Genomic DNA, 72089 nt, shown 5'->3' on the forward strand with positions numbered 1-72089 from the left:
GCAACTCTGAAAGACTTGAGAACTCTTATAAACACAATTACCAAACACAAATCCTTAGGATTTATGATGAAACATAGAGAAGAGATAAATTCAGCAAAGATTGAGTTTGGTTTGTTTTTTTTTAGCATGGTCAATGTGGGAATTTGTTTTGTTTGGTTCTACATACTTATTACAAGAGTTTTGTTTTTCTTCCTTTTTCAGTTGGGAGAGGGGAGAAAGAGATGGCAGACTTTGACTAATTGAATAAAAGAAAAGTTTATTTTTTAAAAAAACCTTGTCAAAGATATATAGTTTAAATAGAAGGTCTTATCAAACTCTAAGCTCTCATATATATATATATATATGACAACAGCAAGAAGTAAGACTAGAAAGGAAAGTTAGGTCAGATTTTAGAGAGTTTTAAATGTCAAGATAAGGAATTTAAACTTTATTTGAAGGCAAAGAGGAGCCATTGAGGATTTTGGAGCCAGTAATAGCAGGATAATATGGTATTTTAAGAAGTGTAATTTGTTAGGAGAGGTGTACTGAATGAATTGAAGAGCATAGAATCCATAGATGAAGAAACCAATTAATATAAAAAATCATATCAAAACAAAAACAAACAAATCCACATAATAGTGATAAGATTACTAAAAAGCCTTTAACAGAAATACAACACTTATTTTGCGGGAGGCATGGAAAGGCCCTGTTTTAATATGATAAGAGTATGCCTCTAAAACTAAAAGCTAGCATTATTTAAAATGGGAAAACACTATGTTTTTCCAATAATACAAGGTAAAGTAAAGATGAGCCCTCGCCACTATTCTTTGACATAGAAACACCAACAGCAATAGACAAAAGAAATTAAAGACAAGAATATTGGCAAAGAGGAGACAAAATTATCCTTCTTTCTAAATGATAATAATGGCATACTAGAGAATGCCAGAGGATCAGTAAATAAATAAATTTGACCAGTAATTTTAGTAAAGTAGCAAGATAGAAAATAAATCCACAACAACCATCAGCATTTCTAACTAACTTTAACAAAAACCAGGAAGAAATAATAGAATGAGATCTCTCACTCAAAATAACTATGAAATACATGAGATATCTGAAAGTCAAAGACACACTTAAAATATATAAAAAACAATAACACTCTTTAAAGCAGAGAGGCCTGCAAACTATCATCCTATGCCAAATTTAACACATCAGCCACTTTGAATGGTAAACTAAAAATGGGTTTTTACATTTTTTAATCAAATTTTTATTTTACTGAAAAGTATAAAGAACATTCTTAGCTACTCGACCTTACAAAAACAGGCAGAAGGCAAGATTTGGCCCTTGGCCAGAGTTTAGTTTGTAAACCCTTTGCTTTAGAGACATAAAGAATGACCTTGCTTAAATCATTGAAGGAATATTTATTAATCATAGTTAGACCACACCAAAATTACTAAAAAATTATAATTCCACCTAAATTATTTCTTAGATTTATTGCTATACCAATCAAACTACAAATGGGCTATTTCATGAAGCCCCAGAAAATAATAACCAAATTCCTTTGGAGGAACAAAAGGTAGAATATCTCAAGGGAAGTAGTTTTTCTTAAGCAAGAATAAAGGAGGAATAGCACTTCCAGGCTTCAAATTATATCATAAAGTAGTAATCCTCACAACTATTTGGTACCAGTTAAAAAATAAAAAAGTCACTCAGTGGAATAGACTAGGCAAATAAGAATCAGAACCAAATTCCATAACCCCTGTGTTCAATAAACCTAAGAGCATCAATGACTTTAGGGAGGAATTCTTCATGTAACAAGAACTACTGGAAAATTTTAATGTAACATGGGGAAAAAAAGATTTAGACCAGCAATGTGGAAAATACACTGGATTTGGAGTCAGATGATTAAGATTTAATTCTCACCTAACTTAATTGATGTAGGATTTTGTAAAAGTCAATGAACTCCTCTGGACCTCAGTTCCTTCATCTATAAAATGAGAGTGTTGGACTAGAAGATCTCTAAGGCTCCTTTCAATTCAGAAATTGAACTCATTGTTTTCCCCCAGAATCCCCATCTCCACCCCCACTATTACCTTCCAAGGCAACACCATCCTCCCAGTTCCTCATGAACTCAACCTAAATGTCATACTCAACTCCTCACTATCCTCCACCCCCACACCAATGGACTGCTGCAATAGCCTGCTGGTGGGGTCTACCTGTCTCATTTCACCTCATCTTCAATCCATCTTTCATTAAGCTACCAAAGTGATTTTCCTGAAGTGTAGATGCAACCATTGTTATCCTCCTACTCAAAAACTCCAGTGGCTCCCTATCACTTCCGGAATCAGATATAAAATCCTCTGTTTGGTTTTTAAAGTAATTAAAAATCAACACTTCCCCACATCCCTCCCTCCCAACCTTTCCAATCTTTTTATACCTCGCTATCTGCCACACCCTCTTTGACCCAATGACACTGGCCTCCTGGCTGTTCCTTGAACAACACACTCCATCTCTCAGCTCTGGGCATTTTCTCTGGCTATCCTCCATGCCTGGAAGAAAGCCACTGGCTTCCTTGGTTTCCTTCAAGTTGCAATTAAAAATCGCATCTTCTACAGGCAGCCTTTCCCAACCCCTCTTATTTCTAGTGCCTTCCTTCTTTTAATTATTTCCTATTTATCCTGTATATGTGTGTATACATATATGTATGTATATGTATGAGCATGTTTGTATATGTACATATATACATGCATACACACACGCACACATATGTTTGCTTATTGTCTTCCTCATTAGATTGTGAGCTCCTTGAAGGCTGGGACTGTTTTTTGCCTCTTGGTGTCCACAGTAGTAAGTATAGTGCCTGGCACATAGTAGGTGAAGTAACTAACTCCATTCTGTTCTGTATTTATCCTTATTTTAACTATGTGATGCCTCAGACTCTTACTGCTGGAAAAGCTTAAAGCAAACTTCTCTTTCAATATCTCCCTTCAGCCTATTCAAGTTTTATGACTACAGAAGAAAACTCAGAGGTTGATAGTAGGTCAAGGAAGTTGTCCCCTACTTTTTATTCTGTCAGATAAAGCACACAGTAGGTTTATTAAATGGTGATAAAGAAGGTACTGCTTCCATTGGTGCTGTGCAAATGACTGTGCAAAAAAGACACATTCTTTCCTTTATTTGTGTGATAAGTATTCTCTTTTGTTGTAACAAGTGCCTGTTCTTGCCTAATGTACCTGTTCTGGCCACACACACACACACACACACACACACACCACACACAATCTATCAATGTATCAGACACACACATGCCATTACCTACTGATGAAGTGAGTCCCACTCAAGTGAATAAGCCAGTTTTCCCGTGTCTTTATCCTGTACTGGCTTATTTATTGACAACAGCTATTCAGGACCCAAAGAAAATTTGTGCAACAATGTGAATAAACAGTTCTCAAAAGAAAGATTACAAATAATTAACAACCATATGGAAGATTGTTCCAAATCACTGATAGTAAGACTAATAAAATTAAAACATCTGAGATTTCACCTCACCCCCAGGAAATTGACAATATTGATGAAAGATGGAAATAATGTATGTTATATCTAAAGGTGAAATTTGTTTTACGAGATTAAAAATATTTGTAATGAGTTTTATTTTCTTGCCTTCTCAAGGAAGGTAAGGTGGAAGGAGCAAATTTGGAACTGAAAATAAAATTGAATTTTAATGAAAAAAGAAAAAATGTTAGAGGAGTTAGAATGTCCAGAAGACAGGAACTCTTTACACTGTTGGAGCTGTTTACTGGTACAGCCTTTCTGGAAATGTACTTAAAATTGAGAGAGACAGAGACAGAGAGAATGATAGAAAAAGAGAAGAGACAGAGAAATTAAAATGTCCATGTCCTTGGACCCAAAGATCTCACTGTTAAACATATATTCCAAAGAGGTCAACAAGAAAAAAAAGAAAAAAGGTCCCACATAAACCAATTTACACAATTTTATTAGTCTTTTTAAGGAATCTAGTGCAAGCCTTCATTTCTTCATGCCTTGATTTTTTTTTCCCCTTATGCCTTCATTATTGCAATAGCCTACTGGTAGGTCTGTCTGCCTTAAGTCTCCCCATACTCCAATCCATTCTCCATTTAGCCACTAAATCGATTTTTCTAAAGCTCATGTTGGGTCGTGTCAATCCCTTATTCAATAAACTCCAATGGCTCCTTATCGCCTCCAGGTTCAAATACAAAACCCTCTATTAGTCATTCAAAGTCCTTCAAAACCTAGTCCTCTCCTTCCTTCCAGTCTCATACTTTATTCCCCAACATGTACTCTTCCATCGAGTGACCCCTTGGCCTCCTTGCTTTTCCATAAATAAGACACACCATTTTTTCACTCTGGGAATTTTCTGTGGCTGTCCCCCAAGTCTGGAACACTCTCCCTCCTACACCCTGACTACTGACTTCCCTGGCTTCCTTTAAGTCCCAACTAAAATGCCACCTTCTACAGGAAGCCTTCCCCAACCCCTCTTAATTCCAGTGCCTTCTCCCTGTTATTTCCTATTTATCTTATTCATCACTTACTTTGCATATATTTGTTTGCATGTCTTCTCCCCTATTAGATCATAAGCTCCTTGAGAGCAGGGGCTAGCTTTTGTTTCTTTTTGTAGTCCCAGTGCTTAGCATAATGCCTCACACATAACAGGTGCTTAATAAATGTTTATTGATTGATTGATCACATATGTCATATGGTCCCATTTCACAGCAATTCTGAACTTGGGTCAGTGAACTGATTTGTCAGACCTGGACCAGAACAGAGGGGAAACTGAGCATAGTATGATCCATGCTCTCAAGATTGGGAAAGCAGATTTCAAAGTTTTCAGAGAAAAAATAAATGATTCCATAGCTTAAAATTCTATAGGGTGAGTAAGTCCGAAAAGAATAGGATGTTATCCAGTCAGCTTCAGCCTTTTCCAGATATAAAAGAAATTTCACAAAAGAAACAGAGAGGCAGTAAATTCTTATAGGAATAAACCTTTATTGCAGTATATTTAAATTCATACAAAGAAACCATTACAGCATAACATGAAGCAGGAGTGTGTTATTCATTCAAGAATTCAAGGCTACAGCAAGAAGGGAAAGGATTTTAGCAATGATGCTGTGAGGGACCACTAAGACTTAGCATACCCAGTCTATGCCAAGTTCTTATCACTTCTCAATAAATGGATGGAATGCCCAGGTTTTTAGTTACTTCCACACCAAAGTGACTTGATGAAATAGAAAAAAGGGTGATTGGCTGACATAAAAATGTATGTAGCAGAGACAACAGGGATAGAGAGAGACTCATCGATTGAGTTGGTAAGACAAGTTTACAAGGTACTTGGGAACAAAGAACATGGTTCTTCAATTCTGAGTTCTGTTTGATTTGTGGGCTCTCCTTCAAAATATGTGCTCTGGCTCACTACATGTATATTTCTTCCATCATGCTTTTTATTATTTATTAATAATTTATTTATTGAGTAACACATGTAGTCTCTTACTATTGTTGGCAAGGAGACTACATGTGTTACTCAATAAATTCCAATAAATAAATTCCAATGGCTGTCTATCACCTCCAGGATCAAATAAAAAATTCTGTGTTTGGCATTCAAAGCCCTTTAAAATCTGCCCCCTTCTCATCTTTTTAATCTTATTACACCTTAACCTTTCTACCTTTTACATTTTCTGCAAGCCAGGGACACCAGCTTCCTTACTGTTTCTTGAACAAGACCCTCCATCTCTCAACTCCAGGTATTTTCTCTGGCTGTCCCTCATGCCTTGAATTTTCTCCTTCCTCATCTCTGCCTCCTAATTTCTTTGGCTTCCTTCAAGTCCCAACTAAAATTCCACCTTCTATAGGATATCTACCTTGATCCATCTTAATTCTAGTACTTTCCCTCTGTTTGATTATTTCCAATTCAACCTCTATATATTTTGTTTGTACACAATGGTTTATATGTTGTTCTCTCCATTAGAAAGTGAGCTCCTTGAGAGCAAAGACTATCTTTTACCTTTATTTATACCCCCAGCACTTAGCTTAATGCTTGGCATATAGTAGGATTGCTATTAATACATGTTTATTGATTGACTGAATGATTTTCATACAATGTGCGGCTGACACTGGTATAGTAAATACAAGGTCAAAATTCATAGAAGTTTTACAGTGAAATATGTTCCTATCATGCAGAGATGTGAATATATGTATGTGTGTATATGTTCTGTCACACAGAGATATAAATATATGTGTATATAGGCAGATATATATATATAGAACACACATGTGAATACATATATACATACATATGCACATATTTGTATCTATATATCTTAAGTATCTACAAAGTGTGGAAGAAAAACTCTATATTCTTTATTTTATCCAACATCCAATAGTCAAAGACTATTTGTTAATATATAAGTATTTCTTGTTTAGGTGAATATAGTGGAGTATTAGGACCTAGAAAAATCCAAATCCCCCACAACAGTTTAAAAAGAAATGAGGAGAACCAGCTGTAGATTCCTCTCCCTAGCCCAGGACTTCACAGAATTATGGTGAAGATCCTGCAGATCCTGCAGATCCCCTGAAGTTGACAAGCCTGGGTAGGCAAGACAGCCCTACAGGAACCAGAGAGGGACTCCCGGTAAATGGAATGACCAGGAATAAGCCAAGCAGAACTCAGTATGGGGGAGGGTTCTTGGCAGTACGATTTGGTAGCCTGGGAATTCAATGCCAGGAGAAAGTCTTGAGGCAGAGAATAGCCTAAGGTGGCTCTGGAGCTCTACAGCAGAAGGGAATGCAGGAGCTCCCAAGTGCGGAGCAGTCACAGGGAGAGCCTGTCTAGGAGGGTGGCCTAGATACACAACTCTAAATAAGAGGAAGGCCCCAGACAGAGCTCAGCAGGAGAGCAGTTCTGAGTTCTGTGACAAGAACCCAACAGTAGAGGAAGGGCCCCAGGTGGAGACCAGTTTAGGGGTTGGTCCTATGACAACAGCCCTAAGGCAAGAACCGAGTCCAATAGAAGAGGAAAGGTAAAAAAGGATATGGAGCCTAGCAAGGTGGGGGGGGGGAGGTGGCCCCAAGCCTCAAGGAAACAAGAGAAAACCTCCATTTAGAGCCCAGAGGTTAGCCCAGAAGTCCCACACCACTTGGAATAAAAGGCCCTACTGGTAAGGGTCATTTGGAGTCCTGGACACAGTGGAAGAAAGGCTATGAATATTGCAGGCATTCCTGGTCCAATTTAGCTTCCAGGAAGTCTAGGCCTGCACCACAGCAGGAGAAAAAGCCAAACAATTCCTATAGAAGGAGAGATCTAGTTTTAGTCACTCCACTTAGGACCAAGATGGGCCTGTCCCTACTACTGTTGGATGGGATGGGATATTGACTCAAGCAGAGGCCCCTCAACCTAGACACTGAGGCTGCTGATATTAGCAAAGACAATACTGAATACTATGAACTGAGAAATGCCCAAGGGATAAACCCTGAAGAAGAGAACTACCCCACAACAGGTCCAAGGAGAACCTCAGGGAAAAAAAAATGTCCTAGTCATAAGAATTATAAGCATGGCACCACGAAGAAATGAAATAAGAGACTCAAAATCAAATAACTGGGAGAGGGAGTGGAAGGAAGAATGGCAAGGGGAATTGGTACCTTAGAATACACAATAGGAAACATTGCCCAAAGCTGAAGGCCCTAAAAATTAGGATGGGCCAACAGAAAAAAGTCACTTAATGAAACACCAAGAAATATCAAAACAAAATTAAAAGCTTGAAAAAACAAAAGACAATGTAAAATTGTTGGTGGAGTTGTGAACTGATCCAACTATTGTGGAGGGCAATTTTGGAACTATGCCCAAAGGGCTATAAAATGTGCATACCCTTTGATCCAGCTACCACTTCTAGGTCTGTATCCCAAAGAGATCATACAAATGGGGAAAGGACCCTCATATACAAAAATATCTTTTTGTGGTGGCAAAGAATTGGAAATTGAGGGGATGCCCATCAGCAGGGGAATGGCTGAACAAGTTATGATATATGAATGTAATGGAATACTATTGTGCTATAAGAAATGATGAGCAGGCAGACTTCAGGAAAAGTTATATTAATTGATGCTGAGTGAAGTGGGCAGAACCAGGAGAACATTATACACAGTAACAGCCACAATGTACAATGACTAACTTTGATAGACTCATCTCTTCTCAGCAATACAAGGATCCAAGACAACTCCAAAGGACTCATTATGGAAAATGCTGTCCATATCCAGAAAAAGAACTATGGAGTCTGAATGCAGATCAAATCATATTATTTGCTCTCTCTATCTTTTTTTTTTTTGGTTGTTCCTTCTTTCTTGTGGTTTCTCCCATTGGTTCTAATTCTTCTTTACAACATGACTAATGTGAAAATAGGTTCAATATGAATGTATATGTAGAGCCTATATCAAATTGCATGCCATCTTGGGATGGAGGGAAGGGACAGATGGGAAGAAAATTTGGAACTCAAAATCTTATGGAAGTGAATGTTGAAAACCAAAAATAAATAAATTTTTAAAAAGACAGTGCAAGAAATGTAATGTCAAAAAGAACTGATTTAGAAAACAGATCAAGGCAAGATATTCAAGAATTACATTAAAATTGTGGCAAAAAAGCTTGGATATTTCAAGGAATTATAAATAGAAATGGCCCCAAAATTCCGAGAATGAGAGGACAAAGTGAAAATACAAAGAATCTACTGGTCACTTAAGAACCCTCCAAATTAAAACTCTCAGGAATGGCATAGTCAGAATTCAGAGTTCTAAGTCAAAAAAAAATATCTTAAAATCAGTCATGTCTTGAGGTAAAAAAGACTTCGTCAAAAATGTAGAAACCAGAAATACTAACCTCATAATTTCCTGATCACAATGCAATAAAAGTTATATTCAAGAAAAGACCTTTAAAAGAAAGTTAAAAAGTATTTGGAGTCTAAATAACATAATTGTAATAAACTAATATTTATTATCAGAGAAACTTCTTGCAATTTTTCCCAAAATGTTTCCATTATAAGCTTACTTTATATATTTATTTGTTCAGAAGTTTTTTATCTTTTTATAATTAGACTTATTCATTTTATCTTTGATTCTCAACTTTACCCTCTTCTTATGAATTTCATTATTAATTTTTTTCTAGCTCTATAAAGTAATGCATTGGCAATCTTCATCAGCTTCCAAGATTTTAATGTCATATCTATGCAGATGATTCTCAGATCTATTTGACCCATATGTGTGAAAATATTTATAAAAGTTATCTTCATGGCAGACAAAAACTGGAAACTGGGGGCAGTGTTCACTTATTGAAGAATAGCTAAACTATAGAATATGAATGTTAATAGAATATTTTGTTGCCATAAGAAATGACAAAATGGACAGTTTTGGAGGAAACTAGAAAGACTTCTGTTAATTGGTGGATAGTGAAATGAGCAGAACTAGGGATACAATTCATATAGTGACAACAAAATATAAAGAAAAATCATCAATACAATGCAATGATAAACTACAAAATCAGAGGACTTTAGATGAAACACTCTTTTGCCAGAAATGTGGTTTATTTAAAATACAGAATGAGAAATATCTTTTTGGATATGGTCAATGTAGGGATTTGTTTTTCTGGACTGTGCGTATTTGTTATGAGAGTTTTCCTTTTTTTGCACTACATATTTATGTGAAGTGGCATTCTCAGCATGATGATTATAAAATCAAAATATTGACTAACTCTGAAAAATGTGAAGGTGCTCTATGTCCTGCAGTATCAAATATTCCTCCAAGATTTAATTCTTTATGTAAAAATAAACAAGCACATCCATCTCATTAGTATGCAAACTTGCTTTTGTCTTTAATAAATGGTAAAATTATATGTATACCAAAGAATTGTTTTAAAATAAATTTCTTTGTGATTTATTATCAGTAAATGTTTGATTTGTATACTTACTTTGTATACCTGGGTTCTCATAAAAATTTCTCAAGTGAAAATGCGTTGCCAGTGGAAAAAGTTTAAGAAGCCTCACTGAGCAAAAGGACACTCTTCCATTTAATGAGTAGTTTTGATTTCTTTGAGGAACTGAGCAATTACCTTATCTTGATACCATCGATATACTTTATCTTGTTATGGGTCTTCATTTGAAGGAATCAGTGGAGGTTAAGAATAGCCAAGGTATACTGTTACAACATGAATTCTTAATTTCTTTTAGCAGAACTAAGGCCTTAGTAATATATACTTCCCCACAAGGGAGAGCATTGTTTATGAGGAGATGACTGCTTATGAAGGTAGTAGTTGACTGCTTAGCAGTAAGTTTCTTGGCTTATAGTAGTGGTTATATTGTAATTACAAATTGGGGGGAATTCAGAGTGTTTTTCAAAGGTGGAAATAGCTCTTAATTAGTTTTCTTTAAAAGTCGTTCTCACTTTCTCAGCATTCCTCATTGTAATTGGTTGTTGAGACAAGTTTCATAAATGAAGCTTTTTTCTTTAAACAATGAATCCCTTTCTATTGAAGATACATAAGTAATAAAACTAAACTCATCCAGCATTTTAAACTACTGGTTTGCAATTAACTGTTACTAGGCCTGTGCAAATGAGGATGGGTATTTGTGTAACCCATATATGCTTGGAGGATTCTTATCCCAACTCCTACTCTCTCTCTCCCCCATCCCCTTTCATGGGCTACATCTCCCTCCCAGGAGTGGTATCTAGCGATGCTACTAAGAAGTGGGGGTGGGGATGGCATAGAGGATTCTCTAATGCCATTAGCTATAGCCTAAAGCCAAGATTATCAGTTGATATGCCCAAAGGTCTATAAAAATGTGCATACCCTTTGACCCAGCAACACTACTTCTAGGGCTGTAACCCACAGAGATCATAAAAATGGGAAAAGGACCCACTTGTACAAAAATATTCATAGCAGCTCTTTCTGTGGTGGCAAAGAAATTGAGGGAATGCCCATCAATTGCAGAATGGCTGAACAAGTTAAGGTATATGAATGTAATGGAATACTAAAGAAATGATGAGCAATCGGACTTGAGAAAAACCTGGAAAAACTTGCATGGACTGATGTTGCGTGAAGTGAGCAGAACCGGGAGAACATTGTGCACAAAAATAGCCATGTTGTGTGATGACTAACTCTGATAGACTTAGCTCTTCTCAGCAATGCAGGGATCTAAGACAACTCCAGAAGTCTCATGATGGAAAATGCTATCCACATCCAGAGAAAGAACTATGGAGTTTGAATGCAGATCGAATACAACTTGCTCTTTTTTTCCCTTGTGTTTTGTTTTTTCATTCCTGTGGTTCCTCCTATTGGTTCTAATCCTTCTTTACAACATGACTAATGTAAAAATATGTTTAATAGGAATGTATATGTAGAGCCTATATCAGATTGCACACATCTTGGAGAGGTGGCGGGGGGGGGGGGGGGGGAGAAAATGTAAAACTCAAAAGCTTATTGAAGTAATTGTTGAAAACTAAAAATAAATTAGTTAATCAACTTTAAGAAAAGATTATCAGTTGAAAATCACTTAGTGAGCCTTAGGTAATTTTTTAGAAAGGTTTTTTTTTTTTTTTTTTACTAAGATGGTAGCGTTAAGAACAATTGGTACAAAAATATACCTCCAGACAGGGTCAAAAGAGAGAAAAGAATAAATGATAAGATGAAGGGAAATATACTTAGTTTTTCACAACATGACTACTATGGAAGTGTTTTGCATGACTACACATCTATAACCTGTATCGAGTTGCTTGCCTTCTCAATGAGGGTGGGTGGGGAGGGAGGAAGGGAGAAAATTTGGAACCCAAAATTTTAAAAACAAAAGTTAAAAAAAATTGTTTTCACATGCAACTGGGAAATAAGATATATAGAAAATGGGGTACAGAAATCTATCGGGCCCTACAGGAAAATAGGAGGGGAAGGGGATAAGAGAAGGGGGGGAGAGATAAAGGGGAGGACAGATTAGGAGAAGGGGTACTCAGAATGCATGCCATCTTGGGGTGGGGAAGGGATGAGATGAGGAGAAAATTTGGAACTCAAAATCTTGTGCAAGTGAATGTTGAAAACTAAAAATAAATTAATTAATTTTAAAAAATGAAATAAAGAATTCAAGTCCCTCCCCCCACCCCAAAAGAATTGACTCAAGGAGGATATAACATGTATACACAGTTGGGTGAAGAAATTTATCTTACCCTATAGGAAAGTAGGAGGGCAAATGGATAAGAAAACAGAAAGCTTATAGAAGGCAGGGCAGAGTACAGGAGACCATAGTCAGAAGCAAAACATTATTAAGGATGGACAGGGTAAAAGGAGAAAGTAGGATAAATGGGCTGGGTGTGGGGAATAGGATGTAGTGAAATACACTGTTAGTAATCATAACTGTTAAAAATTATAGCAAATTTCTCTAATAAAGACCTCATTTTTCAAATACATAAAAAATTCAGTCAAATTCATAAAAATAAAAACCATTCTGCAATTGATAAATGGTCAAAAGATATGAACAAGTAGCTTATAGATGAAATAAAGCTATCCATAGTCATATAAAATATTCTAAATCACTATTGATTAAAGAAATATAAATTAAACAACTCTGAGGTACCTCCCCACATGTATCAGATTGGCTAATATGACAGAAAAGGAAAATGATAAATATTGGGAAGGGCTGTGGGAAAATTGAGACATTAATGCACTGTTAGTAGAATAGTGAACAAGTTGTGGTATATAATTGCGATGGAATACTATTGTACTATAAGAAATGATGAGCGGGATGCTCTCAGAAAAAGTTGAAAAAAACATGGATTGATGTAAAGCAAAATGAGCAGAATCAGGAAAACACTATACATAGTATAAGCAATAGATAATCAATTGTGAATGACTTAGCTCTTCTCAGAAATGCAATTATCCAAGATAATTCCAAAGGACTTATGATGAAAAATGCTGTGCATATCCAGAGAAAGTACTAGTTGAGTCTCAATACAGAATTGAAGCATAAAAAAAATATCCCTCCAAAGGTCTGTTGTACACTTCCTCACGTGGGGTCCAGAGGAGAGTGGACGTAAGCTCAGACAGCACACGTGGCAAAGTAGAAACTTATAGTTCCTGGTTTCTGGAAGTACTTTTCTCCCATTCATAGGGTGCTCAAGAAATTCCACGTAAGCATGACAAATACGCATCTAGTCTGTCTTTGGCTCCCAGTGGAGATTCTGCTGCTGACTGCTACTATGTAAGGGGGGGTGGGGATGATGACAGGACACTTATTGGAAAATGGGAAGTCCAAAATTGTTGCTACCACAAAATTCTAGACCGAACTAGCCTAAAATGCAATTGAGAAATGTTCAACAAAATAAATAAGAACATATGACAACATATATAATGTTAATTTGTGGTTTTTAAGAGGATCCTATTTTAGTTTGATACTGGTTTAGATACTTCAAAGTTCACAAGGTCAAAGCCAAATCTGAGGCCTCTCCTTCCTCCACCTCCCTCCAGGTGGTTACTTTCTTAGGGGGTTTAGCTAGAATGCCATACTCAATCAACCTTCAAAAACTTCCCAATTCCAGATAATGCTTTTTATACAGATCCTAGAGGGCATAATAGAAATCCCTCAATCACCTGGAACAGACTTTTGGCAATTGAAAGATCTATTATGATTGGAACAGACTGTTCCAAATGATTGAAGGATTTCTGTCATGTCCTCTAAGTCTAGTGGTTTTGAAAGACTTTTCATGCAGTCTGTGATGTATGTGTTAGAAACGGGGTTCAGACACTCCTTGTAGAGATAGGGAGGGACGGGCGAGCTGTAGTAGCCCACTGCTCCCTAGTTGCAAACCGTCAGAGTTCTGCTCTCCTTTAAGAAACAAAACTTAAACTGACGTGAGTGAAGGAAACATTTATTTATGGTTCTTGCAAGAAACAGGTGTATGGGACACTACAGGATTAAGAGCAAACATTTCAATGTGTCATCTATCTACTTGTACTGTTGAAAACCATCAATTCTTTAGTCTAGATATAGTATGAAGAATTACTAGCTGTGTGACCCTAGGCAAGTCACTTAACCTTGTTTGCCTCAGTTTCCTCATCTGTAAAATGAGCTGGAAAAGGAAATGGCAAACCATTCCAGTATTTTTGTCAAGAAAACCCAAAGAGAGTGATGAAGAGTTGGACATGACTGAAAAGTGACTGAACAACATTGTGATAGGAAGAATGCATGAAATGTTTCTCTTCAAAATGCTAATTTTTCTTTGTTGAACATATTTCTTTATGGAACATAACCAGTGTGAAATGATTCTACAAAGGGCACTGAATTCAGCTTCAGCTTGATTTCCAGGTATAAAATATTATGCAACCTTTTGATAAGGGGAGCTAGAAATTCTCTTCATATGCAAGGAAATTTTCAGAACAGAAGTTAGAACAAAAGCACTCATACATAGCAAGATGATACTCTGTATAAAGGATACAGAAAAACTTTAAAGTAGTAGAATAGATGTTTTGTTAGGCTCCATATTTCTGAGAAAATAAAACAATCCCAAAAGGCATGAACATGAGAAAATAATAATCTATAATGTCATCTGAAGAGAGTCTGAGGTAAAATTTTATAATTGGCAAAACTCAGATGATCACTGCCAGATATTATTGATTATAGGTTTAACATTTTCCTGGAGCCCTTGTTGATCTATGTTTTGGTACCAAAGACAATCCAGAGGTGAATTTTTTTCAGTGGTATGTGGAATATTTTTTTTACCATCAGGGTTGTGCTGTCCAGGTCCAACTTCCTTAAAATTAAGAGGTTACAAAATTATCCTTTCCTTCCCCTTTTTCCCATTATCTCTTCTTTCACTCCAGTCTCACATGAAGAGCTAGTTTTAGTCTTTGCCAGTGCTGAATATGTGCCCTTGGAAGACCAGTTCAAATTCTACTTTAGACACTTACTCAGTTTCCTCATCTATAAAATGGGGTAACATTAGCATCTCACAGGGTTGTTGGGAGCACAGCTCAGATGCCACCTTTTACATGAGAAGTTTTCTGATCCCTGATTAGACGTAGTTACTTATAGATATTGGTATTACTTTGTATGTTTTTCATGCTTGTTTGTATACATGCTGTCCCTCCACCTTCCACCCAGAATGTAAACTCTTCCAAAGGAGACTTTTATTTTTGTCTTTGTATCATCAGTGATTTGCACATAACAAGCACCTAATAAAATGTTTAACTGAATTCAGTCAAACTCTTTTACTCCCATGATTTAAGGAGGGAAGGATATCATGTAGACACATCTGGAAAAGTACTTTGAATAATATGATCATGGAGCTGATGTAGTTTGTGGGTGCTAGGATGGGTCTGCCTCGAAAGAATTCAATCACTTAAGCCTTCTTTCAGTTCAAGTAGTGAGTTTGTTGTACACTCACTGATTGGGTGGGCAAGTTTTCTAGTAAATCTGTGGTATTTGTGATGCCAATACAAGCGGGCCAGATTCTAAGAATCTGGGCAATTTAATGGGGGTAAGATTGGTAATTTTATACAGGAAAAAACAGTGAGAAAATCTGGATGGGATTAAGGAGTGGCAATTAGCCTGGGGTGAGCCTGGTGTAGACAATGAAAGGAGTTTAGTGCCCAGAGAGCCCCAGTAAAAGGGCAGTTAAAAGGACTATTGACTGGGATTGGCTGGATGCCTCAGGAGAACAGAGGGGATATAAACTGTTGAAATTTGTGGGAAAGTTCTAGGGCTTTTCCTTTTAGGGGTCCAGATCCCAAAGACAGGGTCTTTTCCTTTCAGGGGCTCAGATCTCATGACCCTCTTGTGGTCTGAGAGGTTGAGACCCCTCAAAGACTGGAGTACAGGATGGGGTTGTCTGGAATGAATTCACAGATTCAAGCATTCTTTGACTCAAGTTGACAAAGATTTATTGTTACACTATATAGTGGGCAAGGATTGTTAAGGAACCTGCGAGAGACTGAGGATGGAGCTGAAAAAGGGCATGGGAAAGGAATGCCAGGGATACTGATTAGGTCATCTAAAGGTCCAGGTGTCTTTGGGAGCTATGGATGGGAAAGTGTAGGGAGTATGCCAGACAGGGAGGGAGATGTCAGAGGCATGGATCTTGGGAATCTGGCAGGAGGAAGAGTCCCTGGGCCACCCAGGGACAAAACTCCTTGAGCCAGGCACACCTCTTTCTCTGTCCTGATTAGAGAATGCTCTGCAATGAGGAAAAGTTTTCTCACAAGACAGGAGCTTACTAAGGAATTGGGAGGCTTCCAGAGACATGATCTTAGTACTGGGAGCAGCCCAGCACTCTCTCTCCCAGCTTTGTGTCACCAGGGAGAGAGATAAGTGTATTGCTGAGGCCCAATCATGAGTAACTGCTAGGCACAGTGTCCTTGGGCTGGGGAAAAACTGCCAGGCATTGTGCTTCTGAGGCCAGGGAGAAATTGGGGTCCAAGCACAGGCACCCAAGCACCCCATCAATCCCATCAGAGCTAAGGCAGGAAGTTACCTCAAAGACCATTTAATCTAATATGGTCATTGTATAGCCAGAAACCTAGTCCTGGGGAGGTTAAATAACTTGCCCAGCCTCATATAGTAGTAAGCATCTGAGGCAGGACCAGAACCCAGGTCCTGAACCCTTTCTAGTTTTCTTAAATTTTCAGATACCCTAAGATGCAATGCCACTTGGCCTCTCTGCTCTTCCTTGAACCAAACACTCTCTCTCCAGACTGTGTTTTTGCTAGCTGTTCTCCACGCCTAGAACTCGCTCTCCTCTTCTCTGTCTCCTGGCTTCCTTCAAGTCTCAGCTAAAATCTCACTTTCTGCAAGAAACCTTTCTCAGTTCTCCTCAAACTAAGTTTCTCCCTTCTGAAACTATCCCCAATTTATCCTGTATATATTTTATTAGTATGCAGCTGTTGGCATGTGGTCTCCATTAGACCGAGCTCCTCAAGAGCAAGGACTGTCTTCTGCTTTTCTCATAAACTTATCCTTAGCTAGGTAAAATACCAGAAAGGGGCCCGTTGGGGCAAAGAGCCACTTCAGCATCCATAAAGAACGTGCTTTAAGGTTGGCAAAGAAGCCTGGTCTCTCATTTGAACCCAACGACCCTAGTGTTATAAAGACGACCCCAGCCTCAGTTCCGAAGACTGGGGTCTCAAAGACTTTTTATTAAAAAGGTTGAAGTGCGCCATTTTGATTCTCGGGAGAAGCGGGCGCACTTCCCTGGGAGGAGAGAAAATGCACCCGGTAAAAGACACCAGTGCAAGCTTTATGGTTAGTAATTGCCTAACTCCTCCCTTCTGGATCAGGATTGGTCCTGATCCTTCTGGGTTACAATCTTCCTTATGTGGCCCACCCCTAACATACATTATGTGCCTAGAATTGTGTTATCACCCCCCTCCCCCTCGCCTCCCACGGAGAAGTTATCCTGTCTGGCAGATTTCTTATCTTCTTATGTGGAAACTTAACTCTTTCATCTCTCACAACAGGAAAAAGGTCCCACTATATTATATTATAGGCCTGGGGGACTGGGAGTCTGGAAAACCTGGGTTCAAATCCTGCCTCAGATAATTAATAGTGAGTGGCCTCGAACCTCTATCCACCTCAGTTTCCTCATTTGTAACCTCTGAGGGTTGTTATGAGGATCAAATGGGATATCTGTAAAGCGCTTCTGCAACCCTTAAAGACCTATAGCAATGCTACCGATTACTATTGTTCCTATTTTATTATGGAGGAAAAAGAGGCAGGCAGAGGTTAAGTGACTTGCTCAGGGCCCCCACAGGTGCTACGTGTCTGGGCCAACAGTTGAACTCATGACTCCAGGCCCAGCGTTCTCTCCATGACCAGATCTGGGAGGCAAGAGACGTAAAGCGCAAGCAGAGGCGCGCAGGTACGACTGCCGCAGCCCCGGGCGCGGCCCTGATCTCTCCGCCTCGGTGGTCCCTGATCCGGAAGCAGCCGCCCCCCGGGTTAGTAGTTCCGGGTTTCCTGGCGACGCTTGCTTGGGTCTGTTCGGTCTCCTTCTTGTCTGGGAGCCGGCGGGGAAGCGGGCGAGCGACGGTCCATGGCTGCGGCGGAGTCCGACAGTAGCCAGCGGCAGGTGAGGCCAGGCCCGGGAGGGTCCGAGAGGCGGAAGGGACCGGCGGCTCCGCTCGTTTGGCGGCAGGATGATACCTCAGGCCGCAGCCCGAGCCCCGCCCGGTCCCTGCTGCCGGAGGTGTGCGGATCCCGGCCCCGGGGCCAGGGCTTCTCCCCGCCTGGCCAGGAACGAGTTGGGCCTAAGCTCCTTCGCGGCTCAGGCTCTTTTAGCGCTTCCGTAAAACGGACGTGAAATGCATCCACACCCTCGCGTGCCTGCGCGTCCCTGTGCATCTTCGAAATTTATGATGCATGCTAATGCACGCTGGCTGAAACCAATGAAAATGAGGGTTGTCGAACCCTAGAGTTGCTATGCCAGAATCTGTATCAAAGGTGACAGGTATATGACACCTGTCATGGAGAGAACCCTTTCAAGGAGCCCACCCTAAAATGGCACTATTTTTAATGGGATTTTAGGGCTGGAAATAATCCTAAAGCACAGGTTCTGAATGCAATTAAGCCGTGTTTTGTTTTGCTTTTTTTTTGACAAATTTTTGTCTAAAACCTGTTTTGGTTTTTAACTTGTTTCAGATAGATGAAATTGAAGCACTTTCATCTATATATGGAGATGAGTGGTGTGTTATTGATGAAGCTACGAGAATATTTTGTATTAAGATTAGTGATAATTTAGAAAAACCCAAATGGACACTCTGCTTACAGGTATTTTTCCCTTTTCTTGCTAAGTTGCTGTGCTTTCTTTGTTATGTCTTTCCAGTTTTTTATGCTTTTTAAAAATAATTTCTCTTGCATGCTAAATTTTTTTTGTCAATTCTTGATTGCATGTGAATAGTCAGATTTCATTTTGTTCTTGAATGTTATGTTACCTAATGGTTTAAACAGTATACTCTAATAAAATGAGAGAAGTTGGATGATTTAACAGCATTTGCTTTTGTATTGAACCCATTATTGATTTGAAAGGAAACTTGAAAATCTCTTAGAATGCTATTTTGCTTATTAAATACTTTGCTTATTTTCAAGCATGTATTTATCAAAATTTGTTTTTTTATTTGGTGATTTTTATCTTATAATTATACATGTATAAATATTTACACAAATGTATAGTACATATAGTACATATGTAGTATCTTAGGAAAAGTTCTGTCAAATGTTAATCAGCCCTACTTCTCTTTATACCCTTGGCATTAAGCTAGGTTCTTCAATTATCCTTTAAATTAAATCCAGCTGATATTTATTAAGTGACACCTATGAGCTAGGCAACATGCTGAGTATTAGGAAGATAAAACAAAAAAACAGCCCTTGCTGTCAAGGAGGTCACATTGTGCTGAGTAGGTTGCAGGATGTAAACAGATTGATACTGGTAATTTGAGAATGAGGGAGAAAATGAAGATATTACAGAGATCATGAATAGAACAGGCTTGAGGGAAGCCAGGGAGCTGAGGGGTAGTGGTGAATTAGGAGTGCACTCTGGGGATGAGTTACTGCTTGGGCAAAAGCCTGCAGTCAGTAGATAAAGTGCTGAATTGGAAGAATAGCAAACAGATCAATTTAGATGGAGGAGAGTCAAGTATGGCACACCTGGAGTCAGGCTGTGAAGAGCTCTCGGTGACAGACTGAAGAGTGTGGTTTTGTGTTTTATCCTACAAACAACAGACTGACATGGTCAGACTTGTGCTTTTGATAAGATGGTTTTAGCAGATGTGTGAAGGCCAGGTTCATACAGAGGAGAGACCAGGATCTGGGGGTTCAGCTAGGAGACTTGCAATAGTCCAGACAAAAGATGATTTGGTCATGAGCAAGGTTGGCCGTGTAAATGGACAGAAAGGGACAGATTCAAGAGATCTCTTGAATGTTATGCTTTTCATCATATTATTTTCAGATGTCATTGCTTCTTTCAGGAAAGTAATTGACCCCTTCTCACATCTTCTTAAAGAAACGGCAACATATCAATAGAAATTGTAAACTCTTTGAGGTCACGGACTAAGACAGTCCTTTTTGTAGTTGTGGGATGGAGAATAGTACCTTGCACATAGTTGCCTTTAATAGATGTTTATTAAATTGACTACTCAAATAAAATTCTATTCAGAGGGGAAGGGAAAGGAGCAAGCATGTATTAAGTATCTATTGTGTTCCAGGCACTGTGCTAAGCACTTCACATATTTGTATCTCATTTGATACTCACAACAACCTTGTGAGGTAGGTGCTGTCCTGATCCTTCCATTTTACAGTTGTGGAAAATGAGGCTAAGAGATTAAGTGACTTCTACAGAATCATCACACAGCTAGTAAATATCTGAGACTGGACTTGAATTCATGTCTTCCTTACTCTAGGCTCAGATCTCTGTCTGCTGCCCATTATGCTCAGAGATGTAATGATAAAGATCAAGTTCATTGGTTAATGTCTAAAAAAGGGATGAATTTATTTCCCAGAGTTAGTAATTAAGGAATTTGACTAGTGCATATATTTTCATGTAATTTTTTGAGCCTTGATCTTAATAAAAATAAACACTTAAATTGCCTTACAGGTGATTCTGCCTTCTGAATATCCAGATACAGCTCCACCTATTTACCAACTGAAGTAAGCAAGGCTTCTATTTTCATTTTCTGAAATTATACTTAAATTGCTTTTTTAAAAGATTGTTTTCATGCATATGTTTTACAGGGGTTTGTATTGAAGATATTATTTAGCAATAGATGATAAAATTATGTAAACTTTATCAACTTGTAAAATATTGAGTTAGAAAAATTGAATGAGATAAAAGCACAGTCCAAAAAATATAATACAAACACAGAGATTAAACATGCAAAATAATTTTATTATCCTTGGAAATGAAAAATAACTTTCTTTAACCAACCCTAAATTAGTGTTGATTGGCTTTGAAAGGAGTTTGGCTTTACTTTAACAAAAAGATTAGGTTTAACTTGAGGTAGCAGGTTTTTTTTGGTTTGTTTGTTTGTTTTTGGTATGTGAGGCAATTGGGGGTTAAGTGACTTTCCCAGGATCACACAGCTAGTAAGTGTCAAGTGTCTGGTCTGAGACCAGATTTGAACTCAGTTCCTCCTGCCTCCAGGGCTGGTGCTCTATCCACTGCACCACCTAGCTGCCCCCAAGGTGGCAGTTTTGAGGTGGCAAGTAAAACAACTTTGAATTAAATCTTCATTTCCCCTTGGAAGAAAAATAGTAATCTAAAATTTGAGTTATTTTGGAAGCCTGGAACATATTGAGAATGGCAGCCAAGAAAGATAATTCTGGTCTAATCTCCACTGAATATCTAGAAAGGAGACCCTTGTCCTACTGTACTCTGCAGTGGTCTGACCACACATGGAGCACTGTGTTCACTTCTGGACTCCGTGTTTTAAGATGAATGTTGACAAACTGGAACATGTCTAAAGGGGGATGAACGGGATGTTGAAAAGATTGGAGACAGTGCTGTATGTGGGAGGAAGGAGTTGGGTACATTGAACCTGAAAAAGACGATTTGAGGGAACGTGATTGTTGTCTTCAGCTATGTGAAAAGTTGTGATGTGGAAGAAGAACGAGAGTTTTTTTGCTTAATTCCAGAGGTCACAGAGTAAAAATGAGATTAAAGACAGGCTTCAGCCTTATCAAAGGAAACAGCTTCCATGGAGCTTTTTAGGCAGAGGCTGGTGTAGAAGGAATTCTTGGTCAGGTATGAGTTGGACTAGATAGCCGCCAAGGTCCCTTCCAGTGCTGATCCCATTCTGTGATTTTGAGATACTGCCATAGGTACCATGTAAAGATATCTGTTATATAAGATAAATGCATCTGGAAAGTAAAATGAAAAGCCTTTGATTAAATTGATCTTTGTTCCCTAAAAAAAATCTGAACACAAAGTAATTCAGTGATGTGCTTCTCATTATATTTATTTAATTACAGTGCTCCATGGCTTACAGGACGAGATCGTGTGGAATTAGCAAACAGCCTTGAGGAAATATATATGTAAGCAAGGCATCATTTTTTTTTTTGGTTTGTTTTAAGAATCCTCTATTAATATTTGTTATTTATAGTGCATTCTTTTAAGAACTGTGGTATGTAAAAGTAATTTTAAAAACTGTTGTAAAACTACCTTCCCAGTAAGAATGATAAATATAGGCTTAATCTCTGATAAAAACTTGAAAGACAGTGGAAAAAAAGTCTTATTTTGCAATACTATCTGGTTGTCAGAGTATGATAATTAAATACCTAATATCTATAAGAACATGCTATGGGTAGTGAACATCAGTGAAGTTTTATTTTCTTTCATTTTGATATTTTTATGGATTTCACTGAAGCATGTAAGAATAGTTTATAAGTAATGCGTATGTAATAAATATATAAGAATATTTAGGCTTAGTGCCTTGAAAATAATAGGTACTTAATAAATGTTTGTGTGATAAAATGAAAAATAATTTTCCTTTTAATACTTTTATATTGGGCCATCAGATTAAAGTTCTATTGTTCTTCTAGTACTGTTGATAACAAATTAGCAACGCTTCAGAATATGGCACTATTTATAAACTGGCAAAGAGAGAAGACCAGGATAGAGTCTCAAGGACGGAATTTCAATTTTAAAAGATCGTTTGACTTTGTTAATCATGGGGCTTCATTAATCTTCATATCCATACAAACAAATATGCATCTACCGACACTCATTCAGGTATTTGTACTTAAGTATGGTATATAGTTATTAGATCCACCCTGGGTTACCAGTCTTGGTGATATCAGGAAAAAGCTGGAGAACTCAGCAGCTTCTGTAAAAAAAAAAAAAATAAAAAGCCCCATAAAGAGTACAACATAGAATGTTAGAGTTGGGAGAGACCATAGAGACCGTGGAATATAACTTTCTCATTGTATGCATGAGGAAGTAGAAGTGATTTCTAAGTTTCAGAGCTGTGATCCAAACTTCAATGAAATCTTTTAAACAACAAGAAGAATTTCCTTGGGTGTCATACAAAAGTCCTGTGTGATAGCAACCCTTAATCCCTGTTTGTTTAAAGAGTTTTTTGAGTGGGGTGGTATTTTATGAAATCTTTAGATATTTCCTAGAAACCAATACCACCTATTCGAAAGACAGTTTTCCTTGACAGAGTCATTTTTCTGTTGTGTGCTATCCTTGTTCCATCTACTACAAACAGAGGTCTTAATAAGCTGTTTTCATTGTCCTTAGGATTTATGTACAGCCTTAGCTCATTCTGATTTTGGTGCCTCTGACAACATTCTTAAAGAAGAATGCTAATTTTTTTTGTATTCATCCTCAACTATCTGCCTCTGCTTTCATTGTTTTACACATCTTTAAAAAATCTGAATTGATCAATGTATATCACTTTGGTCTCTTTTGATAGCTTCCTTTTCTTCATCATTGTGATTGTTTTTATTTTCAATTTTAGAATTTTTTTGTTGAAAGCTTTTTATGCTTTTTGCACTGTTTTCTCTTGTAGAGTTTTTAGCAATGAGATCTTAGCTCTTCTTTTTTTCCTAAACTTTTAATGAAAACCTGCTCTCCTAAGATCTAACATGTTTGTTAGACAGCCCAGCTTTTATCCTTCCTTCTCTTGCCTTCTAAGATGGAGCAGTGACTTGGCCTTACTTTTCCTACCATTTCTGATTCAGCAGTCAGTTCTTCAAAATCAGGTCCAGAAATGTACTCCATTTTGTCACTTTCTCTACTGTGTACAAACATGCCCACGTTTGTGAAAAGTGTGTAGCTCAGTACCTGTAATGTAGTAGGCGCTGTGTAAATGCTTATTTCTTTCCTCTTTCCCCTTTGATTACCAATAAAGGTTAATTTGAGTAAGGGTACTTGGAGGGTAGTGTTTGTGATATCCTCTTAGCAAATGGCTGATTTATAGCTACCTTGATCTCCTTCAGTCTCACATGTCCTGTATAGAGCCTTTTGAATAAGGTAGAGCCTGACGGTGTCTGGGAGGCCAGTCTTTTGGGAGGGTGTCCAGCTTGGGTCTGATGGAGGCTTCAGTGACTTGTCTCTCAGCCAAGCTTGAGCATCACTTGGGTACAGGTATAGTTGTAATCAGGATAGATACATATTTTTTCAGTGTGGATCATTCTAAGAGTTTCTTAGAATGCTTAATTAGAGAAAATTTAATGCCAAGAAGAAGGGATTACTGAACAAATGTTTCCCCCAAATATGTGCTGAGTTTCAGTAGGTGTGCCATAATAGCCCAGCCCCCACCCACAGAGGGGCAGTTTGTTATTGGCTCTTAGTGGCTTGGCATCTGGAAGGTCACAGAGAGGCTTGAAGCTGCCTCCTCTGCTGAGAAGAGTTGGAGGAACTCTCATGGAACACTGGATAATAAGCCTGGAGGTCTGACTGCCTGGGAACCATTCTTTGTTGCCAACTTGAATATTTCATTATTTCATGATTCCTAATATCAAAGAATACTCTGCTGTGAGTAACCTCATACTTTCCCTCCTTATGTAGCTAATCCCTTTTATATATCTAAATCATTTTTTAGGCAGGTGAATAAGCTGCAAATAACCCATGCTTTTTAGAAAATGATTTTATGGATGTCTTGTTTCTTATAGTTATTCCTACTATTTCTCCTTTACTCTGTCTCAGAGAGCAAGCTCACATAAAAAATAGTGTTTTTTAAAGAGGAAAAAAAAATCAACACAACTGATTAGCACATTGAAAAAGTCCAAAAACATGTGCAATGTGTAACCTGTCTCTGTGAAGTAGTGAATTGGAAGTGTCCTCTCATATCTCTTCATTTGAATCATACTTGAGCTTCATAATTTTGTTACATTCACTCTTGACTTTTTGGTGTATGGTCGTTTTTTCCATTTACATTATTATAGTCACTGGGCATGTTGTTTTTTTTGGCTCTGCTTACTTCACTCTGCGTCAGTTCATGTACGTCTTTCCATGATTCTCTGTATTCAACACATTCATCATATCTTACAGCACAGCGATATTCCAGTTACATTCCTTTACCATAATTTGTTTAGCCATTCCCCAGTTGACAGGCATCTTTTTACTATCCCAGTGCTGCTCTAAATAATTGGTGTATATGTGGGGACTTTATTCTTATCAATGACTTCCTTGAGATATAAGCCCAGTAATGGAGTTTCTGGTTTAAAGGGTATGAACATTTTAGTTATTTTATTTGCGTAATTCCTAATTGTTTTCCTAAATGATTATGCCATTTCATAGTTCCACCGCAGTATGTCACTGTGCCTATCATTCCACAACCTTCCAATATTGATTGTTGCTGTTTTTGGTCATCTTTGCTAATTTGTAGGGTGTGAGATTCCTAGGCTTATTCTTATTAATTTATTTATTTTTAATTTTCAACATTCACTTCCACAAGATTTTGAGTTCCATATTTTCTCCCCATCTCATATCTCCCCTCACCCCAAGATGGTATGCATTCTGAATACCCCTTCCTCTAATCTGCCCTCCCTTCCATCTCTCCCCCCTTTTCTTATCCTCTTCCCCTTCTGTTTTCCTGTAGGGCAGAATAGATTTCTATACCCCATTGCCTGTGTATCTTATCTCCCAGTTGCATGTGAAAACAATTTTTAACATTTGTTTTCAAAACTTTGGGTTCCAAATTTTCTCCCTTCCTCCCTCCCCACCCACCCTCATTGAGAAGGAAAGCAACTCGATACAGGTTATAGATGTGTAGTCATGCAGAACACTTCCATAGTAGTCATGTTGTGAAAAACTAACTATATTTCCCTTCACCCTATCCCACCCCCATTTATTCTATTCTCTCTTTTGAGTCTGTCCCTCCTCAGAAGTGTTTGCTTCTGATTACCTCCTCCCCCAATTTGCCCTGTTCTATCACCTCTCTGCTCTCTTATCTCCTTTCCCTCTATTTTCCTATAGGGTAAGATAGATTACCGTACTCAATTGAGTGTGTATGTTATTCCCTCCTTAAGCCAAATTCAATGAGAATAAGATTCACTCATTCCTTCTCACCTTCCCCCACTTCCCCTCCACTGTAAAAGCCTTTTCTTGTTTGTTTTATGTGAGATAATTTTCTGTTTCTTCTTCTCCCAGTATAATCCTCTCTCACCCCTTAATTTTATTTTTTAGATATCACCCCTTCATCTTCAACTCACCCTGTGCCATCTGTCTGTCTGTCTGTCTGTCTATCTATCTATCTATCTGTCTATCTAACTATCTAATTTTTTCCCTCCGACTACCCTAATATTGACAAAGGTCTCATGAGTTACAAATGTCATTTTTCCATGTAGGAATGTAAACAGTTTAACTTATGTCCGTTATGATTTCTCTTTCCTGTTTACCTCTTCATGTTGCTCTTGAGTCTTGTATTTGAAAGTCAGATTTTCTATTCAGCTCTGGTGTTTTCATCAAGAGAGTCCTCTTGAAAGTCTTCTATTTCACATAATGTCCATTTTTTCCCCTGAAGGATTATACTCAGTTTTGCTGGGTAGGTGATTCTTGGCTGTAATTTTATCTCCTTTGACCTCCAGAATATTATATTCCAAACCCTCCAGTCCCTTAATGTAGAAGCTGCTAAATCTTGTGTTATCCTGATTGTGTTTCTGCAATACTTGGATTGTTTCTTTCTGGCTGCTTGCAATATTTTCTGCTTGACCTGGGAACTCTGGAATTTGGCTATAGTATTCCTATGGGTTTTCCTTTGGGGATCTCTTTCAGGAGGTGATTGGTAGATTCTTTCAATTTCTGTTTTACCCTCTGGTTCTTGAATTGATATTCAAGGGCAATTTTCCTTGATAATTTTCTTCAGTGAGCTTTTGGACTTCCTTTTCCATTTGGCCAATTCTGTTTTTTAAGGCATTATTTTCCTCATTGGCTTTTTGGAGCTCTTTTGCCATTTGGGTTAGGTTATTTTTTAATATGTTATTTTCTTCAGTATTTTTTTTAGGTCTCCTTTAGCAAGCTGTTGACTTGTTTTTCATGATTTTCTTGCATCACTCTCTTTTCTTTTTTTTTTTTTTTTTGGTGAGGCACTTGGGGTTAAGTGACTTGCCCAGGGTCACACAGCTAGTAATTATCAAGTGTCAGAGGTCAGATTTGAACTCAGGTCCTCCTGACTCCAAGGCTGGAGCTCTATCTACTTCACCACCTAGCTGCCCTCCTTTGTTGTCTTTTCTGGTTGTATGTTTTGATCTTCTTTGTCACCAAAGAAAGATTCTGTGGTCTGATTTTTTTTTGCTCAGTTTGCTCATGTTCCCAGCAAATTACTTCAGTTTTAAGCTCTTTGTTAAGGTAGGGATTTCCTTCCAGTGTGGAGAATGTACTGTCCTAAGCTTCAGGGGTTTTATGCAGCTGTTTTCAGAGATACTTCTAGGGACCTGTAAAATTTAATTTCTTCCAAGGTGGTATGATTAAGGGCAAGGTGTTTACTCCTTTCCTGGTCTGTGCTCTGGTCTGTGAGTGACCACAAGCACTCTTTTCTGCCCTGAAACTGTGAGGAAGATTACCTTTCCACTGCCAACCACTACAAGCTCCGCCATGCCAGTGCTCCTCCTCGCCCCAGGACCGCTACCCAAAACTGTGACCCAGATCCAAGTAAGAGATTCCTGCTTCATTACGAGCAAAGAGATCTCTGCAGTCCCCCTCTGATCAGCCACTCGATGCCCCCTTTGTCCGTGGGCTGAGAGCTCCAGAAGCAGCCACCCTGGGACTGACCCAAGACTGACCCAAGCTTCTCTCTCACCGAGGTCTGATACACCTTTCCTACTGACCTTCTAAGTTGTCTTTGGCCTTTGTGGGTTGAGAAGTCTGGAAACCACCACGGTGATTCAGTCCTCTGAGGCCTGTCCCAAGTTCGCTGAGGCCTGGTATTTGCCTGTGCACCCACGCTGAACTGTGCTCCTCTCCCAGTCTGGCACAATAGACCTTTCCAATCAACCATCCAGGTTGTCTTGGGCTGGAGATTTGTTTCACTCGTCTTTTTGTGGGTTCTACTGCTGTAGAATTTGTTTAGAGGCATTTTTTACAGGTATTTGGAGGACTTTGGGGGAGAGCTCAAGCAAGTCACTGCTTTTACTACGCCATGTTGGCTCCTCCCACCCCCCCACAGGCTTATTTTTTGTGATGTGTTGATGGAGTGCCTGAAACATAGTAGGGGCCTAATAAATATTTATTGATTGATGTCCTAGTGTAAAAGAAGGAAAAGTAGAATCTACAGCATTCAGTTTTTTACTAGAATTCACTTTTTTCCCTTTTCATTTATTATGTTGCATGCAAATGTTTTTAACTAATGCAAAGAAGTTTATAGTGTCTTGAAAATAAAAGCAGTATGTTGGGAATTGTGCACAAAACCACCTGTAGTTTGATTCTGAAATTGTTTAATGTAAAATGAAGATTAAAAATTGAGGAGCCAAGTTAGACTAAGAATGGTCCATTACATCAGTTGTTGAAATACCAGAAAAATTCTGTTTAATTTACTTTGACCATATTCCTTTGTGTCCATTTTTATATCTTTCTTTGATTCCTTAAATATAAAAATACTGTTACAGTTAACTCAACCCATTATCTTTTTGTTGTGCCTATAAACTTGTATTTGGTCAAAGAGCTACCACCCAGGAAATATTCACAGAACTTGTTAAAGCACATCATTCTTCATTTCAGACAGACTTCATTCTTTGAATAAATTCTGTTTCATTTACTTTTCTTTTTCTCTGTAATAAAACTTCTCATCAGGTGTAAAGTCTTGGCTTGCTCACTTCTGGTAGCACGTAAGGTGATTTGTAAATTATTTATTTTCTTTAAGAATGGAATCCAGTCTTGTTCAACCTTTTAGTAACAATCTTGAAAAGCAGTTGAACTCCCCCTGCTGGTTATTTGATAGCAGTTACAAATAAGGTCTTTTAAATAGGTTCTCACAAAACAAAGAGAACCATGTTATTGTAATTTTCCTAAAAAATTGTAAAAGAAACAGATGAATTTTTAGTCCCAATGAAAATGACGAGTGCCTCTGAAAAAAAATAATATGGATGGGAAAATAAATTAAAATATGTTATATAGTCTATAATTTAATTTGATTGTACATAACAAATTTCATAACATATTTTATTTATATTAAAAGTAACATAGGACCTAAAGAGATCTCAGAACTATCTAGGCTAACCTGTACTTGAACAAGAACTCTCCATATAACATGCCTGACAAATGGTCATACCGTCTTTTCTTGAAAACTTCCACAAGGAGCACCTCACAGAGTATCATAAAATTTCAAAAATGAGATGTGAATATCATTTAGGTGATATTAATAATATTTATAGTTGTTAAATCTTTACAAGAAGAATTGCCAAAAGCCTCTTTTATATTCCTTGACTGAGAAATACCAGCAGTGGGAGCTTTATGCAAAGGAATCACAGCTAGTGAAGATAAAAGAACATAAATTAATTTATAAGTATAATGCAGTTTATCATGTAAAAACAATTTATTTAAAAAGAACTTTTTTTTGAATCCCCATAAAGAATTTGATAAGATGGATTGCATCTTAAATTTCGGGACTCTAAATTGCCTAAATTCTTACCATCATCAGATAAATATTATTTGGCATTCTATTTTTTTACATTTTAAAGATATTTAGTGGTACAAAAAAAGTACTTAATTACAGAGTTGCCATAATTAAATCTCAAACCAAATTTTATTTCTTCATATTAATAATGGGAAGAAAATTATAAAAATACTGTTTAAATTTAAAGTGTCTCACATTTTTCCATTTGTGATTATGATGGTATTGATGGAAAAACTGTTGAAGATAATGTAAGTAATAATGTAAACATACATAATGAGCAACACATCATTTTTCTCCTTTGTTGTTTCCATCCTGTGACAGTGATCTCCCTAAATCACAGGTCTGACTGTGTCAATTCCTATTCAGTAAATTCCAGTGATGCCTGATCACCACCTCCAGAATCAAATGTAAAATCCTCTATTAAGCATTTAGTCCTTCACTACTCCCTTTACCCCCTCATCCTCTACCTATCTTTTTATACCTCTCCCCTCCCCAGCCTCACCACTACTGCCAAGATCCCCTTGCTCCTTAGGTTGTAAAGATCCTTGAGTGCAGGTATTGGCTTTGCCTTTCTTTGTATCTCCTGTGCTGGTGTATACGGTAATAAATGGTTATTGACTGACACCATAGACTGATTATCATTTGTATTACTGCTTATGAGGTGTGATTATATAATGTTTTTTGTCTGACTTACTGACTACTGAAGACAGTTCCAAAAGAGGTGTTACCAAAACATTTTAAGGAATGGCACCATTATTGCCCAGGATCCCCAAGCCCTAGTGCCCCTGAAGTGGCAAAATAAATAAATGAACACATCTCTGCCTCTGTGGATTTTTTTTCCCTTTCTTCTCACTTTTAATCAGGGCAGGAGTCAAGTGCTGGTAATATATTTTCTATTTGTAAAGTCTCCAACCCCTCTTTCCATTTTTTCCAGGCACATAAAAACTAATTCATAAATCAATATGCTAAAGCATGCATCTAGTTTTCCAAAGAAAGAAAAGATACATTATTACATTTATGATAATAATAATTATAGCTAGCATTTATTAAGTACCTACTATGTGTCAGGTGCTTTACAGCTGTCATCTCATTTAATTCTCATAACACAGGGAAGTAGGTGCTATTATTTTCCTCATTTTACAGTTGAGGAAACTGAGCTCAATGACTTGCCCAAGGTCCCACAGCTAGTACATGTCTGAGGTTGGATTTGAACTCAAGCCTTCCTGACTTCAGTCCCAGTGCTCTATCTAATTGCCTCTTTGAAAGATGTTGAAAGTCTGTCAAAAAGGTTGAAAAATCTGCAGTAATTTTAATTTAATAGTGATACTCTAAAACTTCTGATAAGTAGATGGTAGTAATTAATTACTCAGCAGTTAAGCATAGTTCTTCACATTTGTGAATAATCAAGTCCTAAACTCAGATCTCTTCACTTAACTCCATCTCTTTGTCTACTTTGTAAAAGGGCTATAACATCTAAATGTCAGAATTCTAAAATAATACACTTTACATGTTTATTTCTGAAGCAAAGATTACATAATACCCACATAAGCCATTGTATGGAAGTCTTGTTACTATAGATTGTAAAACACCTACAGACTGTTAGGATTAGATGTGCTCAAATAATTTTCTTGAATATGAGAAGGAAGTATTTTGAAATAATTGGCTTACTTTTTTGTTTTGGATTTTTTTTTCAGACAGAACATTGGTGAAAGTATTCTTTATTTGTGGGTGGAGAAAATTCGAGAAATTCTAATAGAAAAATCTCAGCTATCAGAATCAGGTAGGATTTAAAATTTGACTTCAGTTTGTTTTTAATGTAATAGTGACTAAAAATTCACATAGGCCTCCAAACACAGAAGGATGACTGTCTGAATTACAACTTAAGAATTAGGAGAGAAGTTTCTATTGGGAAACTTATCTGCTTATGCCATTTCCTATGCTACTTACACACACACACACACACACACGTGTTCCTATGATTATTTCTAGCCGTATACAGTTTCATATTTCATCAATTTGATAGGCACTTTACAGAACATGCTATAAATTGCGTATCTTTTGACTACTAATAAAAACAACAAAAACTGACATTTGTGTAGCATTTTAAGGTTTGTTTTATGTACCTTATCATTGTTGATTGGTAATTTGAGCCTGTTAGATTTTCCTCAGTTCCGTCAAAATACTTGAATGTGATTTTTTGGACTTAGGTATTGTGTGAAAGAACAGAAGACTCTAGCAGTGTTGCTTAAAATAATTTGGGTTTGGAAAACTTGGGGGTTGAAAAATATTGATGGAAGCAAAAAAGATAGTAATTATTGAAAGGGGAAGAGTGGGAGGGAAAGGTTGTCAGAGTCTAAGATCTCAGGGCAAGGCAGGGTGGGATCCTTGGAATCCCCTGGCCCCCACCTTACTATAGCCTTGCCATTGTTGTTGCATCTGATAAGCAGCAGAATAGTAATCATGAAGCCCTGCACTTGAAGTCAGGAAGATCTGAGTTCACATCCTGCCTTAGGTACTGATTTGCTTTGTGACACTGGGCAAATCACATGGTTTCTACCTCACAGGGTTGTTGGAAGGCTTAAATAAGATGATGTATGTCAAACATTTTGTAAACTGAAAGCATTATAGAAATGTTATTATTGCCAATGCTTATAGACCTGAAAGTACTATATAAATAATGTTATTCTCAGTGCTTATCTTTTCTTCTCACCTCACTCTATCATTCTCTTCACATTGGTCAGCTTTCTTTATAGCTTGCTCTTGATCAGGAACAAAGCTTCCATAAAGTAGTCATCCCACTCTACTTATTGGAATCTCATAAAACTACCATTATTTTTTGTTTGTTTTATTTTAAGAAAAGCCCTATTTAGCTCTCTAGGAACTATAGAACTCCAAGGACCATGCTTTTGGAAATACTAAACTCATCATGCTACAGTGAAAAGAACACAGTGGCCATGGAGTCAGAGGCCCTGGGTTTAAATCCCACCTTTGCCACAAACTGCCTGTATGACTTTAGGCAAATCATTTAAATGCAGTTTCCTCATCAGTATAAGAGGGGGTTAGACTAGATGGTGTTTGAGATCCCTTCCATCTCTAGATGTGTGATCTTGTGTCAGCTCAAATCAGTTTCCTATTTCTAGAAAAAGAACTTTGGAAAACTATAGTGACTAATTTCAAGTAATATAATTGACATTACAGATATATATTTTATGGAATACTGTATTTGAATCTTTAATATGTGTTAACATTGTCAATTTCTAATGCCTTAACTAGAACCACTTTTCCAGTCTTTTTTCTGCTGACCGAAATAAGCTCATATAAACTGGAAAATTCTTTAATATGATTTTGTAATGAAATTTATAACCTTGTAGCAACTGGTAGAATTATTTTTAGTTGGGTTGAGGGTTGCAATGAGTAATTATGTAAGTAACAGTTCAAATATAAATTCCACAGAAAATCAGTAACAGAGCCAGCCTTAGCATGATGGTTATGTGCTACGAAAAGGAAAAAAAAAGATGAGGTAATTATTCTAAGTATTTCAGCCATTAGTGCTAATAATAAGTATTCACATCATAGCTATAGGTGCACATATTTTTAGTACTTTTAAGAAAAATGTATGATTAACTTAAGGCTGTCCTATTGATATGAATATTACTTTTGACTTTTTCATACTCTTTCAAAATTTCCCCCTGTAATGTTATAAAACATTTCTAGTTATCCTAGCAAGTGATTCAAAGTTCTCAAAGTAAAAAAAATTAATTTAAATTTAATTGTTAGGATTGTGCTATATCACACTTTTTGTTAGCAGTGGGAAATGGTTGTAAAATAAAAACACAACAGTAAAATCTAAAAATTGAAGAAAGGTTGAGAACCACTGATCTAGCATCCTTTGGGAATTGCCTTAATCTTAACTTAGCTGTCTTAAAATATTTTTACAGTTCCATAAGGCTTTTACCTAAATTCTACTTCATTAGCAGTTCTTTAAGTAAAGGTTTACTCTTATCTGTCCATGTTTCCATAATGATATTTTAAAATTTATTTGGATTTCATTTGGAAAAAAAAATTATTTTCTGTAATGAGCTTGTTTTGGAGATTTTGTTGGAAAATACAGAAATTACTTTGTAGAATAAGAGGAATAATTTATGAGAAGAAGAGCCTGGATAGCTCTTGTTGATTTTCATGTGTAGGCCACACACTTGAGTTAGTTTCAGCTAAGCCTGTTATGCACATTTACTGACTAATCATTGGAAACTAAGAATTTTAATGTCTTGTATGTATCCACCTAGGCCCAGACATAAACAAGAAAACTGAAGAGGAAGATGTTGACTGTGAAGATGATTATCTTTTTGATTGTCAATCAAAAAATAGAATTGAAGCCCTGGATTTTGTTATCACTGAAAGCCAGTCAGGTATATTGGCATGAATATTAAGTTTTTTGGAAAGTAGATCCATTGCATCATTATCCCCATCATCATAACTGACATTTATATAGTGATTTATTGTTTTGTAAAATACTTAATATACATTATTTCATTTGAACTTTACGACAATTCTACAAAGTAGGTACTGTTGTTGTTCCCATTTTACAGATTAGGAAACGGAAGCTCACTAGCACTTTGAAGGAGTGAGAAGGGTTATGAAGTAAAAAAAATTGTAGCAGGATAGTATCAAAACTCCAGAAATTTGAGAATCTCAGAGCTAAGCATTTTTAGGAACTTTATTATTCTTAACTTGGCAGGCTGGTTTTACATTAATTCATTACAATGTAATATTTTTGCCGTCTCATTAATTTTTTGTCTTAAATTCTTATTTCAATTAAACAACTGTCTTAATAGTGGTTTACTGTTATTTGCATCAGTTTCCAAAGTTATATTTTAAAATTTGTTTGAAAATCTATAGTTTCCATAATAAGTCTTTTTTAGCTTTTATTTGAAAATTTAGATAGGAATAATTTGGGAAAAATTAGTAGAACTACTAACGAATAGACAAGTTTAAATGAATTTTTATATGGTCTCATTCTCAGTGAAGTAGACAACAGTTAGTCTGTGGTCAATGTGGAGAATAGATGTTGTATGGGGACTCGAAGAAAGAGGAAAGAGTTTGGAAAGTGAGGTGGAATTTAGTGTTAATTAAGGTCCCCCCAGCCCTGTAGTATTTCTTAGAAGTTGAAACTAAGTACTTATTGAAGAAAATAAAGCCAGCCATGTTTTCACCATATAGATGTAGAAGAAGTACCACCAATCAAGCATGGAGTTCCAATCACTGACCGGAGAAGCACTTTTCAAGCACATTTAGCTCCTGTAGTTTGCCTTAAGCAGGTAAGGATACAGTATTAAAATTGATATTTCCTTTTTTATGCCAAAGTAATTAGAATGAAATTTAACTCTAATCTTTATTTTTACTTTTTATTTAATAGCTTTCCTATTAGATGGCACATTTTTAATCCATTTTTCCTACCTTAAGATTATTTTTGACTCATGCTATATATCCATATACACACACACACACACACACACATATACACACATATATTTATGTATTTATGCACTTGTCAAAGATACCTTAATCATTTAGATTTGCTTGTCTTTGGCTCCTTATCTAAACCTTGCTCTTAAATGTCTTCTAATTTGGAAAACACTTTATGTGCATTGTTAAAAAGCCATATAACATAGTACTCTGTAGAGTTTATTGTTTCAAAGCATTCTGTATTTTCATCTCGAGCTATTGCTTCTACTTAGGCAAATTACAGTCTCTTCAAGCCTTAGTATAATAGGGTTCAGTGCCCTGTCCAGGAAGACCTGAATTAAAAACTGGCCACAGACACTTATTAGCTTGGGTAACCTTGGGCGACTCATTTAACCTGTCTGCCTTAGTTTCATCTGTAAAGTGGGGAATGATAATAATAATAATACCTACCTCCCACGGTTGTTGTGTAAAGTACTATATAAATACTAGCCATAGTAATAATATTATTATTATGAGTAAAATTTGTACTGTGTCGTGTTTTCCGCTTGTAGGTGTCCAATAAATATGTTGATTTCATTTGATTTGACTTCAGAGATGGAATCGAAGATACCAACCTCAACTTCTCCATTCCAGACAATAGTACTAACCTTCTTTCCATACCCAATAAAAACAGAATAGAGAATATTTTAATCTAAAGTCCTGTGAGATCCTGCCTGGTTGAAATCTCAAGTAAAGTATCTGAGTTAGTAGAAAAATAATGTCAAAATGATGAAAGACTACCTCTAAACATTGAATACTTTTATTAGCATGACAGACTACAGTAAAATACTTTAAGATGAACTTGTTTCCTCGTTTGTTTATATAGCATTTACAATTATTCTTGTATGAGGTAAAAAATAATCATTTTTATTTTCAAGGTAAAAATGGTTCTTGCCAAATTATATGAAAATAAGAAAATAGCCAATGCCACCCACAATATCTATGCTTACAGGTGAGTCATAACCAGAACATAACACATATAATTGGTGAAAGGGGGTAGATCATTAAGGGCATTTCTTTTTTGTTTTGTTTTTTGTTTTTTGTTTTTGAAAGCCAGGCAAACTACCACAGATCTGAAACAGAATCATCTGTGTATGAAGTAAATGAAATTGCAAACAAACCAGAATTTCAATCATCAAAATCCAAATGAACAGACTAGGACAGTAAAATCTTATCTGTCTATAACCTTTAAGGAATGAGGCGGTTGGAAGAGTTGTTTACCATATTGTTGAAGGTTTACTCTCATCTCTCTGGTTTGCTTAACAACCTCAGATTTGAAAGTTGTATGAAAAACCGGGATTTGTTTTACATAATTTTTGTTGGAAATCTTTCTAAATATATTGCATACTTCCTTGACTCCTTAAGTAGAACTTACCAAATACCATTTAACCTCTATTTGATGATTTAATATCTTCATTATGATTATGAGCTATAAATATTGGTTTATTGGAAACCTGTGATTTCATCTGTGTTGGAACTGCCACCATATCAGTACTTTTGTAGTCTTTGAGATTTTCCCGAAGTGCACAGAGTTCAAGCGTCCTGCCTGTAGTCATGTAGCTAGTAAGCTAGCAAGGTTTGAACTCAAGTCTCCTGCATGTCCAGCACTCTCTCCACTGTGCCATGCTACTTCAAGAACTAGTTTCATATGGCAGTGTTAGACTGACACTGTATGCTTTTTGAGTTTTAGTGTCTTTTTTTGTAGATTGATTGTAGAACTGTCAGCTATCACTTCTTGCTGCTGTCAGTATACCCAATTCTTTCCTTTTAATTTGTTGCTTCTAATCAGCTGTGTTCTCAGTAGACTTTTCTAAAGTTACATGTGGTTATGAGAAGCAGGAAAGATCAGGAGTGGTATCTTATGTTTTTGAAGGTAACAGTAGCTTCATTAGCCTAAAGGAGGTACCTTTTAGTATCTACCTTATCCTGCTTTTTCATCATTGTGGGTATCCTTTCTGTGTTTGCATATCACAGCTCCTTGAGGCTTTAGCAGATAGTCTTCAGGAGTTGTCTGTCCAAGAAAGCTTGCCACCTGGAAACCAGCTTTTAGCTGATGATCCTCTCTGAATTGGATCTTAAATTGGTTATGGACCTTGAATGAGCTTGTACTTAAAACCTTAACATCTTAGCAGGACCTGACAGCTTGTATTCCATGGGCATAACCTTGAAAATCTAAGGATTTCTCCATGCTACAATAAGGCATCATAGTTATACTTTAGCAGAGGGATTATCCCTAAAAATATGCTAAATAGATTACTAATAAGAAACAGTGCGAAGTGAGTAATCCAATTTAGGGCTCCAGGTAAAATTATTTACAAACTAATTTGGAAACCTTGGAAACATTAGCCAGTATTGCAGTAATTATTTAATCTTGTTGAAAATGATATTTGGGGGCTCTAGAGTTTAACAGTAGTATATATGTTTGCAGAATATATTGTGAAGATAGGCAGACTTTCTTGCAGGACTGTGAAGATGATGGGGAAACAGCAGCAGGTGGACGTCTCCTTCACCTTATGCAGGTAGAAATAAGAGAAAACCTTTCTGAGCGCTGTACTTTCAGTATTCTCAGTACTAGAAAAGATGTATTGAGATAAAAGCAAATCAGTCTACTCCATCTCTAGTCTAACCTTTGAGTGAAGTTTTTTTTTTTTACATAGATTGAGTTATATTTTTGTTCCCTATAACTTGATAAAAAGAGGAAGAATACATTACCGCTCTAATAGGGACAGAAAACTAAAACTTATTCTCAGAATTGCTTTGAAATCCGTTCATGCAGCTGGAACTGATGCTCTGTGTGCAATTTACCAACTCTACTGCTGCTTCCTCTTTTTAAAATCTAAAGTTTTTCGTTTCCTCAGTTTCAATGAAAAAGTTATAGAACTCTGTTCAGAACCTTGAGTGAACTGAAAAACTTGGCATTTTATAACAATTTGAAAATGTGTCTTATGCTCAGCTTGGGAAAAATCAAAGTTTTTATGTTTCATAAAAATTTGGCAGAGAAAAAATGAATATTAATATGTTTTCTGAATATTCTGTGAAGAAAGATGAACACTCAGGATTTTAAAAGCATTTTTGATGTAGCTGTCCTTTGTCCTTTTAAGACTGATAATCTGTCCTTTTTCCTTTTAAATAGTTTTATAGAACAAAATTTTTGAATTTAATAAATTTCATAAGTGTTTTGTTTTTTTTATTTGAACTGAATTGAATTAACCTTTCTGGGCCTCATTTTCATTATCTGTAAAATGAGGAGGTTGGCCAGATGCTCTCTTTCTAGCTCAAATTTAATACCCCTTCTAGCTCAAAAATTGCATAATTCTGTATCCTGACTACAGGTCTCTTTGATTGCTAATCTGATCATCTCTCCACTCCCAATGTTATGCCTGCAAAAGTTAACTTCTAAATACTGTCATGCTGTATTTTATATGAACAGTTTTTTTTTTCTTTAAAGCATGTATTTATGTATGTAAATGTATAAATAATTGAGAGGCAGTCTGCTGTAGTGGATAGAGAGCTGGAACTTCAAAGTCAAGAAGAATGAATTTGAAGTGCATTGTGGACATATGCTAGCAGTATGACCCTAGGCAAGTCATTTACTAGGTCAGGGGCTTTAGTGAACTCTCTTAAAACTATAGATTGAAGGACACTTTTCAGTTTGCATTGTTAAAGGTAGTTTCTACACTGAGGAGTGCCCTGCACTGATGAAATCACAGATCCATCCTAATAACAAATAATTATATGTTTTTAAAAATACAGATTTTAAACGTACGGAATGTTTTGGTGGTGGTATCACGCTGGTATGGCGGTATTTTACTTGGACCAGATCGCTTTAAACACATCAACAACTGTGCCAGAAACATACTAGTGGAAGAGAACTATACAAATTCACCGGTAAGTTGTTATTGATAGTATCTAAAGATATCTTATCATGTCCTGTGAGGTTTGAAAAAAGCACAGTCAGAGAATTGAAACCTTTAAGCCATGTATTTTATTTTGTGTGGTTCTCAGGCCCTTTGTGGTCACAAATTCTTTAAGTGTAGAATCAAAAGTGGTGTGGTATAGTGGAATGTGCCTTTGCTTAGAGTGAAGCTTACTGTGTTACACTTTTACCATTAACTAGAAGAGTGACCTTGAGCAATTCACCACCCTTTTGAGTTTTACTTTTCTTATTGGTCAGTGAGGGAGTGGACCAGGTAATAGCTAAAGTCCCTTCCACCTTCAGAATCTGGATTTAACTATGTCACTTGGAGCTACCTTTTTTCCTGGAACAAGCTCTTTTTGTTTTTCCTATAGCAACTTGCCTTTTTGTGTGGAGGGATGTGATAACACTATATCTGCCCAAAATAGGTGTGTACCTACAAATAATCCCTTTCTGTTTTCATAAGCTTACTTTCCTTTTGGTCACACTGGTCTTGCAAATGGGATACTGCTACATATAAAAGATGAAGCCCTGGTTGTCAAGCCTTGATGATTTCAGCCAACTTCTGGTGTATCCCTGTTCCCCATCTTGGAATTGGTCTAGAAGACTTTCCTTTAGAGCTCTACCTCTAGGGCTTTTCATTATTCACTACTTGCTACATCTTTCCTGATCACTGACTGCCACCTCACGGCCAAGGAATACAACCTCTTGAAACTTCTTAATCCCTGGGTTCAGAGATTTGCTGCACCTTATATTTAACCACCTTTTTCTGCTCCTGTAATTACAACTGAGTATATTCCCTCCTGACTGTCTATTTCCTGTTAAAACACATTCCAAACCACTAGAGTGCATTTTCTAAGGTGATGTACAAGAGAAAAGAGAATGTACGGATTCAGAAATAATTCAGCAGGATAAGATAATTAAAAGTACATAAAAATAACTTTTGGAAGTAAAAGAAAACTACTAATCACCACACCAGACAGTGTCCAAGTTTTCTGACCTCTGACTAAAATTGCTTAGGCTTAGCTTTGTCTTCATCATCATTTTTAGGTTGGGAAGATTAATCTTGCTTGTGATTTCCACACAATTGTAAAATCTTTGGTTCCCAGAACACCCTCTGCTAAATTTGGATTGGTCTCCTCATTTCTCTGGCCCAAGCTTTTTGGTCCCTTCTACAATCCAAGGCTGACTATCAGCCACACAGAAAGCCCCTTGTTTGCTGGGGAACTTATGATGCTATAGTCATATTGTCATATTAATGAATTACTCATTTAACTGATTATCTATCCTCCCTCTTCCCTGAACAGAGAAGAGAAAGTAGGAACAACTAAGATCCACAATTAAAGATTATCCTATTATCCTCAAAACAGTATTCAGTACCCTTCTGACAGTACACAAATATGAACTACTTTATTGTAGAATTCATGTCTCCTGGCAATAACTTACTAATCTAAACGTACCAATATGACTTTTTTGTTGGAGTTATGCCATTTTACAGTTTAACTAGTACATATTGAACAAGTTCACTAATCACTTATTACTACTGTATTTTTTCCTATGGCTCTGAAAACCTTATTATTCCTACTAAAGCTTGTTACATATTAGGGTAATCAACAAAAATTCTTGGAAAATGTTGTGGAATCTAGAAAATATCTTCTTGGAAGTATAACTCGATTTTAAATATTTTTAAGAACACAAAAATGTGATCTTATAGATGCTTGTGAAAGATTATCAATGGTAGATAATCAGTGATAATTCTTTTCATGGACGTTCCACTTGAAAGGGAGGTGTGAGGAGTTTGTGGGGTTTTTATATTTTTATCTCTGTTGTCACCATCACTACCATCTTCATAATTGATTTTCATTAAAACTTTTTTGGTTTTGACCTAACCATGATTACCTCTATGATCCTTCAGTATTATGTTTTTTTGTAAAACAATGTATTCTGGAGGAAATTTGGTTATTTCAATTAGTCATGGAAAAAATGCTTGAGCCAGTTAATTTTTTTTTCTTATTTGTATTTTACCTGTGAGTTTTCCTTTTATTATAGAAGAAAATTAAGCACATTAGCATTCTGAAAAATTATGTATTTACTATGCCCTTGATCCATCTTCTTTGTTGAAGAAGACCATGTTGATTTTTGCCTTTTTCAGGAGGAATCATCCAAGCAGCTGGGAAAGAGCAAAAGAGTAAGAAAAGACAAGAAGAAGAGTGAACATTATACTTGAAAATTTAGCTTTTAGATACTTTTGTTCTGATTGTATCATTAATCATTCAGAAATACTTTCTGTAGGGAAGATCATTGAAAGACATACTTTATGACTACTTAACCCAGGAGTTCAAGGAAGCATGACATGGATGCCAGCCAGGATTTTCACTTATTTCTTGATTGTGCCAATTGCTCAAAAATGAATAACTTGTGTACTCTTATGTATTTGAGGATGATTCAGAAGAATTAATCAGACCTAATCATCACTGCTTTTAATTTTGGGAAGGTAGCAGTTGCTCTAAGTATCAAGTGAATTACCTGTCCTTTTGAAATTACATGTCAAGTGCCTTTCTTATGTGGCGGAAACTATCTTTGGAGAGTTTAAATACTTGATGTCTTGTCACCTGGATTCTTGTTGAGTTAAATGAATATTGTGTTTTACAATACTTTACAGAAAGTTTGAATGAGCTCCTGGAGAGCTACCTTTTTTTTTTTTTTAATTGTAGTTCAGAAAGCTCACTTTAGTTCGAGTGTGCATTTCTGAATAGTGTACATTTAGTGAAAACTCAGCTAATATCTATCAGTAGAAAAATACTAGAAGTGATCATTTGTTTAACTTAAAATGAATTATGTAGATGTCATAACAGACTTGGTAGAGAATCTGTGGTATTGAAATTCATAGAAGACATTTCAGATCTACATCTTGGTTTTTGTACCAGTAATGTAAAGCAGTAAAAGTGCACTATGAGCAGGCCTTTTTTCCTAATGGGACATGAAAATGCAGCATTCTATTTCTTTTTAAAATCTAAAAGTATTTTCTTTATAGTTTTCATTATGAAATTTAGAGTACCCTAGAAGATAGCCCCTAGTGAATGGGCTAGGTAGGGTTGAAATGGATCTGGTACCCATAAGTAATCTGTAGTTTTCATCAGTGGCATTCAATGTACTGTCCTTTTCTCTGCTTGGATACAAAATAAAATATTTAGTTAATAATTTACTAAGATTCCATACATTGAGGTTAGACAAGGTCTTGGATAGAAAAAGAGCAAATCTTTTTGACTGGAAATGTCACTGCTTTGTTGGATTTGTGATTCCATAAGTATATAGGTGTTCTATCCGTGGGGCAAATAGCAACCCATCCATGACTTCCTCACATGTACCATTGTTTATTTCATTCAGTAAATTCCTAGCCTAATACACTGAACACCTTCCTCTATAAAAGGGGTTCTTAGATTTCTGGGGGTCCACTAAAATTTAAAAGGGAAAAAAATTACATCTTTATTTAAGTATAACTAGTTAAAACCTTGGTAATCAGTCCTAAGTATTTTATATATTTAAAAACATTATTTTGAGAAAGGATCTATGGGCTTTACCAGACTGTCAAAGGGTTCCATGACACAAAAAGGGTTAAGAAACCTTGCTCTTGATCTTGTAATAGTTTATGGATGCTAGTTCAATATTGCAGGACAGCTAAGTGTCTCAGTAGATGGAGTGCCGGGCCTAGAGTCAGGAAGACCCGAGTTCATATCTGACCTCAGACACTTATCAGCTGTGTGACCCTGGGCAAGTCACTTAACCCTATTTACCTCAGTTCCTCATTTGTAAAATGAACTAAAGAAGGAAATGGTAAACCACTCTAGTATTTTTGCCAAGAAAACCCCAAATGGGGTCATGAAGAGTTGGGCGTGATTGCAATGATTGAACAACTCAACAAGTGCAACATTTGGACTGTCTGTTATCCCTTGCTTTTGCTACATGACCACCTCCTTTTCTGGTTATGAGTGTGCTTGATTATGTTTTTTATAAAACTTCCTACATGCAAGTCATTTTTGGTAACACACCGTAGCCAAGGGAGAAACTGTGTACTTTGTCCTTTGAATCACCTGCAATTTAAATTCAAAAACATACAGCATTACTAGGAAAATACTGATGTTGAAACAGCGATTTTTTTGTGTGTGTCAGGGAGCATCTGGATATCATTGAAAGTACTTTATGTTTTCTCAAGTTTAGTCCAGCCCACTTTCCTCTTCCTTTTTGCTTCTGGGCTCAGCTAATTGTCCATCTATAGTGCTTACCTAAGAAATACATAATCAGTTGCCCATTCATCTGGGAACATAAGTGCTTCGTCTGTTTTTTTCTTATCGGAATAAAAGGAATAAATATCAATCTTAGTATTACTTATCATTAAATTTTAAAATTTCTTCCCTGGTTTATAAGCTTTCAGTTTATGTTACCTTTTTGACAGTAACTCAAGGCCTTTGAAATATGATAACAAATAAATGACTCTTAATCACTTATGCTAATGAGAAAGAGCATTGTCAGAGATAGTAAAATATCTACCCTTAATTTTCCTTGAAGCGGAAACAGCAGATGAGGCAAAGGAGAGATTGGGAGGCAATTCTGAAAAAACTGGAGATGAAAGAAGTGAACTCTGGCACCTTCTTCTGCCCTGTTCTTGGAGAGGTTCACTTTTGTTCCTTTTACCAGTGAACCATGAGATTGTATAGAATGCAATATAGAGAGATAAGGAGAAAGATATATCTTATGTATGATATACGTATCTTACATAGATCTCTGTCTCTATCTATGGGTGAGGAAAATGGTGGCTTCCTTATGCCACTATTAGGTTGTTGAAAATCCTGGAAAGAATATCAGAGGGATTTGGAAGAAGAGGAAGTTATCATCACTTTATCTTCTATATCTGCAGTGGGAATAATTTAGGTAGTAGCTGGGAGTGATAGAAAAACAGTAAAATATTTCAGTGGCAGTAGGTAGAGTCAGGCAGTAAAGATTGACACCATAAAAAAAAGGGAAATTACAAAATCTTTGTTGAAAGTCCATTTGGGGAAAATAGGAAGAGAAACTCAAAGGATTGTTTAATTTAGAATTTAATCTGTCTACCTACTTACTGTAGCCTTTTTTTTTCTTAATAGTATTTTATTTTTTCCAATTAAGATCGTTTTCAGCATTTCATTTTTGTAAGGTTTTGTGTTAAAAATTTTTCTCCCTCCCTTTCCTCCCCCCTCCCCAAGACAGCAAGTAATCTGATATAGGTTATACATATACAATCATGTTAAATATATTTCCACATTAGTCATATTGTGAAAGAAGAATCAGAACAAAAGGGAAAAACCATGAGAAAGAAAAAACAAAAAAAGTGAAAATAGCATGCTTCCCTCCTCATTCATACTCCATACTTCTTTCTCTGGATGTGATAAGCATTTTCCATCATGAGTCTTGGAATTGTCTTGCTAAGATGAGGTAAATCTATCATAGTTATCGCACGATGTTGCTGTTAACAGTGTTCAACGTTCTGGTTCTGACCACTTCACTCATCATCAGTTCATGGTTTTTTCCGGGTTTTTCTGAAATCTGCCTGCTCATTTCTTATAGCACAATAGTATTCCATTACATTCGTATACCACAACTTGTTAAGCCATTCCCCAATTGATGGGCATCCCCTCCACCACAAAAAGAGCTGCTATAAATATTTTTGTACATGTGGGTCCTTTTTTTTTATGATCTCTTTGGGATACAGACCAAGAAGTGGTATTGCTGGATCAAAGAGTATGCACGGTTTTATAGCCCTTTGGGCATACTTCTGCATTGCTCTCCAAAATGGTTGGATCAGTTCACAACTCCACCAGTAATGCATTAGTGTTCAAATTTTCCTACATCTCCAACATTTATAATTTTCCTTTTCTGTCATATTAGCCAATCTGATAGGTGTGAGGTGGTTACCTCAGAGTTGTTGTAATTGTATTTCTCTAATCAGTAGTGACTTAGAGCATGTTTTTCATATGACTAGAGATAGCTTTAATTTCTTCATCTGAAAACTGCCTATTCATATCCTTTGACCATTTATCAAATGGGGAACAACTTGTAATCTGATATACTTCTCACTGTAGAAATGAGGCCTTTATCAGAGATACTGGCTGTAAAAATTTTCCCAGCTTTCTGCTTTCCTTCTAATCTTGGTTGTATTGGTTTTGTTTGTGTAAAACCTTTTTAACTTAGTGTAATCAAAATTATCCATTTTGCATTTCATAATGTCAGTCTTGTTTGTTCATAAATTCTTTCCTTTTCCATTGATCTGACAGGCAAACTATTCCTTGCTGTATCACCATTTGCTTATTGTATCACCATTTATGTCTAAATCAGGGCATCTTAAACTTTTCCCACTCGTGACCCCTTCAGCACTTCTTAAACTGTGGGTACAGTTTAAGAAGCGCTGGTCTAAATCATGTGCCCATTTTGACCTTATCTTCATAAAGGGTGTGATATAGCCTATTTTTAATATAGTGCTTTCTTTTACAGTTGAAAAAAAAACCCTTAAATACATTTAAAATTTTTAACAATATTAACTTCATTCTAGATTGGATTTGTGATTTCATTGTTATGGAAAGTCCTGATAAAAATATCTGAAGTTTGGTGCTTGCTCTACAATTTCTTCAAGAATTCTTTTGGGGTACCGAGAAGGTTATGACTTGCTTAGAATTATGTAGCCAGGTGTAACTTGAACTCAGTCTTCTCTGTATAAAGTTCTCTGATCTTTATACAAATTAATTATCTTTCTTTTTAGGTTATTTTCTTGGAGTATACTCTTCAGAATAGAATTATTGGGTCATAGGATATGAGCAATTTTTCTGTCTCATTACATAGTATGAGGGAGAAGCATGGTAGAGAACATTTAGGTGAGGATATGGTGAGGCAGAAGGAGAAGAGATATTGTAGTGGGAGTATAGGACAGATTATCCAGCCGGAAGGAGGAAATGGATATGTGTTCAGAAAAAGGCTGTGTACCTGACACAAAGTGATGATGATGGGAAGCAGCATGGTGTAGTAGGAAGAGAGGGAGGGACTGGAACTTGGAGTCATAGAATCTAGGTCTGAATTCAGCTCTGCCACTAACTAGTTGGGTGACCTTGGGAACATCACTTAATCCATTTGGGCCTCAGTTTCCTCATTTGTAAAATGAAGGGGTGGAACTAGATGACCTTTCAAGTCCCTCTCAACTCTAAATTCATTCATCTCCACCTCTGGCTGACTACTGGGACATCTGTTGGGGCTCTTTCCCTGCTAAAAGCAGAGTGGCTCATGCATTCTCGACTTAGCTTGATGATAGTTTCATTCTTTAAAAGGTAGAGCAAACAAAAGAAACTGCTGTTATGGATGTGGTTCTGACCCACAAGATGGGTCAGGTGTGTTTTGTAGATTATGATTGATGGGGGCAGGTAAGTCGCACAGTGGATAGAGCACCAGCCCTGGAGTCAGGAGGACCTGAGTTCAAATGCGACCTCAGACACATAACACTCACTAGCTGCGTGACTCTGGGGAAGTCACTTAACCCCACTTGCCTCACACATGCAAAAAAAGAAAGATTATGATTAATGAAAGGAAGGGGAGACCCAGACCTGATGTATGCTTTAGATTTGGGAGAGGTTTTCAAAAAGGTCATAGGAAAGATATGATCCCATTGCCTACAGGCAAAATAGTCCCAAAGAGGGTTGGGAAGTTCTCCAGGTGAAAGTCCGACATCACAGACATCACAAACGAAACCCTTCCAATGAGGAAGAAAAGAGGAAGAGCTACTTAAAATGCTTGATGTTAATGCGCAGGGAACTCATTGACCAAGAGGTGGAACAGGTTTGTACAGAATATGGAACCAAGAGAGCAAATACCAACATAAAAACAAGACTAGTGACATGTTAGATCATTGCCTGGAATACTAAAGCTTAAAATGAGCTGAGGCACCAAATGAGTGCGAGGGCACCAAAAAAGGAATATTTTTTTGTAGCTATGTAAATGAGCAAGGAGATTAAAAAAAAAAAGATGATTAGAGTGGACAGAACTGTGTTACTAGGTGACTGAGGGAAGGCAGAAGGACTCCGCTATTTTGTATCTGTTTCCCTTGCCAAGGAGAATGAGCTCCACGTTGGGCAAGGTAGGAAATTTAAAAAAAAAAAAGTTAAAAAGTAATTAAGATCTAAGATAAGTGAAGGGATGATAAGAGAGTAGTCCTTGTTTTGCTTGAGTCACCTGGTCTGTATAAACATTACAGTAAGGATGTGATCACTCACCTGTTGTCAGCAGTCTTTGAAAAACTGGAGAAAGGGAGAGGTGCCAGAAAAAATGGAAACTGGCAGATGATCTGCAGGTCAGGCTGATGAGCTTGACTTACTGTCAGGAAATGGATGTATTTTTGTAGTGGTTTAAGAAGAGTCAGAAAGGGAAGACTCACTAAGAACCAGAATAGATTTATTCAAAACATCCTGCTATAGTAACTGTAGTTTTTTGGGGTTTTTTGGAAATGTTACTAGACTGCTGGGCAGCTAGATTGTATAGTAGATGGAGTACCAGGCCTGGAGTCAAGAAGACCCATATTCCTGAGTTCAGATCTGGTCTCAGACACATACTCGCTGTGTGACCCTAGGCAAGTCATTTAGCCTTGTTTGCCTTACTTTGTAAAATGAGTTAGAGAAGGAAATGGCAAACCACTCCAGTATTTTTGCCAAGAAAACCCAAATGGAGTCATGAATCAGAGTTGGATGTGACTGAAATGATTGAATACAGCTGGACTGTTAGATCAGGGCAAAGCTGTAGGCATAACACATCTGAATTTCAGTGAGGCATTTGACAAGTTCTGACAGATTTGCTAGGAGCAGCTAGGTGGTATAGCATCAGAATCTATTCAGAAAGACCCGAGTTCAAATCTTGCCTCAGACATCAAACTAGCTGTGTGACCCTGGGTAAGTAACAACCTCTGTTTTCCTCAACTCCTTCATCTGCAAAATGGGGATAATAATAGCAGCTACCTCCCAGGGTGGTTGTGAGGATCAAAGGAGATAATTATAAAGCACTTAGCACAGTGACTAGCATACAGTAGGTGCTGTCTAAATGTTAGCTGCTGTGATAATGATGTTAACCTTGTGGAAGAGATGGAGAAATGTAGGTAAGATAATAGTATGGGTAGGAAGGTGAATTTAAGACTAAATGACTGGATCCAATTATATTGATAAACGAAGTGATGTGATATTGGAGGGGAAGTCCATAGTGCCAACGTTCAAGGCATCTAGATGTCTTTGGCCCTATGTTATTCAGAATTTTTATCACTGCTGTAGGAGAGAAGGTATATGCTAATGCTGCTCCTTTGTCTTTTTCTTACTTTTCCTTCAGGTCTCAGATAAATTCTCACCTTCTGCAAGACGCCTTCATTAGTCCTCCTTTATGCTAGTGCCTTCCTTATGAGATTACCTCCAAGTTATCCTGTGTATGTCTTATCTTGTCTCTACATTATATTGTGAGCTGCTTGAGGGCAGCCTTTCTTTATATCCCCAGTGCTTAGTACAGTGCCCAACACACGGTAAACCAAATTTAAGGATGACATGAAGTTGGGAGGATTAGCTAATACGTTACAGTATGCTCTGGATCCAACGGGCTAGGCTGTCGGGCCAAACCTAATATGTAATTGAATAAAGATAAATCTGAAGTGCTATACTTAGGCTAAAGGGATGAGCTTCGAAAGTAGAGAAAAGAGGATCTATAGCTGGTCAGCCGTTTGTTTGAAAAAAGCTGTGGGAGTATTAGTAGACAGTGAGATCAACAACAGTTAACAGTACATGGCAGCCAAAAAAAGAACACTATCTTAGGCTGGATTAATAAGGTCTGGATAATTGGTGTTATAATTCTGATCTACCAAGTGGGATAATATTTGTAAAGTGCTTCGTAGAGTGCCTGACATACATATGAGGTGCTTAATAAATTCCCTTCCCCCTTCCTTACTCTGTCCTGGTCAGGCTCCATCTGAAATATGTTCCATTCTGGGTGTCTCACTTTAAGGACATTTAAAATCAAGTCACCTTCAACATGAGAACTGATTGAAGAGACAGGATATTTAACCTTGGAGAAGAAAAGACTTAGGAAACTCATGATCGTTTTTTTCAGGTTCGTAGAAGGCTTTCATGTGGAAGAGACTTCTACTTGATCCCAAGTGGAAGACAGGTAAGTGGCAAGGTAGAGAGAAGATCTGGTTCAAATGCATCCTCAGACAGTTACTAGCTGTGTGATTCAGAGCACGTCACTTAAACGTTGGGTGACTCAGTTTCCTCAGTGGTAAAATTAGGATTAGATAGCAGCTATCTCTTGGGGTCGTGAGGATCAAATGAGATAATCTGGAAAAAAAACCGATTTGTCCATACATGGACAGTATCCTCTTTGTTTCTCATTGCCATGGCTTGAGAAAGGCATGACAGAACTAGAAAAGAATATTGGTTTAATAGAAAAATTAGTGTTCTTCAGGTTGGAGAGCAAAGTTAAAAATATGGCAGTTAAAATCTGTAAAACTGTGAAGGGTGCACATGAATTTGTTCTCCAGAATTGTCAGAAGAGTAGACTCCTTTAAAAGCTGGAATGGAGCAATTAAAAACAAGTACCCTTTAGCACAACACAGGGCAAGCTTAAGAAATTTGCTACTGTCTGGAAGTGGTCCTACTCACACATGTAATTGAGGATCAGGAATAGTTTAGGTAAATGCGTGAAAGATAGGTCTCTTGTGTCATTAAAGAAAATTAGGAGTGCTTTGGAGGACCTCCCTCAATATTGAGGGAACATCATTGAGCAGAGCATGGACCCTGGCTTGGAAATGGGGCTGACCTGATGTAGGAGTTCTGATGTTCTATTAACAGTAACTTGAAAAACAAAAACAAAACACTTAGCACTGTGTGGGACACATAGTAGGCACTTAGTATTGGAGGTTTTCAAGAAGAGGCTATCTGAATATTTGTTGGAGAAGTTGTAGAGAGGAGTGCTGTCAGTTACAGGTTGGACTAAATGTCCTCTGAGGTACCTGCTACATTTGAAATTCTTTGATTCTGCTCTCCAAGAAGATTAAATTACTAGGTTACTGGAGTATAATAAGTATTTTTCACCTAACTTGATTTCTTAGAAGTAACTTCTATCCATCAAGGCTCTAAATGATCTAACTCAGTGGGATTTTCCTCTTTTACCAAAAACAAAGCTGTTGTTGCACATGGTTTCTATGTACTGATTTATGATTAAAATATTCACTCATCTAAATTATAAACAGTGTCATTTGGTGATAAGTTTTGTTTTATAAGAGTATAGTGGATTTGAACTTTAAGAATTATTCAGTGGGCTTAGTGAATGGTCTCAGTTTTTTTCTGTGAAATATAAAGCAAGGTTCTCAGCTGAGAAAGTTGGGGGACAGAATGCTGTGAGAGGAGGAATGAGAAGGTTTGGAAGAGCCACTGTGGATAGTGAGATAGTGAATTGATGAGGCAGGTGTAGAAGGATTGTCTAATAGCAATGAGGGCTCACTTGCGGTTATCTAACATGAGTTTATAGTGGACCCAGTCAGATTGGTTGCATGATTTTCTTAGTTCAGTATCACATGTGTAGGAGTAGAGGCCAGAGGCAACGGGAGTGATCCAAGACTGAGGTTTGCCAGGCTGAAATCAGTGAAATGATAAGGGAGCTAGGGACTCAAGAGGACAGTTTAAAGTTGGATTGGTTCACCAAGGGGAAAAGAGTAGAGAGTATCTATTGCAAGGAAAATAAAAAAATTGGAGGTCACAATGTGGACAAAGAGTAGGGTTTGGTGATGTAAGGCAGAGGAAGAGGTGGAAGCCAATAGATTATGGTCGGATAAGGAGATTTTTGAACACAGAAGTGGTACATTTGTGGGTAATGGCAAAATTAAGGGTATGACCTCTTTGTGTGTGGCTGAGGTGGGGTGGAGGAGTAGATTGAGGAACTGAGTGGGCAGGGTGTTCAAGGCAGAGTTAGTATGTGTGTTGAAGTCTCCTAGTATGAGGGCAGGAGTTAGAGAGGAGATAAAAACTGTGAGCCATATACCTATCTCGTTGAGGAAAGAAGGGGAGTGACCTAGAGGTCTGTGGACAATAGCTTCAAGACCTAATTATTTAATTACTATTATTGTTAGCAAAGTCTGGTCATGGGTGGAAAGTGTAGTCAATTTTAATGAAATCAAATAAATATATGTGGTAGCATGCCATTTTGTAATAGCATCTCAGTTAAGGAAATGGTAGACATGAGAACGTGCTCATGTGATTCTTGACCTCATCAGTTTGTTGTTTCCTCCAATTTTCAGATCACAACCCATCCATGCTTGTCCGTCTAGTCTGACTGTTGTCCATGTTCTCCCACAAGTCCATCCAATATACTCGAGGCCTTTCTTAATTTCTCCAGATAATAATAATAATAGCTAGCATTTATGTAGTGTGTTAAGGTTTGCAAAGTGCTATACATATGCTAGGTCATTTGATCCTCACAGTAACCCTGGGTCATAAGTGCTATTATCACCACCATTCTGCAGATGAGAAAACTGAGAAAAATGGTAGATTAAGTGACTTGCCTAGGGTCACATAGCTAGTGAGCATTTGAGGCAGGATTTGAATTCAGGTTTTCCTGATTCTTACCCGCTGTACCACCTAGCCACCATCCTGAAATTGCAGACTTAGAAGTGGAACTCTCTACCTGTGATGCTTCACCATTGCTTCATGCCTAGCCCCACAAAAGATGATCATTCCCTTGAACTTGCCATTACTCACAAATGTACCACTTCTGTGTTCAAAAATCCCCTTATCTGACCATAGTCTATTGGCTTTCTACCTCTCCCTCTGCCTTCCCTCACTAAAACCCTGCTCTCTGTCCACACTGACCTCCTTTCTCTTGACCCCTTAATTCTTTCCCAGGGCATCTCTGTGGCACTAACCACTCTTTACACTTTTCTCCTTCTATGATAGGATGACACATCAAAAATGTCCTCAATTCATGTATAGGTAGTTCTGATAAAGAGTATATATAAATGGGAAAGCAGTCATATAGTTCGGTAGTTGTTGATGTTCCATCATTAGCCTTTTTAAATAAAAGTATTAATAAGATCTGAAATTCCCCCATGGCTCTAGCATCATTCACTCCTTCACATAGATGAATGATTGATTTGACATGTATATTATAAAGGTAACAGATATGTGTAAGTTTTCACAAGAACATATTTGTCTCCTAAATTTTGTTAAAATTGGAATATGTGATTCTGTGTTACTTTAGATGCTATATCCTAAGTCAAAGACAGAAAATTTCATAGCTAGGAACCTGACGAACAAGAGTCTTGATTTGTGAGTCAAGGCTCTTTCAGCAAGAGTACTCTGAACAGAGCTGCTTTAAAGGGTCTCTCTGAAGCAAATTGAATTAAAAAATGTTAAGGTTACAAATATTAAATATGGTTTTTGTCTGCAGTTCATGATGTGTTCTGTAATTTTGTTCTTCATAAGTTCAGTGAAGGGACAGGTGTGTTCTTTAGGATTCAGTTGTTAAAAAAAAAAGTTAAGGACCTTTTTAAATGAGAAAAATTGAGTTTGGGGAGTATCATTCATGTGGAATTGTGATGTAGAATCACAGAAGCTGAAAGTTAGAAGGGTCCACAGAGGGTATCTAGTCCAATCTGCATCAAACAAGAGTCTCCTCTAAGACAAAGCCTCCAATGTGTTAATTAACAAATTGATATTAACTAGGGCATCCCATTACTCTGACATCAGTTCTAGACTGGTGGTTTTTTCCTCCTTATATCAAGCCCAAATTAGTTTCTTTGCAATTTCCACCCATTATTTCTAATTCAGCTCTCTGAGGCCAAGCAGAACAAATTGAATCTCTCTTCCATGTTACAGTCCTCTCTATGTTTTTAAAAGACAACTATCATGTTCTTCCTTAGTTTTTGAGTTAAATGTTCCTAGTTCTTTTCATTGATCCTCATGTGGCATGATCTTAAAGCCCTTCACTATTCTGTTTTCTATTGTCTGGACGTTCTTCAGCTTATCCATGCCCTTCCTAAAGTGCAGTGCCTAGAACAGAATACAATATTCCAGATGTGTTCTGGTCAGGGCAGAGTACAGTGGGACCAATGACTCTATTAAAGCAAATTAAGATCCCATGAACTTTTTGGCTATCATATTATACTATCAACTCATATTGAGCTTTGAAACATATAAGTTGTGGTATATGATCATGATAGAATACTACTGTGCTATAAGAAATGATGAGCTCATTGATTTTAGAAAAACATAGATTTGCACAAATTAATGAAGAGCAAAATGAGTAGAAACAAGAGGATATTGTATACAGTAATTATTATTTTAGGAACAACTTTGAGCAATTGTCATTTTGACTATTATGAATACCCAAATGAACTACAAAGGATCTATAAAGGAAGATGCTATCTGCATCCAGAGAAAGACCTGATAAATAGAAGTATGTATAGAATGATTTTACATATATGTATGTATATATATATATATACACATATACATTCATATTTGTGTCTAATTGTAGTCATCTCTAGGGCAGTGGAGGTGGGAGGAGGGAAGAAAAAAAAGGGAAAAAAATCCTCTTGGATTATTTTCAGATAAACCAACATTTACTTCTGTGTCCCCCATCTTACACTTCTACTGAAGCCTTCCATGGCACCCCCTCTCTTCACCCTCTCAAGGATTCTTTAATTTTTTGTTTTTGTATCCCAAGTGCCAAATGCCTGACATTATAGATTCTTAATAAATACTTGTTGATTAGTTATTTGATTGATCAGCACATCAAAGATTTGATTTTTTTAAGTATGAGAATTTCTTCTATCAGTACATATTGAAACTTGCCTATAACTCAGTAGGTAAGTTAGCTTACAACTTAGGCTAGGAGTTTTCTGTAATGTTCTCTTCCTTCACCCCTGATCAGACCACATTGGACAAGCTAGCTTGGTGGCAAGCTAGTTTATAACTAAGACTTCAGTAAGTCATTTGAAGGCTCATAGTGGATAACTTGTTCATGATTACACAGCTAATGTTAGAAGTGAGATTTGAATCATGTCATTTCGACTTCAACTCTGTCCATTATGCCCTGTATATATAATGCCCGCACACAAAAATACAAACAAAATGACTAGGTAAAGTTCCAAATTTGGCCATGGTACAAAATAGTATTAAATTAGTTTTAAAATAGTATTAAAATATCAGTATCCTTTTGTAGTTCTGAAGAGTTTTAGATAAATGGAATTTTTTAGTTTCCCCAAAATAATTTTTTTATGATCAGGTCTATACTGTAAAGAATATAATTTGAAATATTTATTAAATACAAAAAAACCCCATTTTTTTGGTTTGTTTTTGCTAGGCAATGGGGTTAAGTGACTTTCACAGGGTCACACAGCTAGTAAGTGTCAAGTGTATGAGGCCAGATTTGAACTCGGGTCCTCCTGACTCCACGGCTAGTGCTCTATCCACTGCACCACCTGTCTGCCCCCCAAAATATTTTAAAGGCCAGTTTAGAAGCAGATAGTATGTGCCCTCAAACGTGGGAACAGTCATGTCACAATACAGTCTGGCTGTATTGAATAATACTCTATAAAATGAATGTTAACCAAATAAGATCAAGCAGGAATAGAGGTTCATAGCAGAGTTTCTGTGTGTCTTTTGCTGGTGGCATCATGTCTTTCAAATTAGTTTGCCAATAAGCTCTTTTAATGAGACTCATTCTGCATATATACATTCAAAAACCACATAGTCCTACATAATTCAGTTTAGGACGTATATCTTATAGTAAGTGTATGTATATGTGTATGTATGCATGTGTGTAAATCTATCTATGTATCTATCTAATCTATCTACATATGTTATAGTTTGAAGTATCCAAGGACTTGAAGCAGTGTGGTACAGTGGGAAAATTGATGGCTCTTAAGTGAAAGACCTCTGACATACCATCTCTGAGAATGTGGGCAAGCCTCAGCCTCTCTGGGCCTCAGTTTTCTCATCTGTAAAATTGATGAGACTGGAGGATCTCTGAGGTCCCTTCTAGGTCTAGGCTGATCATTTAGTTTGGAGACTTTCTATTCGGATGATTAGCTTGGAATAGTTTGCAAGGAATTTCATTTGTGAACATAATGTTTGTCAAGTAACAATACATATTCGTTTATTATGCTTCATATTCTTTTAAGTTGTGCCAAGGGGGGTTCAAATGAAATTTCATATTGTTTTCAAAGGCTTATTTATTTAAAACCAGCCTGGGATTCTTTATAGAGTGTTTTTCTTAGAAGCAGCTTAGTTTGATTTCATTGATTTTGCCACAAGCCAATATTTATAGATTTGAGCTACAGAAAACCACTTAAAGTTAAACACATCATTTTTTACTTTATCACATATAAGAGACTAATGGAGATGATTAGTATCTTCACCATGAAAATAACTACTGAAGCTTTCTGTTGCAAACCATCCCTCAACCCTCTCAGCTTAGGTCCATGATTCGTACTTCATTGAAAGAATGGAGACCATTTACCTAGAGTTTCCTCTTTTTTCATGTTCCTCAGACATCTTCACTCAGTATCTCCTCCTTCACCTGTATCTAATGAAGAGGTAGCCCTTCTTGGCAAAGCAAACCCCTCTACATTCACCCTTAATTCCATCCCCTCCAGTCTTCTCCAATAGATTTTTCCACTGAGGTTGCTACTTTTATATTCTCCAACACACTAGACCAGGAGAAATCTGCTTGCTCCCTGCTTCCCGTGACCATTTCCAGACCCTCCTTTTGCTGTTAACATTCTGTAAGCTCTCTTCCTTTGAGATTCCTCCAGTCGTCTACAGCACCTTATCCTTGTTGTAATCTACTGGGATCCAGATTACCTTCCCTTCTTTCTAAAGGTGTTTATTGCATTGCTGACACTGATTCTATGTGTATTTGTGGGAGAGTGTACGTTAGGTTTATGGAGGGAATATTTTGTAACTGTTGTTCTTACAATGACATCTCAGTAGGTGACTTTGCTTTGAGCTACTTATTCCACTTATCTACTCTGATGGGTTGACCACTTTGTTCTAATGCAAAACGTACACTTGTCAAAAAGACTGTTTTATGGAGAACTCACACAGGGCAAACATTCACATGGTGGTCAGAAGAAACAGTACAAGGACATTCAAGGTCTCTCTTAAGAACTTTGGAACTGATTGTGTGACTTGGGAGACACTGGCACAGGACCGCTCAGCATGGTGAGCCCCCATCAGAAAATGTGCTGTGCTCTATGAGCAAAGCAGTATTGAGGTAGCTCAAGAGAAACACAAGATATTCAAACTTAGAGAATCCACCCCAAAGGTTCACGTGGACTATTTGTGCCCAACCTGTGGTAGAACGTCCTGAGCTCGTATTGGTCTGATCAGCCACTGCCATACACACTAAAACTTGACTCTGGCATAGTGATGTCATTTCGGTCCTCTTCGAGAATGAAGGACAACAACAACCACTTATCTAACTGTTAAAAGTATATGTCCTGATATGTGTTCTATGAACAATGAGCTCATGAGCATGGAGTCACAGAATGAACACTGTGGTAGTCTGCTAGGGACCCACTTTGTGAGTGGAAGTTGTAGGGCTTCTCAGAAGGAGGCATTTTAATGAGTACATATTTGTTGAGTTGAGTTGGCTATCAACTCCAAAAGGTTACTAGTTATTTTTAACTACTAAATCCAGTAGTCTTTTTTTTCAGTCTTAATTCTCCTTGACTTCTTTGTAGCTTTTTACATTGCTGGTTACCTTCTCCTCTTGGATACTCTTTCTTCCTTGACTTCTGTGATTCTTTTCTCTCCTGGTTCTTGTTCTATCTGACCACTCCTCTAAGTTTTCTTGATGGGTTCATCATTCATCTCCCATCATCTCTGGATGTGTGTCTCCTAAGGTCCTGTTCTGATCACTAATAGTTCTCTACATTCTCTCCCATCATAACTTTATTGGCTCCCTTGGATTTAGTTATGGAGTCGACTCCAAAGTCCAGCTCTTACCTCACTCATGAACTGTAGTCCTACATCACTAATTGTCTGACGACTATCTCCCTCTGGGTATACTGCTGTTATTTCAAACTCAGCAGTATGTCCAAAACAGAAATCATCTTTTCCCCCCTTCAACCCCATCCAATTGGATCTTCCTCCTATGTTTTTATATTTCTGTCTTCTATTTCTTTTGAGGCCACTAACATCTATCTAGTCTTCCAGGTTTGTAGAGTTAGAGTCATCTTTAACTTTTCCCTTTCCCTCACCTGCCCATATGCAATTATTGATCAAGTCTGGTTAATTGAATTTCCTCATTTGAAAAATGAGGATAATGATAGTGTCTATATCACAGGGTGGTTGTGAGGATCAAGTGAGATAACATCTATAAAATGCTTTGTAAACCTTAAAGCACTATATAAATATTAGCTATTATTTTAATTAATATAATCATTATTGTTGGCCTTCTGTGAGATAACTCCCAGTTCTCTCCATTCATACAGTTACTATTCCAATTGAGGTTCTCATCACCTCTTACCTGGATTATTAATAGTTCCCTCATTGGCCTTTCTGCACCCATACTTTCCTCTTTACAATTCCTACAATACAATTCCATTCCTCACACAATTCCCAAAATAATATTAAGGTCCATGTCTGGCAGTGTCCATTCCTACTCAAAAACGTTAAGCCACGTGCTGCCTCTAGGATAAAGTAAAAATAGGTCAATCTAGCTCCATGCTTCCTTTCCAGCCTTACCTTACATCATTTCACTTCATCTTCTCTATGTTCCAGCCATTCTTCCTTTTATTTATGTATCTCTTTACATGCTGCATCCCTGTGATAGGACCATTCTCTACCAGGATTCTTCCCCCACAACATGGGTTAGACTAGTTTTCTCCTGAAAAATGACAAAGCTCTTGCAGGACTTGACTGGACCCAGGGGCTAAGGCTTGATTTGCACCTCTCTTGATTCAGCTTCCTGATATCTTCTGGATATATTGACATGGCTTCCTCATCGTGTAAGGACATAAAAAAGCCCACCTATGTAGAGTCAGGGTTTTTTAGACTTGGTAGATATCTTAAGACCCTTTAGATTAGCATACACTTTTTTACTGACTAGATATGGAAGTGAAGGGGGCCATGTCTACCCAAGCTAAGTTCTACAATATCCTTGTTGAATAGCCTTTTTTTGCTATAGTCAAATAAACTTAAAAAAAAACAACCAATAACTGTTGAATGCAAAGAATTGGAAATTGGGGGGATGCCCATCATTTGGGGAATGACTGAACAAGCTGTGGTATATGATTGTGATGGAATACTATTGTGCTATAATAAATGAGAAGCAGGATGTTTTCAGAAAAACCTGGGAAGACTTACGTGAACTGAGGCAAAGTGGGGTGAGCAGAACCAGGAGAACCTTATACACAGTAACTGCAGTATTGTATGATGATCAACAGTGAATGACTTAGCTATTCTTATCAATACAATGATCCAAGACAATTCAGAAGGACTTAAGATGAAAAATGCTATCCACCAACAAAGAAAGAACTGATGGAGTCTGAATGCAGAGCATTTATTTTTCTTGGTTCTTTTTTGGGGGGGTCTATTTTCTTTTGCAACATGGCTAATATGAAAATAGGTTTTACATGACTGCACATGTATAAGCTATAGCGAATTGCTTGCCTTCTCAAGGAGGGGTTGAGGGAGGGAGAGAATTTGGAACTCAAAATTCTAAAAAACAAATGTTAAAAATTGTTTTTACATGTAATTGAGAAAAAAGAAAATAAAAACAAAACAAAATACTGTTGAATGACATGTGAGTGTCTCATTTTGTTTTACTACCAAACCTAAACTAATAGAGTACCTGCCTGAGTTAGTCCCTTCTATCAAAATTCCACTAAGAGTTCAGGTACAGTTTCAGATTTTGCTTGTGTCCCCAACACCCGTATGTGTTGGGGAGGAGTAGGTCTGAGGCTAGACATAGCTTTTGGTAAATGCTAGAGGTGATTGGGAGGTGTTGTTTAGTTGTTTCAATTGTGTCCAGCTCTTCATGACCCCATTTGGGATATTCTTGGCAAAGATACTGGAAGGGTTTACCATTTTCTTCTTCAGCTCATTTTGCAGATGAGGAAGCTGAGGCAAACATGGTTAAGTGATTTGCCCAGGTTCACACATCTAGGAAGTATCTGAGGCTAGATTTGAACTCAGGAAGATGAGTCTTCCTGGTTCCAGACCCAGCTCTTTATCCACTGTGCCAGGTTATCTATAGCAAAAGTTCATTCCCAAGAACAAAGGAGGAAGAGTTAGCATGATACATAGGGTTCAGAAGAACATGGGTATGCTCACTATATCGAGCATATCAAATTTTGACCCACAAACTGATAAATCAACAGACATTTATCACATACCTACTCCATGCCAGACAAAGGAACTCTTTAGATGGAACTAAATGGAATTCGTGGACTAATGGAACTTCAGAAGATGGTAGACATATTGTGTCTTTGGATCCCATTCCAACCATGTTTCCTGGTTGTTTCTTGGCTCTATCTTACACCTAGCTGTACACCTTCTCTTTTGGTTTCTGGACTTGCCTGTTTCTCAAGACCCTTTTTGCCTTGCATTTTGTGCTTTGTGCATCAATAACTGGGTCTTCCTGTTTTGTGTGATCTGCCTCTTGTCTCTAAGGCTTGAAATTTTGTCAGCTGATCTCAAGGAGACTGTGTCCCCAGGGATTCTAGCCAGCCTCATAGCAGACAGCTTAGCTGGAGCTGTTGGCCATCTGTCCCTCTGTTCCCACCTCCAGGGGAAATAGCATAGAGATTGCTGCTCTGAAACCTTGAAATCTTGAATTTGGGCTAGGAAGTGACTGGGCTTAGAGGTCTTCAAGTAATTCTGACTTGACTTAAGGAAGGAAATCGGGTACCATCCTCCCAAGAATTTTTTTTTCATTGTCATGAGGCTACCAAGAAGGAATAATTCAATGTTAAGTCAGATGGAAACACGTTTTGTAATCATAGATCCAGAGCTGTAAGGCCATGAGAGCTGAATCTTAAGTGGGTGTCAGGAACTGAAAAAAAGGAAAGATGATTGATAACAGTATAACTCTGGGCTTAACAGGGATTTAGTGACAGGCAAGGGGTAAGGCTAAGTAAAAGTACAGGTACCTGGAGGTCTTCATACAAAGGCTGAATAACCTCTTGGGAATTTAGTAGAAGGGATTCTTGTTAAGGCACAGGTTAAACTACACAGCCTCTGAGGTCTATTCTAACAGATTCTGTGAGCTTCAAAAACAGCCAGAAACTTTTATAATCTGAGGTTGCTAGTAACATAATGATATTGTCAAGGCCCCAAAGATACTGATTTTTGTAAGACAAGAGCCTCATGTGGCATTTGGTATAGTTGATAGAAACTAGGGAAGTTATGGCTCCAATCTTTTTCATCTAAACAGAGACAACACAACTTGGCTTTACAGAATTCTCCTGACTTCAATTACAGTATGAACATTCTGAGACTTTAGAAATGGATCAAAAAAGGAAGTAGCATTTGGAGACTTTCCTCTGAATCTAGCTTGCTCATCGTTGTTTTTATATTTTATAGATCTTCCCTCTCCCATCCCCCTTTTCTCTCAGTGCAGATACAAATGCCAACCAAATAGTTCTTGAATTGCTAGGGAACTGGAGATATTTATTTAGAAATTAACAGAGGAAGATGGCAATCCGTTTCTTAATGCTGTAAAGGGCTTTTCTTTTAACTGGACTATTTTTGGTAAAGTTGGCACTTTTGTCTCAATCTAACTTGCTCTTCACTGTTTTCACGTTTTTCTCACATAGACCTCTACTATCTCCTTTCCCCTCATTGAGAAGGCAAGAAAAATAAAACCCATGGCAAATATGTATACACATACAAAACAAATTTCTCATTAGCCATATTCCAAGATGAATTTTAACCCTTAAGCAACTCAATCCTATAAATTTAACAACACAGAACTTTTATTTTATGAGGAAATATACATTCTTCCTCTAATGGAAATTATTATTATTATTATTATTTGGATGTTAATTGGAATTTCTATTTAAAAAAATCTGAAATCTGTTTTGGAGTCAAAGATAATTCTTCTTGTCTGTTTTGATATCTGATAAAACAATTAAAACATGAAAAAACAAAAGGAAATGATTTTTTAATGTTTTAATAGGTGTTTAAAAATTGGTCAAGGCTATAAATCTTGGCCCTGACCAGGGAAAACCTCTAAAGCAGTGGTTCCAAATTCAAATAGAAACTATTCCTTATGGCCACATGTTAACTTAGAAAACCACAAATTAATATTATCTATGTTTTATTATCTTTTTATTTATTTTGTTAAACATTTCCAATTATGTTTTGTTCTGGTTCCAGCAGCACTGGGGAGTTTTGTACACAGACATCTCTGATCTAGAGAACACTCAGGAGAGGGTATAAAGCTGTGAGCTGAGTTACTGTGTGTAGACTTGAAGGAAATGGAGATCATTCGTTATTTGTAAATGTTGGTCAAAGAACCATGTTCAAAAGTAGGAAGCAGCTAAAGCCAGCAGACAGAAATAAGAATTTGATGAGTTGGTCTAAGAAAGACCAATTTCTAGATTCATCCTGTGGCTCATTGTTGAAAAGAGTGAAAAAAATGACTGGACATTTTTGCCCTTTTCTGAGGAAAATGAAATTGAAATGAAAGTCAATGAATGTGGATCCACTCTAACTGACAGTGAATAATAGTATAGTGATTATTTAACATGCTATGTGCAAACCAGGTCAAATTAGGATTGGTGTCTGTCAAATCTTGACATGGGAATAATATACCACTGCCACTGCCAGGAGGCTTGGGTTGATGACTCAGATGAGTTATGCTGCTTGTTGTGTTTGGACTTTGAATGTAAAATATATAAACTTGAAGTGAGGTAATCTATATATGGAAATGGAAGTACCATACTGTTTCGCAATGCCATTCATTTTGATAATCACAATACATAATAAACTGGGTTCTTTCCTGCCACTTAAAAAGTTGAAAAAAAAACCTTGAGAATAGTTTTAATCATTGGACATTTGTAACAATGGCACTTAAACATAATTGTCTCATATTTTTATTGCCTTTAAAAATGAGTTAATATGCCTTTGTAATGGATAAACATTACTGGATTGAAGAAAAAATATACTTACAGTAGCTGAAACTAGTATAAGCAAAATCAATGGAACATTTTAGCAGAAATACAGAAATTCAAAGTAAAAGCCCAAATTTAGAAAATATGATTCAATGTATTTATCTTTGGGATTTAGAAGTACTGTTATTAATGGAAAGGAAAGACCATTTTGCCTCATATGAATGCATTAGTAGCAAATAGCATGACACATAAATTGAAATTACATCTTGAAAGTATACATGTAAAATACGTTGTCAATGTAAGAGAAATTTTCCAGAAAAAAGTTAAATTATTTTAATGAAATTTTTCTAGAAACTATGTGGCATTAGAAGGATTGCTGGTACATATAAGGTTGCTGACAGAATTGCTAAATATAAAAGCCTCATTTTTTAGAACAAATGGTACTATTTGCAGTCATTGATATGGTCAAAATAATGCTTGGAGAATATATGTAAAGCAGTTTCAAATTCAGATTACAGAAACAAGTGGGACACATAATGAGTGAGACATATAGTGAGAACATATAATGGGAAGGAGAATTTCCGGTATGTCTGAAGACCTTTGCAATTAAATACTTGAGAAATTAAAACCTTGTTTTGAACAAAGCAATAGATGTAGTCAAAGATGCTTATTTGATTATATAGCTGTACCCATTTAAACTGATGTTAGGGAAGATTTATTACTTTGAAAGCATGTTGATAGGAATTCCATATCAAGAGAAAATTTCAATATAGTTGATCTTTTTTAATGAAAATGATATAATATTGGAGAATTGTATTGAACTTGGCCTTGGTAGCATTCAGTCAATAACAGAATGAATCTCAGGGGTTTATATAATCACCAGTGATCCCTTAATTTGGACACACTGTATGCTTCAGTCAATCATTTGTATCAAGAAATGAGAGTGAAGTACTGCAAGCAGCTTTTCAAGTTATTGTAAGAGTAATCAAGCTTACAAATAATAGTCCAGTTAAAAGGAAAGCTCTTTGCAAAACTGTGTAATGATATAAGGGCAGAGCATAGGTCACATCTATATTTTGAAATGTGTTGACTTTCTTGTACCAAGGTACTTTTGAAGGATAATTGAGCTAAAAGAAGAAATTACTTGTTGGAGGGGCTTCAGAGGGGAATTTATAAAAATTGGTCCAACCATTTTTGGAAAGAAATGTGGATTATGCTCTAACAAGTTACTAAAATGTACATATCCTTTCAGTCAGAGGTGCCCTTTCTAGGCCTTTACCCTAAGGAGGTCAAAGACAAAAAGGTGCCGTATACATGAAAATATTCATAGCAGAACTTTTGGTGAAAGCAAAGGAATGAATACAAAGTAGATATCCATCAGTTGGGAAATGGGTAAAGAAACTGTGGTACATCAATATAATGGAGTGTGATTGTATCATAAGAAATGATAAATATGAAAAATTCAGAACAGCATGGGAAAACTGGACTGATGAGTGAAGTAAGCAGAACCAAGAAAACAATATATACAGTGACTATAACAGTGCTTGAGGATAGAACAACTACAACAAAATAAACCCAAAACCTAATAATTAAAATAGAACTCTATAGAAATATAATGAGCAAGTTTGTCTTGGAAGAAGAGATGAGAAAATGCAATTTCCTGACTTCTTTGCAGAGCCATGGGAGACTATGCTGTGAACATTGCTTAACCTGTCAGATTCAGTTTATGTGTTGGTTAGTTTTGAAGAACTGCTTTTTTTTCTCTTTCTTTTTTATTCTTTGTTACAAAGGATCATTCCAAGAGTAGGAGATGGAGTAGGAAGATATTTAGAAATAAAATTTAACATATCAGAAATTAAAAGATAAGAAATTTTCATTTGTCTGAATGATAATAATAAAGATGAAGAAAACTCATTTTATAACAATAACTTTCTACTGAAAGTTGAATATTTGGTGGATTTTTGGGATAAATTTGGTACACCCAGTAAATCAATGCAAGTTCCTTAAATTCCTTCTCTGACTCAAAAAAATAAAGTGAATATGTTTATGAAAAAGTTGGAGCTATGTATAAAAAATTTACAAAATATTATTTTTATGTATCTCAGTTTAAAAAAATACCTTCTCTGCAAATAAAATAAAAAGAGCTTAGTAATTCTACTGCTTTCTAGAAACAATTCTAATTTTCATTTAAAGACTTAGATATTTCTACATAAGAATGGATAAAGAACCCATATGGAAAATATGATAAATTTGGTCTAATTCCATCTGAACAAGAATGATTAATAGGTTTATTTTGTAGTTCTACATAGAAACTAGTGTTTGAAACTAAAAATCTTATACTTTGGCAAGAATAAAGAGTTCTCTGGTTTATCAAGTGAGATAGTACCAATTTTACTACCTTTTGTGCCACCTTGTTTTGTGAAATGGGGTTTTCAGATGGAGCTGTTATAAAGACAAAATATTGGTCTCAATAGTTAAAAATGACTATATGAATAACAATATCTACATTTTAAGAAACTTTTTGCCACAAAACTATGTATATATTTTGACCCACGCTTATCACCACTAGACCTTTGTCCCCAAAGAGGTCAAAGAGGGAAAAAATATGTAAATACATACACATATTTATAGCGGTTCTATTTAGCAAGGAGCTGAAAACTGAGAGGACCTATCAATTGGAGAATGACTGAGTACATTATGTCATATGAATATATTGTAATATTCTTGCACCATAAAAAATGACAAAAAGGATGGCTTCAGAGAAGCCAGGGAATACTTGTACAAACTGATGGAGAGTCAAATAAACAAGCAGGAGAGCTATTTATACAGTAACAGCATTGTAAAAAAACAAAACAAAAAAAAAGTTCAACAACTTTGAAAAACTTAAGAAATTTGATCAGTGAAATGATGAAGCAAATCTCCAGAAGACTAATGATAAAACATGCTATCTACCACCTGACAGAAAGGTGATGATCTCAAGGTGCAGCCAGAGGCATATTTTTTTGAATATTGCTAATGTATGGATCTTTTGCTTAGCTGCATATTTATTACAAGGTTTTTTTTCAGTTTAAAAAAATAGAAAAACACAGGAGAGGGGGAGTTGGCTAGCAATCTTATTGTAAAAATTAAAAAGAAGAAAAGAAAGAATGTGTAATCCTTATTATCTATCCTACTTTGTATATGGAAATGCTCATTTAATGTCATTAAGTTTAGAATTTAAAAAAATTAAATTTTAAAAAACAAAGGAGGAAAGAAACTTTTTTTTTTAAAGGCATGGAAAGACTTATACAAGATGGTGAAGAGCAAATTCAGCAGAACCAAGAGAACATTGTATACAGTAACAGCAATATTGTTTTAAGAACGACTTTGAGTGGCCAAGTCATTTTGACTATTATAAATACACAAATAAAAATAAAGGACTTATAAAGAAAGATACTATCTGCATCCAGAGAAAGAACTGACAAATAGAAGTATGTATAGAATAATTTTACGTATACATATATATATATATATGTTTGTGTCTACCAGTAGCCATCTCTAGGACAGGGTGGGAGAGGGTCAGAAGAGAAGAAGAAAAGGAAAAAAAATTTATATGATTATTATATGTTTAAAAGTAATAGCAAGTTGTACATAATAGATTTGCAGTTTCATGTGCAATCATCTTTTTTATTATACTATGTTTTGGAAATGCTTGTTTTATTCCATAAATTAAAATTTTAAGTTATGATCTGAAAATAAACTTATTACATTTAAATTGTTATGAAATTATAATACATTCATAATTTTATTTGAATATGATATGTTAAAATCTCTGGGTAGATTATGTCATGGAAAATGTAGAGGGAGATGACATTTTTTGGGGTGTGTGTGTGTGTGTACAAAAGGGACAACATCCCTTCATAAAGTTTGGAAACTGCTATACCAAGTACAGTGCAGGAACTTTGCTTTGGCGAGGGAGTCCAGATAATAGAGAGAATAGGATTTCCTGATGCTGTGACTCAGAAATTTCAAGCAAAGTGGAAATAGCACAAAGGCAATATGGAGTCAAAGTGGTGGAATCTGTGGGATAATTTACCTCTTTTTTTTTTTTTTTTTTTTTTAGCAATTAGAGAACAGAAAAAAAGATTAGATATAGAATGGGAATCTTAAAATTCAAAGAAAAGTCAAAAGATATCCCTCAGATTTGTTGATATAACTTTATAGTGATTTTGCATCTACTTTTCCATAAGTTAATCAATCAACATACATTTATTAAGCATCTCCTATGTACTAGGTACTATGCTAGGTGCTAGGGATACAAGACAGTGAAATAGTCCCTGCCCTCAAGGACCTTAAAATCTAGCTAGGAGAGACAATATACATGTATGTAGGTATATACAAAATGGATACAAGATTATTCTGGGCGATTTAAGTCACCAAGCATTTATTATTGAATAACAGGATTAGAACTGAGAGGGCCCTCAGAGATCATTTAGTCCAATCTCATTATTTTATAGTGAGACATAGACTGGTGGATGGACTTGCCCAGTGCCTCACTGTTAGAGGAAAAGTGGTGACAACTCAATTCAGTATGCTTTTTTTTTGGCCTTTTTTATTTAGTATTTTATGTTTCCCCCAGTTACATGTAAAAGCAATTTTTAACGTTCATTTTTTAAAACTTTGAGTTCCAATTCTCTCCCTTCCTTCTTCTCCACCCCACCTCATTGAGAAGGCAAGCAATTCAATATAGGTTATGCATGTGTAGTGATGCAAAACATATCCATAATAGTCATGTCGTGAAAGAAAACACAGAGGAAAAAAAAAAAAACCTCGAGAAAAATAAAGTAAAAAAAATATGCTTCAATCTACATTCAGATACCATCAGTTCTTTCTCTGAGGATGGATAGCTCAAAGTATAATTTCCATGATACTACTTGCTTTCCATACTTCAAATTAAAGAATTTACAACCAAGTGGTTACCGAAAACTACCTAAGTCGTGGGAGTGGAGCCAAGATGGTGGAGTAAAAGCAGTGACTTGCTTGAGCTCTCCCCCAAACCCCTCCAAATACCCGTAAAAGAATGGCTCTAAACAAACTACCTAAGATGTAAGATAGGATATTTCTGCCACTGTTCTTTTTTTTTTTTTCTACACCATCACTGATGAAATATTCTCTCAAGAATAATTTGGTGGTGAGCTTGTGTGATTCTGTCCCACTAGTATGTTTCTGACATAGTTGTATTTGATGTTTTAAAAGTGTGAAACTACCACAATAACATTTCACCGTAACTCCCACAATTCTCTTTTTATCTGGGTTGCCTTGCTAATCTAACCTACATCTACTCTATCAGGTTAGGGGATTTCCCAGAGAGGGTAGTGATGACTGCAACTGAACTCTCTTGAGGGCCTGTCATAATCCTGGTGGGAAGAATACATGACTACTAGTATACACTGTAGGTTTTGAAACTCTACCAGTGCACATCCCATTTAACAAATCAATCAAGACAAATCTCATTAACTTTTAAAAATAAATTTTGTTAATATTTTTTGTTATTTCATTGCCTAAATTTTCCTATGTATTCCTTGTCTTCCCGCCTCCCAGAAAGCCATCTTATATAATAAGGATTTTTTAGAAGAAAAAAAGAAAAAGAGGAAGAAAAGGAAAATAATAAGTAAAACGGGTCAATACATTAAAAAAATCTGAAAATAAATACCATGTTCCTTATTGATGGATTTCTAACTTCTGCAAAGCAGTAGGGAAAGGTGTTTTTTATGTCTCTTTTTTCGAGGCCAAGCTTGTTAATTATAATTTTGCAGTAATCTTTGACAGTTGTGTGGTTCTTTCCATTTGCATTATTGTAGTCATTTGTATATATTGTTTTCTTGGCTCTGTTTATTTCAGTTTGCATCAGTTCATGTAAGTCTTTCCATGCTTCTCTGTATTCATCACATTCGTCATTTCTTACAACACAGTAATATTCCATTGCATTCATATACCACACTTTGTTTAGCCATTCCCTAACTGATGGGGTACTGCTTAATTTCTGCTTCTTTCTTGTCACAAAAAAATACTGCTTCCATAACCTCTTTTTTCCTATTAACTCTTAATGAGAAACATATACTGAGCAGAAGTCAAAGAGCACATAATAATAATAATAATGTAGTATTTCACCATAAACTGGGGATGTACTCTCCCACCAATGCACACAGTGTTCCTGGGGGAGAGTGCTCACAGATTTATAGAGTTATAGCAGGTAAGCACATATATAGGAGCATATACCTTCAGGTTAACTTACAACTCTGAAGTGCAGGCTGTGATGTCCTTTGTTTTTCTCAGGAGCAAGCAGCCTGTCCAACTGGATGCCACTGGCTGCTCCATTGGGGGCATTTCTTTTCTGGGTCTCTCTACTCTTTTGGGGAGTAGAGAGCCGCTGTTCAGGTACTCTGTTGGGTACTCTTCTAGGACTGTACTTCTTCTGGGCTGCTGAAGTAGTGTTACATTCTTTTAACAAAAGTAGGAGCCCTGAAGCTGGGATATGCAGAGCTTTTCTAGGCTTTTTTCTTGACTTAGTTCTGAGGGATTTCCACATCTCAAGTAGTGAGTAGCAGTACAGGGAAAGGGAAAGGTAAAACCTTTCTTCCTCCTATGGGTTATACTGCTCAGCAGAGGCAAAAGCCCATTCTTTCTCTAGTCAACTCTTCTAAGCATCAGGTGAGAATAGCTTTGAAGTCTGTTCTCAGATCCCAAAGATCTCTCTCCTGAAATCTGAACTTTTCTCTGAGGCTTATGCTCAGTTCAACTATTCTAGTGGCCCAAAGGTGGGTCTCTTCAATGAAATGATTCACCTCTATTTCACGGTAATAAAGGATTGAGAATTTTTGATTCTTGATTTTCTTTTATTAATTTTTATTATGGGAGGGTAGAGTTCAGGACTATTTCTCCTAGTTAGGAGGTTATTGAGTTGACTGAAACCTGTCCCATGGGATGGGAAAATTTGCTTAAGGCCTCAAACTTTCTTCACATAAAGAGCCAAAAAAAGGTCAAAACTTCCCAAAGTTATTTGACTTACCTTATTTGAGGAAGGGATTCTACTGAAACTGACTCTGTAGGCATGTGAATCTCCCCTCTTAATCAGTCCATTGTGAACCTGGTCAATGTAATTTAATCTGTAACCTGACTTTTTTTTTTTTTTACCTATAGGGTTTGTTTAATTAGATTTGTTTCCTTAGGAGATGTATGTGATTATGATTCTGTTTAACTGAGTTTCTTCAACTTTTATGATGTTGAAAGAAGCATGGGATCATGAATTTGTTTTAAAAATTAAAAAAAAAACTTTCATGGCCTAAAACAATGTATGAGATTAGAATGGATTCCCCACCCTTGGATTAGAATATATAAAATAATTTATTTCTTTATCTCTTTGATGTAATTTTAAGAAACTTCAATCTGGGTTCAGGGTTTTCTTTTAAAAAATCCTGAACCTGTGCATAAGCATAACAAAATCTATTTTTTTACCTCTGTAGTTTCTGTGTTGTGATAGATTAGTTTGGCAGCAGTCACCCACCACATGCACTCAAAAAGGAGATATTTCTCCCATAGCAAAACCAAAATCCAAGGGGGCAGCTAGATGGCAGAGTAGATAGAGCCCTGGGTCTGGAGTCAGGAGGATCTGAGTTCAAATCTGACCTCAGACACTTGATATTTACTAGTTGCGTGACCCTGGGCAAATCATTTAACCCTGATTGCCTCGCCAAAAAAAAAAAATCAGAATTCCTGCCCTTTACACTATAACTTTACAACATGTATCTGTCTCATAGTCATCAGATAGTTCTAGGAACTGGGTCCTCACATCTGTCAGATGTAAACTAATCATTAGGAAACAGGACACAGGCAATCTTTACCTCAAATTCGTATCCTCTGTGTGTTTCTTTTTCAGGGTTTCACAACTGCCTTTGTTTCTGACCCTTTTCAGTTAATTAAACTGTCCATCTGAAAGGAATGTCATCTCACATAATAATAGTAGTAATAAGAGTTGACATTATGAATGACAAGTACTTAAGATTTGACAAGGAATTTGGGTATGTTACCTCCTTTCATTCTCACAACTCTGTGAAGTGCATACCACCAGTATTATCCCAGTTTTACAGATGATGAGGCCAATGTCCCAGAAAGGTCAGGAGTCTTGCCTTCTGTCAGATAACTAATAAGTGTTTGAGGAAGGATTTGAACTAAGGTCTTCCTAATTCTAGGCTGAGAAGGTGCCATCTGAATGCCTCATATATTAAAATATTTTGAGTGCTGAGTGGGAGGAGATTACTTGCATCTAGAAGTAACTTTACTCTAGGTTTTGAGGTTCTGATCAAATGAGTTACCATATGTAAAGTGTTTTGGAAAACTTAAAGTGATATATAATGCTTGCCAACCTTGAAAGTGCTGTATAGGAGGGGTGGAGCCAAGATGGCAGAGGGAAAGCAGTGACTTGCTAGAGCTCTCCCCCAAAGCCCTCCAAATACCTACAAAAAATGGCTCTAAACAAATTCTAAAGCAGCAGAACCCACAAAAAAACAGAATAAAACAAATTTCCAGCCCAAGACAACCTGGATGGTTGATGATCAGAAAGGTATATCATGCCGGGCTGTGAGAGGAGCACAGTTTGGCGTGGGTGCGCAGGCCACAACGAACCTGGAGCAGGCCTTAGAGGACTGAATCGCGGGCAGTTCTGGCAGTTTCCAGACGTCTCAACCCACGAACGCCAAAGACAACTTAGAAGGTCAGTGGGAAAAGTCTGTTACCGTGGTGAGAGAAGAAGCTAGATCTCAGCTGCCCCCAGGTCAGCAGCTGGCTTCTGAGCTTCCAGCCCAAAGACTGAGGGGGAATCCAGTGGCTGATCAGAAGGGGATTGCAAGGATCTCTTTGCCAGGGCTGAGGCAGGAGTCTCTTGCTTTGCCCATGCTTGGATCTGGGTCACAGCTCTGAGGGGCGGTCCTGGGGCGAGGAGGAGCGCTGGCGTGATAGAGCTTGTTGTGGCAGTGGAGAGGAAACACCTCGCGCCTTATCATAGCACCTTGGAAGAGCTGAAAATTTACAGGTCCCTACAAGTACCTCTGAAAACAGCCGAACAAATCCCCAAAGCTTGGGACAGTACATTCTCCACATTGGAAACAGACTCTTACCTTAACAAAGAGTTTAAAACTCAAGTAATTGGTTGGGATCATGAGCAAGCAGCGCAAAAAGAGACAGACTATATTATCTTACTTTGGTGACAAAGAAGATCAAAACATACAACCAGAAGAAGAAAACAAAGTCAAAGCTCCTACATGCAGAACTTCCAAGAAAAATATGAATCAGTCCCAGGCCTTGGAAGAGCTCAAAAGGGATTTTGAGAAGCAAGTAAGAGAAGTAGAGGAAAAACTGGGAAGAAAAATGAGAGTGATACAAGAAAATCATGAAACATTAACAGCTTGCTAAAGGAGACCCAAAAAAATACTGAAGAAAATAACACCTTAAAAAATAGCCTAACCCAAATGGCAAAAGAGGCCCAAAAAACCAATGAAGAGAAGAATGCCCTAAAGAGCATAATTGGACAAATGGAAAAGGAAGTCCAAAAGATTACTGAAAAAAGTACTTCCTTAAAAATTAGAATAGAGCAATCGGAAGCTAGTGACTTTATGAGAAATCAAGACACTGTAAAATAAATCCAAAAAGAATGAAAAATTAGAAAACAATGTGAAATATCTCATTGGAAAAACAACTGACCTGGAAAATAGATCCAGGAGAGAGAATTTAAAAATTATTGGACTATCTGAAAGCCATGATCAAAAAAAGAGCCTAGACATCATCTTTCAAGAAATTATCCAGGAAAACTGCCCTGATATTTTAGAACCAGAGGGCAAAATAGAAATTGAAAGAATCCATCAATCTCCTCCTGAAAGAGATCCCCAAAGGAAAGAGATCTC

At 36.8% G+C, this 72089-nt stretch overlaps 1 protein-coding gene across 1 annotated transcript; it reads left to right on the top strand.

Moving 5' to 3' along the window:
- The first annotated feature begins 17979 nt into the window (after window positions 1–17979).
- LOC114053722 (protein IMPACT-like) lies at window positions 17980–42766 on the top strand. Its single transcript, XM_027876852.1, has 11 exons — window positions 17980–18090; window positions 18660–18788; window positions 20611–20663; window positions 21984–22046; window positions 31264–31349; window positions 33856–33978; window positions 34790–34887; window positions 35953–36026; window positions 37503–37593; window positions 38828–38962; window positions 41143–42766. Exons 1-11 carry the CDS (start codon window positions 18055–18057, stop codon window positions 41215–41217), a joined length of 963 nt encoding a protein of 320 aa, XP_027732653.1. The 5' UTR covers window positions 17980–18054; the 3' UTR covers window positions 41218–42766.
- Window positions 42767–72089: the final 29323 nt, after the last annotated feature.

This window comes from Vombatus ursinus, unplaced genomic scaffold, assembly GCF_900497805.2.
Source record: "Vombatus ursinus unplaced genomic scaffold, bare-nosed wombat genome assembly UNPS02014812.1, whole genome shotgun sequence".
NCBI lineage: Eukaryota > Metazoa > Chordata > Mammalia > Diprotodontia > Vombatidae > Vombatus > Vombatus ursinus.

Coding starts and splice junctions, on each gene's coding strand:
- LOC114053722 (XM_027876852.1), top strand. CDS start 18,055: ATGGCTGCGGCGGAGTCCGACAGTAGCCAGCGGCAG. Junction 20,664..21,983: donor CCACCTATTTACCAACTGAA/GTAAGCAAGGCT, acceptor ATTTAATTACAG/TGCTCCATGGCTTACAGGAC. Junction 34,888..35,952: donor CTGTAGTTTGCCTTAAGCAG/GTAAGGATACAG, acceptor TTTATTTTCAAG/GTAAAAATGGTTCTTGCCAA.